This window comes from Bos indicus x Bos taurus, chromosome X (assembly GCF_003369695.1).
Source record: "Bos indicus x Bos taurus breed Angus x Brahman F1 hybrid chromosome X, Bos_hybrid_MaternalHap_v2.0, whole genome shotgun sequence".
In the NCBI taxonomy this organism is placed as follows: Eukaryota; Metazoa; Chordata; class Mammalia; order Artiodactyla; family Bovidae; genus Bos; species Bos indicus x Bos taurus.
Window position 1 is genome coordinate 94,450,967 of NC_040105.1, and position 72,089 is coordinate 94,523,055.

General features: G+C 41.4%; 1 protein-coding gene and 2 pseudogenes across 23 annotated transcripts; 2 read left to right on the forward strand and 1 right to left on the reverse strand.

The window, feature by feature from the left end:
* Positions 1 to 6,179: 6,179 nt before the first annotated feature.
* LOC113886925 lies at positions 6,180 to 11,076 on the reverse strand (annotated as a pseudogene).
* A 15,719-nt stretch (positions 11,077 to 26,795) lies between these two features.
* ARMCX1 (armadillo repeat containing X-linked 1) lies at positions 26,796 to 31,179 on the forward strand. Of its 23 annotated transcripts, none has more exons than XM_027534164.1 (5): positions 26,796 to 27,145; positions 27,438 to 27,559; positions 27,986 to 28,149; positions 28,938 to 29,045; positions 29,216 to 29,422. In XM_027534164.1, exons 1-5 carry the CDS (start codon positions 26,811 to 26,813, stop codon positions 29,264 to 29,266), a joined length of 780 nt encoding a protein of 259 aa, XP_027389965.1. In that variant the 5' UTR covers positions 26,796 to 26,810; the 3' UTR covers positions 29,267 to 29,422. The 23 variants fall into 23 exon arrangements, with proteins under 23 accessions (XP_027389965.1, XP_027389967.1, XP_027389966.1 ...); XM_027534166.1 differs by having other exon boundaries at positions 29,299 to 29,422; XM_027534165.1 differs by having other exon boundaries at positions 27,438 to 27,547.
* Positions 31,180 to 51,668: 20,489 nt separating this feature from the next.
* LOC113888113 lies at positions 51,669 to 52,752 on the forward strand (annotated as a pseudogene).
* The last annotated feature ends 19,337 nt before the right edge of the window (positions 52,753 to 72,089 follow it).

Here is a 72,089-nt window from a genome sequence, read left to right on the forward strand (position 1 = left end):
TAAGGGATCCATTCTTATGGACTCATCTGTTGTTCAGTCACCAGGTTGTGTCCAACTCTTCAAGACCCCATGGATTGTAGCATGCCAGGCTTCTCTGTCCCTCACCATCTCCCAGAGTTTACCCAAATTCATGTCCAGTGAATTGATGATCCCATCCAATCATCTCATCTTCTGTCACCCTCTTCTCCTTCTGACTTCAATCTTTACCAGCATCAGGGTCTTTTCCAATGAGTCGACTGTTCGCATCAGGTGGCTAAAGTATTGGAGCTTCAATTTAGAGGACCTATTTTCAAATACAGCCATACTGGGGGTAAGGCTTTCAAAGTATAAATTTTGGGAAGACACACATTCAGCCCATAAAAGTCCTTGAGTTTTTTTGGTACAGAATTGGAGTCTTATTCTATGTTCAGTTTCAGAACCTGGTTTTATTAAATGTAATTTTTCTGGTTGTATTGTACCATAAGCAACAATGTTTCAGCGAGTTTATATATTTTGCCTATAGCTAATTCAGCCAAGGACTACTAGCTCAGATGTTCTCTGATTACTCCTGAAAGTGTATGCCTTGGGCATTCACACATCCTTCCATATTGCCATGAATGACTGTGATTGTTTTTATTTTTTATAATAATTTTATTTATTTATTTTTGGCTGTGCTGAGTCTTCGTTGCTGTGTGGGTTTTCTCTAGTTGCAGGGAGCAGGGGCTACTCTCTAGTTGCAGTGCATGGGCTTCTCATTGTGGTAGCTTCTCTTGTTGCTGAGCATGGGCTCTAGGGTACAGGCTTCCTATAGTTGTGGTACCTGGGCTCAATGGGTGCAGTTCCCAGGGTCTAGAGCACAAGCTCAATAGTTGTGGCTTATGGGGTTTGTTGCTCCACAGCATGTGGGATCTTCCTGAATCAGAGATCAAACCCATGTCTCCTGCATTGGCAGGCGGATGCTTTACCACTGAGCTGCCAGGGAAGCTCTGTGATTTTATTTTTAACCTTGGCTCTTTCGGATTTGTCCCTGGGTCACAGTAACTTGGGGTTGCAGAGTCAGACACGACTTGGCAACTGAACAACAACAGAGTAAACTATCGTTCAGTCAGTGCTTGGTCAGAGGTTGTGTTTAAGCTCCTTGTGTCAGTAAGACTTTTGCCAGGTGTTTAGGGGTCTGTGTATAGCTAAGTGAATCCTTTTTCAGTGGAAAGGAAAAAAGGCACAATGTAAAAGCTGTGAGTTAACTTTTATTCAGTGTTTTACTGAGGACTGTATCCCAGGAAACAGCCTCTCTGTAGCTCTGAGAGGTCAGCTCTGAAGAGGTAGGCACAGAAGCCAGGATATATATGATTTTGACTAAGGAAAGTTATGACCAACCTAGACAGAATATTAAAAAGCAGAGACATTACTTTTCCAACAAAGGTCTGTCTAGTCAGGGCTATAGTTTTTCCAGTAATCATAGATGGATGTGAGAGTTGGACTATAAAGAAAGCTGAGCACCTAAGAATTGATGCTTTTGAACTGTGGTGTTGGAGAAGACTTTTGAGAGTCCCCTGGACTGCAAGGAGATCCAACCAGTCCATCCTAAAGGAGATCAGTCCTGGGTGTTCATTGGAAGGACTGATGTTGAAGCTCCAATACTTTGGCCACCTGATGCAAAGAGCTGACTTATTTGAAAAGACCCTGATGCTGGGAAAGATTGAGGGCAGGAGGAGAAGGGGACAACACAGGATGAGATGGTTGGATGGCATCACCGACTCAATGGACATGAGTTTGGGTAGGCTCTGGGAGTTGCTGACAGACAGGGAGGCCTGGCATGCTGCAGTTCATAGGGTCGCAAAGAGTCGGACACAACTGAGTCACTGAACTGAATTGAACTGAGGGAATATGTACAGTCAAGCATACATTTCAGTAAAAGCTTACTGCTAATCATGAGGGCTTCCCTAGTGGCTCACATGGTAAAGCATCTGTCTGCAATGCGGGAGACCTGGGTTCGATCCTTGGGTCGGGAAGATCCCCCGGAGATGGCAACCCAATCCAGTACTCTTGCCTGGAAGATTCCATGAATGGAGGAGCCTGGTAGGCTACAGTCCATGGGATCACAAAGAGTCAGACACGACTGAGCAACTTCACTGGAGAGTCATGAGGAACAGGTATCTCAGTTAATGATTTTAATTTATTTAATGTATGAGAAGATATAAGAATCTGGGTTGATTCAACATCTTCCATGATATCTAGCTATCTCGGGGGCCTGTTTTTCTAAAGCACAGAGTGCTTCATCCTGTTTTTCATCCTGAATTCTTTCCAGGGTGTACTGTTGGTCAGCAATGGCAGTGACTTATGACTTAAACCTTGTAGAAACAAATAATGGACAACATATTCTTTGCTTTTCTTTGTTTTATACCCTTCAAGCCTGTTCCATGCCTTTCTCTGATTCTAAGTGGATGCAGCCTAGCATATGCACAGTCTTCCTGACCTTCACAATTGTGGGTAATTCCAGGAGGGCTCTGATTGGTTGTCTTTCCCTGATTTCTCTTCAGTAAACTTGTGACTGTTCTGACATTTTCCTTGTGTTAGTGCTACCAGCCTCTTCTTAATTATCCTCCACTACAATCTCCATTGTTTTTGACAATGTTTATAAGCATGGAATTTTCTACTACCTTTTCCACCCCTTCCCAGCACCATTTCACAGAGCAGGAGTGTCACTCAAGTAAAAGCAGGTCCCTGCCTTCAGCTCTCCTGCAGTGTTTCAGGCTCTTCCCAAGAGAAAAGGCAGGCTCTGCCTGAGGGCACTGACTTCCCTTTGTCTCAGGGACAGCCCTGAGTGCTTGACACTGACCAGGTATTGCTGGTCCACAGTGCTTTCAATTCTGTGGTAAAGGGAACAAGGCTCTGGTTTTAGTTTCTTTCTGGTAATACCCACTCTTGATCTTTTTCTGCTAATCAACCAGCATTTAGGAGTTGATGGACTCAAAATAGGATGAATCTTATTGTTGTGTCCAACTGAAAACTCCCTTCCTCTCCAGAATAAGAGCATTCATTTTGTATTTATGGGGGTTTACCCTGTTGGAATGGGGAATAGTTGTCGAACTTCTACCTGATTTGTGAACTGGTTCATTGTTTCTTCAGATGCTAAGGTTTGCTTTTAGAGGTGCCATTTGTATTTTATCTTTCTGTTTTTAAAGGATGGTAAAAGTTTCATCTGTTCCTAAGGAAAAGTCTTCTGGAGCACATTCTGGAAAAATGGTCTGATTACAGCTATGAACCTATGACTAAGGAAAAAAATAAGATGAAATGAAACTCTTTTGAAATTCCAAAACTAGTTCTTTTTGCATACGCAGTTAAGAGAAACCTTGCTTGATAAAACACCTTTTTATAGAATTCTGACCCTAAGAGAACAAAAATATTTTGCCCCACCTCATGATCCATTCCTGCCCTCCTCAGTTCTGTTCTATGCCCTAGGAGGCCAATCCTTTTGGATTATATCCTCAGGCTTCGTTTCTGGTTGGGGTCTCTTTGGGTTTGACCAATGAAGTACACTGACAGAACTTTGGAGGGCAGAGAGAGAAGACAACATATTTCTTTCTTGCTCCCTCCCCGATTTGGGCTGTGTTTTATTAGCAGTGATTACCAATAACTTTATTGTTAGATCTAGGCCCTACATCAGCACATCTTTATCAGCATAGTCGCTTCAGTCGTGTCCGACTGTGTGTCACCCCATAGATGGCAGCCCACCAGGCTGCCCCGTCCCTGGGATTCTCCAGGCAAGAACACTGGAGTGGGTTGCCATTTCCTTCTCCATTGCATGAAAGTGAAAAGTGAAAGTGAAGTCGCTCAGTGTGTCTGACTCTTCGTGACCCCATGGACTGCAGCCTACCAGGCTCCTCTGTCCATGGGATTTGCCAGGCATGAGTACTGGAGTGGGGTGCCATTGCCTTCTCTGCCTGCTATTGCTAGTCTCTGGGTATCTCAAAATCCCTAATTTGGTCTCTTAATCTTGCACATATCTCTTTGAATAGTCCCTACATTCAAGTTTCTTGAGCCAGCCGAGTTGGATTCTTTTTCCTGCTGGAAATCTATGCTGATAAAGATGTGCTGATGTAGGGCCTAGATCTATTGCCACTATTTTGGTTCCATTAGAGTGGTCAGCTCAAGGGTGAAGCTTATATGTAAGTAAGAGCATGACAGAGAATATTAATCAAATTGTACTTGAAGCCATGTATCTTCTGAATACAGCTTATTGAAGTAAGAACAGGTAGATACTTCTTTAATATGATAAAAATATATATGAACTTCTAACAAGAAGTTCTTCATGCTTGAGGAATAAATACTAGAAGCATTCCCATAAAAATCAGGAAGACAAGGCTGTTAGTTTTCACACAATTATTTATTTATCTATTTTAATTGGAGAATAACTACACTATTGCGATGGTTTTTGCCATACATCAACATAAATTGGCCTCAGGTATACACGTTCACAGAATTAAACATAGTATTTATATTGGAAAGGAGGCAAGATTATCATTACTGCAAATGAAACAAACCTGAGAGAACCAATTAAAAAAAAAAAAAAAAAACTATTTGAAACTTTAGGAACTCCATAAAGAGGCTGGTTATAAAATCAATATGCAAAAGCAACCACTTTCATATATAAAAATAATAAACAGTACATGTAAGATAAATATTCAATTTCTAATAATCAGGAAAGGTAAGCTACTTGAGAATAAACTTTTAAAATATGCAAAATATATTCATTCACACAACCATTTACTGATAAACTACAGTGTGTGCCAAGCAATGTTCTAAGAGTCATGTTTTTATTTATTTTATATTTATATTGAAAAGGAGGTAAGATTATCATTACTGCAAATGAAACAAAGCTGAATCAATTAAAAACTATTTAAAACTTTAGAAACTTCATAAAGAGGTTGCTTATAAAATCCCTATGCAAAAAACAACCACTTTCATATATAAAAATAAACAGCATGTAAGATATTCAATTTCTAATAATCATGAGGAAAGATAAGCTATTTAAGAATAAACTTTAAAAATATGCAAAATATATTCATTCACACAAGTATTTACTGATAAACTACAGTGTGCCTAGCAATGTTTTAAGAGTTATGTTTTTTATGATATTTATATTGAAAAGCAGGCAAGATTATCATTAATACAAATGCAACAAAGCTGAGAGAATCAATTAAAAACTATCTGAAACTTTAAAAACTTCATAAAGAGGTTGCTTATAAAATCACTATGCAAAAAACAATCAGTTTCATATATAAAAATAAACAGAACATGTAAGATATTCAATTTCTAATAATCATGAGGAAAGATAAGCTACTTAAGAATAAACTTTAAAAATATGCAAAATATATTCATTCACACAAGTATTTACTGATAAACTACAGTGTGCCTAGCAATGTTTTAAGAGTTATGTTTTTTATGATATTTATATTGAAAAGCAGGCAAGATTATCATTAATGCAAATGCAACAAAGCTGAATCAATTAAAAACTATTTGAAACTTTGAAAACTTCATAAATAGGTTGCTTATAAAATCACTATGCAAAAACAATCAGTTTCATATATAAAAATAAACAGAGCATGTAAGATATTCAATTTCTAATAATCATGAGGAAAGATAAGCTACTTAAGAATAACAAAAAACAATCAGTTTCATATATAAAAATAAACAGAGCATGTAAGATATTCAATTTCTAATAATCATGAGGAAAGATAAGCTACTTAAGAATAAAGTTTAAAAATATGCAAAATATATTCATTCACACAAGTATTTAGTGATAGCCTACAGTGTGCCAAGCAATGTTCTACATTTGTTTATAATTTGTAAAAAACACATTTCAAAATAAAAAAATCCCACATCATACAAATGTTTATAATGATTAATTAATCTAAGCAACACACATACATGTTCAGTTGTAAAATGTTAAATTTCTGTGACAAATATGCTTTTTTAAATACCAAGAACATTACAGAGTTAACAAGAGTCCTACAGATAATCTAGTAGTCAATGTGTTTTTCTTAAGTCTTCACTTTAACGGTGTTATTTCAGCACAGGTAAGCAAGCAGAGTCTTTCATATGCAGGAACACCGGAATCTTTGGTTGCTACCGTATCAGCTGCCTTGCAAACAAGAAACCAACCATTTAAAAAATGTTTTAAGTGAACAACTTGCGGAACCCAGGGGTGAATAGACCTTAAGAATGCACAATTGTGAGCATTTACAACCGTCTCATGGCAACCCACTCCAGTGTTCTTGCCCGGAGAATCCCAGGGACGGGGGAGTCTGGTGGGCTGCCCTCTATGGAGTCACGCAGATTCGGACACGACTGATGCGACTTTGCAGCAGCAGCAGTAGCACAACCATCTCAACTGTGGCAGAAGACTGTTCATGCCCTGTTTCTGAAACGAGATCTCAAAGCAACATAGTTGAAAATAAACGATGTTAACAAAAAACTGGCATATGCACAATTTCTCCACCAATGTGTGTGTGAACCAGTTAACTTTTCCACCTGAAAGAATGCAACAAAAAACTGGACAACACGTTTCACAATCTCATTAATATTCACAATTACAGCGGCTACAACTCAGCACACTGCATCACCAATGCTGCCCAGAGCCAGTTTATACTTAAATTACGTTCTTTACCCCAAGTGAACGTTTGTCCACAGTCACTGGCCAGTGTACATATGAACGAAAATTTCTAGATTTGGGGAGAAACATGCTGCTGCAATCATCTTACTCTGCTGCTTCTGCTCCTTGACTCGGGCTTACAAACCTTTTCATGTTACTCTTTTTTTTGGTCAGTTTTCTTGCCTGTGGTGGTGGCGGTTTGGGCCTGCTGACCCTGCCCACTTGAAGAGGCTGCCTGCTGTGCTGCTCTCTGCTTTAATATCCAATCAAATGCGTAGTCATATTGGTAATTCAGGGCCCTGAAAAGACTGCGGAAAAGCTGCCTGAGGTAGGTGTAATCCGGGGCTTCCTCAAAGCGCAGTCCACGACAATAGTTTAAGTACGTAGCGAATTCTGAGGGAAATCCATTACATAAAGCTTCAATAGGTGTGGCCATCTTACTTTCGCAAATCTTTTCGTATTTTTGCTTCATTGTTGCAGTCTTTATTCCTTGCCACGGCAGGCTGCTTCTATTAAAATACATCAAAACATATCCTAATGATTCCATGTCATCTCGTCGACTCTGTTCAATACCAAGATGTGAATTGAGGCTAGCATACCGAGCAGTACCAGTGAGACTTTTCTTTTCTTTGTATGGAATGTGTTGCTTTGTCTTGCTGTCTCTGTACCTTTTGGCCAAACCAAAATCAACAAGGAATAACTGGTTTGAGTTTGAGGAAGCTGGGTCCTGAGAAGTACTACCAGACATGCCCCTTTTCCTCTTCCTTGCTTGACATTCTAAACACATATTACAGTGAGACCCAGCACCCATTAGAAAGTTATCTGGTTTAATATCTCTGTGTATAAAATCCTTTGTATGCAAATATTCGATTCTACTGATCATCTGGTCAGCTAACATAAGTACAGTTTTCATTGTGAACCGTCTTGAACAGTAATTGAAGAGCTCTTCGAGGCTGGGGCCAAGAAGATCCATGACTAGCACATTATAGTCCTTTTCCTGACCATACCACCATATGCGGGGAATGCCAACCCCGCCCTGAAGAAGCTTATAGAGTCTGCTCTCATACAGCAACTGGGGTTGTCTCGCTTTCTGAGGTTCTAGCTTCACTGCCACTTCCTCACCGTTGGTGATATTGATCGCCAAATAGACTTTCCCGAAGGAGCCAGACCCAATCTTTCTTACCAGCTTGTATTTCCCTCCAGCAATGAATTCGGACCTGGAGCCACTGCTGCTCGCCATTCTTCGAGACAAAGATGGAGGCTGGGGCTAAACCCGGACACCTCTGAGGAGAAGATAGAGGCCTCGAGAGCTCGTCCACCGAGCAAAGCAGCGGAAGCCGGCAGGAAACCGAAACCGCTGGCTCTTTCTTGGGATTACAGACCCCAAAATAGGCCAAGCAGAACCGGATCACTGCTGCCGTCAGTTTCTTTTGGCCAAGCCGCTGATGGTTGAGGGGGTTCTCGAGGTTACTAGGTTTCTGGTGGTTGCCACCTCTGCCTCACTTTCTCAGTGAAAAAGGCGAGCACTGAGTTAGGCCGCGAAACCGCTGCCACGGGCTCGAGGGACTTCCGTTACACCACAAACGCCACCATCTCGGGAGTCCGGCACCAGCCAACCCAATATGTCTCCAGCTCCCAGAAGCCTCTTCTGCAGCGCGGGGCATTCTGGGAAAGGAATCTGGGAGTCTTATATTTTTAACGTACAAATTCTGCTGGGAAAATAAATGAAGGCAAATAACTAGAAAAACTGGGTTCCCAAGGGGAAAAAATATTCGTTTCCCCAGAAACTTATTTATCTTGTAACTTCATTTAGATTCCTCAGAACTTATTCATCTTATAACTGGAAGTTGGTACCCTTTGACTAACAGTCCCCCATTTCCCCTTTCCCGCAGTCCCTAGCACCCACCATTCTACCCTGTTTTTATGAATTTGGCTTTTAGGTTCCACATATAGTACCATCCATCTTGTCAAAAATAGAATTTCCTTCTTTTCTATGGCTGAATAATATTCCGTTATACACATATAAAAATAAGCTACTTAAAAATTAACAGGTTTTTCTCCACATCCTCACCAACACTTGTTATCTCTCTTTTTTTTTTTTTTTTTTAATAGCCATTCTAACTGAGGTGAAGTGGTAATATTGTTTTTAATGCAAGGCTTTATTGGAGCCTCTGCAGCAGCAGCAGGGAGCAAGAACAAACAATAGATTCCCTTGCTTGCTCGCTCCCTGAGGGGAGGTGAACTTGTTCCTTATATGGGGTGAGGGTAGGGGTGTGTTCAGGGGCTGGGCCAGAGGGGTGGCTTAGGTGGTTTGCAGGGGGCATGCTCAGTACCCTGCTTTTACACCCTGTTTTTGCTCCACTCTCTTCAAAAGTGGCAGTTGAGTTTTTTTTTGTCTGTATCTTGTGTCCACAGTTTGCCCCAACCGTGTATTCTTGCAGTTACTTTTAGTCCCATAGTGTCTTTGTATTGAGTTGCTCTAAGAGAGGTATGTCTAAGTACAAGCATTGCAGCACTGCAGCAAAAGGTCTCAGGTCCCTGCCTGTCCCTTTCCCCTCTGAGAGACTCCACATCCTTATTCTTAATCTGTAAGGACTTGACTGTCTCTTCTTCTGACACTTCTTCCAACTGGATGGGGGCCACAGACACTAGCCTATCCTAGAGATGTAGAAGTCCCTCAATGACTGTTTCAAGGATCTGTTTTGACCTGGGCCAACTGCTGGAATAGGTTGAACTAGAAGCATCAGGAGCCTTACTTCAAGCTTTGTATCCTAGAAGACACAAACTTACAAACTTAACCAAAATGTTAAACAAACAAGTGCTAAAAAAGGAGAACTATAATAGCCATTAAAGGGCCTAGAAAGGGAAGGAACCAGGTTAACTTTGGGAGGGTTCCCTTAACTGTTGACCAGACAGAGGAAGTGATGTTGCCCCTGCCAGGACCATTCTGCTTAGGTATATATTTTTGTTAATCTCAGGGTTAAAGCTTAACATATTTATCTATTTTAGAATGGAAGATCTGGACTTGTTGGTCCTAGGAGTCCTCCCTTGGACTGAAAAGTCTTAGTCACAGGTTTACAACAGTAGGGAAGACAACAGAGCACTAGAGAAGATACAGTATAAATCAGTATGACTGATCTACTGAAAAGAAAAGCGTTATAAAAAAAATGAAACTCTCCTGCCAGAAATCTTTTTATACCTTGTGAGATCCAAGAGAACAAACTAGAGAACCATTTTTCAGTTTTCCCACCCATATTGAATAGTGAGGATTGGTGGTTAATTGCCTGCTGAAATCCAAGTGGCTTGTCGAATTTTCTCAGTGTTGGTTTCTACCTGTTATGGGCATCAGGGTTGCTTTTTCTGGGAAACCCTGGTGCCCCAGGTTCCAAGGAAATTAAGGACTTCAATAGTATTCTGATCTGAGGCCTCCATGGTGGGGATGCATATTAATATGTCCTCTACATACTACAGAATGGCCCCTTCTTTTAGGTGTATTTCCCTCACCCAGGGCCTAGGTGAACAAGTGTGGCCTGTCCTGAAAACTCTGAGGCAATACTGTCCAATTATATTGGCCAGAGTGGGGGTTAGTCCACCTGGAGGCAAATAGATACTGAAGTGAGAGATGAACTGGGATGCAAAAGACTGCATCCTTGAGGTCAAGCACAGTAAAATATTTGGCACCTCCAGAAATCTGGACTAATATATTATAAGGATTGGCCACAGGTGATGGATAGGGATCACTGCATTGTTTACTACTCTAAGGTCTTGTACCACTCTATATTCCCAATTTGGTTTAGCTGGCAGAATAGGGGTATTGCATGGAGACTGACAAGGTACTAAGAGGTGATGTCTTAAGTATTTATCTATGAGGGATTGCAAACCTTTTTTTCTTCCAACTTTATGGGATCCTGTCTCGTTAGGATAAGCGACTTATGGCTTAAGGTTAATTTTTACAGATTGGACATTTATAGCCTTCCCAGGGATTCCTTTGTCCCAGACATAGGAATGGGTTTCTGCATGTAGAATATGGCTGTGAATAGCACCTTGCTACATGCAGGGTTTACTGCATGTAGAATATGGCTGTGAATAGCACCTTGCTCTTCCAGCTGGTCTGTCTTAGAGTCAAGAAAAGGGACTGCTCAGGGCCTCCTTATCATAATATGGCTCCTAATAATAACATGGATCCCAGAGGTCTTCCCTAGTAGTGGAGTAGAGCACTCAGGCACAACCAAAAAGGCATGTGAGATCAAAAACTGTTCAAACTGGCAAGTGAGAGGCCCAGTGAAGTAACAGGCATGAGTCTTTCCATCAACACCAGTCACAGTACAGCTTTTGGAGGAAAGATGCTCAGTGCAAGAGATCAGAGCAGAGTAAATGGCTCCTGCATCCATTTAAAAATTGAATTTCTTACCTTCTATGTTAGGCTTCCCTGGTGGTTCAGTGGTAAAGGATCTGCCTGCAACGCAGGAGACTCAGAAGACTTGAGTTCAATCCCTGGGTTGGGAATGATCCCCTGGAGAAGGAAATGGCTATCCACTCCAGTAGTTTTGCCTGGGAAACCCCATGGACAGAGGAGCCTGGAAAGCTACAGCTCATGGGGTCGCAGAGAGCTGGACACAAAAACTGAAGTTACTGAGCACACACCTGCCATGTCAAGAACCATCCAAGGCTCCTCAGTGGAGGTACACATTTAGTTGGGGGTTGCCACCAGAATCCCTGGGCCACCTCAGTCATCCAGCATGGCCATATCGGGAGCAGGAGCCCCCTTTCACCCTCAGAACTGGGGACAGTTCTACTTCTAATGACCTATTTGTTTGTAGACTGGGCATGGGCCAGGGGGTTCTTTTGGTACTTTGGAGCTCAATGGCCAGTTGACTTACATCTGAAGCATTCTTCCTTGCTGGTTTACCTCTAAGGTGGATGGTTAAACTTCCTCAGCCCCCTTGGGCTGTCCTGAGTTTGCAATGCATGGCTAACAGCTATAGCCATCAGTTTAGCTTGATCCATGGCCTGCCTGTTTTCACACTGGGTTCTCTCTTCCTCCTCAGCTTGATCTCTATTATTAAATACTCCAAAAGACAACTGTAGGAGTTGTGTAATTGGGGTTTGTGGGCCTAATTGTTAACTTTTGGAGTTTCTACCTAATATCAGGGGCAGACTGATAGGGTGTTGTCCCAGCAGGGACTGATCTTTGGGAGTGGATGAATCAGTGTTAGTAAATTTTCTAAAAGCTTCCACAAGCCAACCTTGAAAGAGAGTTAGATTTTCTTTCTTTTCTTGGGTTACTCCTTTAACCTTTTTCATAGTTAAATGGCTTTTTGATATATTTTCTCATCCTTTCTAATACACATTGGATTGTGTGCTTCCTGGCTTCTCTTCCATCCTGGGGCTTATAATTCCAATGGGGCTCCTGATTTGGGACTCCATCTCCACCCATAATGAAATGTTTGAATTAGTCCTTGCCAAGTTGGTCACCATGCACCTGGGCTGCTGCCCAAATTCTTTGTTTTTCCTCAGGGATATAGCAAGTAGACAAGACTATTTGAACATCCTTCTGAGTTAAATCAAAGGCCATAGTTAGGGCCTGAGGCCCTTCAACAAACTTACTAGGGTCTTCCAGTCTCTGTTTGGGTTGGTCTAAATTGGTTACAAGGAGGGGGGGCATATATTCTGATTGTCCCTTCACCATTTGCCACTTCCCTAAGAAGGCACATTTTTCCTGATCCTGGGTGACAGGAAGTTTCACTATGAGTTGCTCCAGAAGGACTAGTATCTCCCTTCTGAAGTAAAGGAGGCTATAAAAGGACATAGGGAGGTGAAGTGTGGAATTGGTCAGAGGAATCTGAAGAAATAGATGCTTCTAGGGAAGTAGGTAGCCCTGGAAAAGCAGGGGAGACTTGGTTTCCTCCCTGAAAATTGGGGTAATTAAAGGAGGATCATCTAAAATGTCAAAAGTGTTTTCTGATTCCCCATGCTTTCAATTACAGGAGCCACATAGAGTAGGGTTTTGGTAACGGACCATGAAGGCTTGAACATAGGGAACCCCAGTCCATTTTCCTATCTTGGGACAGTAAAGATTCAATTTCACAGTTGTATTGTAATTTAGAGACTCATTTTTCTCCACCCCTCCAACTTATATAAAGGCCAGACAGTGTTAAGAGTTTAATTTTTTCCATTTTATGCAATTTCCAGTTTTTGAGGATATATTCCAGAGGTGTTTCTTCTGGCTTAGAAGAGGATCCTCCCATGTTGAGTAACTTGCAACTAAGACTGCTCCTAGAAATGATGTCCAGCATCTCAGAGACATTTACTAGGAAGCTTTTGTCAGAAGAGAGTCAGAGAGTTCTCTGAATTCCCTTCTTACCTAATGGGATTTTGAGCCTCCACTACTCTCCCATCACATAACCAGATATCTCTGGTTGACCCAGCCCCTCATGCCATAGTTCTGTGATAAGGGATGTTTGAACCAGTGCCAGTGCATTGCCAGGGCTCTCTTTGAGGGGGATCTGTTGTCTATAAGGCTTATGGACTAGCAACAATTTCCCCTAGGTTGGGGTGTATTCCTTGAGACTGAACATTTATGAAGTCTAAAGGATGTGGCCTGCTTGGAAGTGCCCAGCAATACAATAGGTAGTCTGTAACAGTGTATGGGCTGCCAAGGCCTGGAGTAAAGGGGGTCCCTGGGGTACAAAAAGGAACTCCTGGAGGAAATAGAGTTGGGTGCAATAGACAATGCCACAGGATCAGGCCTAGAGGTGGGAGTATTCCCACAGGGGATTTTTTTGAACATAGAGTAAGGTGAAAGACTAAACAGCAGAAGAACCCCAAAGCCTTTCCCCTATCTGTTTGGTGGCTGTGATAAAACTGGGGAGAGCCTGATGATCCCATCTGATACATGCAGCAGCAAGTGTGGACCATGTTTCTCATGTAATTTAACATAATAAATGAACCAGTTTAGGATCTCTCTTTGGGATGCTCCAGAGATCCTTTGAAGCATCCAAAGTTAGTTGGAGGTCAAAAGTACTGTAATTAGAATTTAATATTTGGGAAATTTGTAAAAAAAGATAGCAAAAATTTTACCTGGTGAGATAGGATCATAGGTCACTGTGAAACAATTATTCCCTGAGCCAAGGTGAAAAAAAAATTCTCAAAAGTTAATACAGATCACTTAAAGGCACAGAAACTCACATAATCTGTTATCAAGAGCAGCATTCCAAGAAAACTGTTCTTTTATGACAGAAACCAAAACCAGACTTTCATCAACCTACTCCTAATAAAATTCACTTACTTAATTAAATTTAATCCAACTTTAGAAAATCCTAGCCACATACAAAATTCTTTTCTCAACTTCCTCTTCTGCAAACTTTCTGTAGTCATACTTTGTGCCTTATTCTTTCCACTTAGAATTAACAAGCTTTAGGACAAAATCACCCCTTTTTCCTTTAAAAAAATATATATTTCCATTCCTCATACCTTCTTTTCTGAAAACACACATCCTACTTTCCTTAGGCAACCATGAACTGTCTTTTACATTAACATTCTACAGATTGGTAAAGAAAATCTCAAGATGACACAAAATAGCTTTAGTTTCTCTCTCAGAAGAAGGTAAATTTACCTTCTCAAAAGTAGGCAAATTTAGACCTGTTTTGCAATTAATGTTCCAATTGCTTGCTTGCTTCCTTTGCTTTAGTTGTATCTGACTTCGCAACCCTATGGATTGTAGCCCACCAGGCTCCTCTGTCCATGGGATTCTCCAGGCAAGAATACTGGAGTGGGTTGCCATTTCCTTCTTCAGGGGATCTTTCCAGGCCAGGGACTGAACCCATGACTCCTGTGTCTCCTGCATTGGCAGGCCAATTCTTTACCACTAGTAGCACCTGGGAAGCCCAATAGTTTATTTAAAATGGCCTGAATATTCAATGAATTCCTATTATTTAACTTGATTTAGGTTACCAAAATTTGAAGAGACTATTTTTAGATGGACATTTCCAAAGCATAATTATTCTTGTAGAGTTAACCAAAAAGCTCTTATCCTAGTTACATTTACTTAAAAATGTAATCATATCAGGTTGTTTTCCCTGTTGACAAATCTCATAACAGAAAGAATGTGCACTTATTGACTTTCAGTAACCCTAGCTGCAATAAGAATATAATACTTGACATTGATGATTCTAAAAACAAGACTATATTAATTAAACCCACAAGCTTAAGCTAGCTCTAATAACAGATATTAATTAAATACTGACTATCTCCCAGACCACATGAATGCAAAATGCATTCTGGTGAGTTTTCTTTTATATTTCTAAGAATGTGTATAAACACTTAATTTCCTTTAAGCTAATTAAATACAGCTCATTTACAAGTTAATTTTTATATAAAAACAAACAGAACCAGAGACCTCATAGTTTTTCTGCTTGAATTTAGAATGGCCCTTTCCCCACCTCCGTCTGGAGGACTGCAGGTGGATCAGGTAGTTCCTGAGAGCCCAGGGAGAATAGTTACATTGCAAAGGCAGAGAAGAGAGATGCAAGCTCCTGGAGCCAAGTTTAAAAGCTTAGTTTGCGAAGGCAGAGGAGGGGAAAATGCAAGCTCCTTTCTTTTCGTTTTGTTCTTTTACATCCCACCAAGGGGACTTCCCTGGTGGTCCAGTGGTTAAGAACCTGCCTGCCAATGCAGGGGACAAGGGTTTAATGTCTGGTCTTGGAAGATTTCACATGCTGCGGAGCAACTAAGCCGGGGTGCACCACAACTATTGAGCCCACATGCTGCAACTGCTGAAGGTCTTGTGCCCTAGAGCCAGTGCTCCACAACAAGAAAAGCCAGAGCAATGAGAATCCAGTGCACCACAACTAGAGGAGCCCCTCACTAGCTGCAACTAGAGAAAGCCCGTCTGTAGCCACGAAGACCCAGCACAGCCAAAAATAATTTTTTTTTTAATCCCACTAAGTAATGCAAGGCTGGAGTCTCAGGCAAGGTGGGCTGTGTTTGTATGTCAAGGTTTAAATGTTCCACTGTGCCCAAAATTTTGGCAGAGACTTGCGGAAGCAGTTGGACAAACAAAACTACATAGAACAAAGATACCAATTACAAAAACTTACAGACACAAACAAGTAGTGTTCAGGATAAAGGGGATGGGAGTGTAGGTATAAGGATCAAGGGAGAAGTAAAGGGAGGAGGTACAGAAAAGACTTAAAAAGAGAAAGAGATGATAGAGAAATAAAGGTGAGAATACTGGGATGACAGGACTTCCAGCCACTACATGATATGAGGTTTAAACCTCTATCACTTTCTTAAATGTCCCGTCAAGCAGAGCATGCTGGACTGCTCTCCTTGAGCAGTCTGGTCTGCAGGGTGTGAGGTGAGCCTTTCCCATCTTTGCTTGTCACCTGTCAATTGCTGGCCAGAGGAAGCATGGTCTCACAAGCTTAGAGGAATGATACTGTAGCTGCCCAATGTCCACTCTCTTGTAAGGAGAGGACAGAGAGAAGTAGAGAGATTTCAAGAGAGGGAAAAGGACAAATGGGAGGGGAAAGCATTGCCTGAATGAGGGTATTGAGGCCCCCAGGGCCCAGGAAGGCAGACTTATTAACCTCCATGACACTGAAACAATATGGTCAGGTGGCTACTTGTCACCCATGGGGAAGCTGTATTCAGTGGTCCTGGAGGTGCCCAGATCCTCTTCCCAGAAAGTACAACTGCCCCATGTTGGGTGCCATAAATCTGATACCAACCAGGTTTCTTGGCCTTCCTCAAGCAATAGAAATTGACTAGAGGTCAGACAGGAAATCCAGGCAAGAGTTTATTGGCGCCTGTGCTGTCTTGGGAGGTGGAGGAGGGGTCAGGATGGGGCAATCAAGAGCAAACAAGTTCCCTTGTGTGTTCTGTAACATAGTCTTATAAAAATGCCAATTAACCCTCAGTTAACTTTCGAATTAACTATAATCCAAGTGGAAATAAAAGCAAGATTTTTAAGGGAATTTAACAAAATAATTAATTTTATCTGTAAATAAACACATATGACTCAGAAGGTAAATCATGAAAAAGGATAATTAGAGAGGCCTTACTCTTCCAGATATTAAAACATAAAGACACTATAATTAAAACAGTTTTGTACATAAAAAGAAAAAATAAGAGATTAAAGGAACACAGAGAATCAAAAAATAGATCCAAATATATGTGGATATTTAGGTCATGATAAAGGTGGCATTTAAAATCAGGAACTAGAGAGGTATTATTTGATAATTGATATTAGGAATATTTGCTAACTATTTGGAAAGAAATAATTCATATGTTAATAAAGCTGTAAAAATATATTCATAATAGCATTGAGATGTCATTTGCTTTTTTCACTGTGTTGACATTTATACAAATGGTGCAAAAGGAATGTTGGGTAAAATTTCTAGCTTACTGATAACAGAGACAATACAACCAAAAAAAATTGTATATGGACCAAAATTTAAACATTAAAAAACACATCTACAAATTAGAAGAACACACAGGTCTTCCTAAGCAGGACACAAAACTCAAAAAATGTAAAGAAAGAGTTGATAAATTTTGTATCATAAAGATTTTAAAAACACAAAAAATCTATAAAGCATAAGTCCAAAGAAAATTATAAACTGGGAAAATGATTATAATGCTTATGACAATCTAAGAGCTCATTTTCTTAATATACAGGAAGTTCTTGTGTATTAATAAGAAAAAGATGAAAAACCTAGTGGAAAAATGGGGAAAAGTAGTTCACAGAAAGAGAAATACAAATAGTTAAAGTTATGGGAAGATGTTTGATCCCACTTATAATTTAAGAAATCAAAAAATTTTGAATCTCAACATGGAATATAAAACCAAAATTTAAGAGGTGAGAGTTGGGAGCATGGATAAAATTTAAAATGAACTTCTGCATAGAAGGAACATAACTCAACATAATAAAAGCCATATATGATAAACCCACAGCAAACATTATCCTCAATGGTGAAAAATTGAAAGCATTTCCCATAAAGTCAGGAACAATACAAGGATGCCCACTCTCACCACTACTATTCAACATAGCTTTGGAAGTTTTAGCCACAGCAATCAGAGAAGAAAAAGAAATAAAAGGAATCCAGATTGGAAAAGAAGAAGTAAAACTCTCACTGTTTGCAGATGACATGATCCTCTACATAGAAAACCCTAAAGACGCCACCAGAAAATTACTAGAGCTAATCAATGAATATAGTAAAGTTGCAGGATATAAATTAACACACAGAAATCCCTTGCATTCCTATGCACTAACAATGAGAAAACAAAAAGAGAAAATAGGGAAACAATTCCATTCACCATTGCAATGAGAATGTACCTAAAGAAACAAAACACTTGTATATAGAAAACTATAAAACACTCATGAAAGAAATCAAAGATGACACAGATAGATGGAGAAATATACCATATTCGTGGATCGGAACAATCAATATAGCAAAAATTAATATACTACCCAAAGAAATCTATAGATTCAATGCAATCCCTATCAAGCTACCAACAGTATTTTTCACAGAACCAGAACAAATAATTTCACAATTTGTATGGAAATACAAAAAAAACCTTGACTAGCCAAAGCAATCTTGAGAAAGAAGAATGGAACTGGAGGACTCAACCTGCCTGACTTCAGACTATACTACAAAGATATAGTCAAGACAGTATGGTACTGGAACAAAGACAGAAATATAGATCAATGGAACAAAATAGAAAGCCCAGAGATAAATCCACCCACCTATGGACACCTTGTCTTTGACAAAGGAGGCAAGAATATACAATGGAGAAAAGACAATCTCTTTAACAAGTGGTGCTGGGAAAACTGCTCAACCACTTGTAAAAGAATGAAACTAGAACACATACTAACACCACATTCAAAAATAAACTCAAAATGGATTAAAGATCTAAATGTAAGACCAGAAACCATAAAACTCCTAGAGGAGAACAGGCAAAACATTCTCTGACGTAAATCACAGCAGGATCCTCTATGACCCACCTCCCAGAGTAATGGAAATAAAAGCAAAAATAAACAAATGGGACCTCATTAAACTTAAAAGCTTTTGCACAACGAAGGAAACTATAGGCAAGGTGAAAAGACAGCCTTCAGAATGGGAGAAAATAATAGCAAATGAAACAACTGACAAAGAACTAATCTCAAAAATATACAAGCAACTCCTGCAGCTCAATTCTAGGAAAATAAACGACCCAATCAAAAAGTGGGCCAAAGAACTAAACAGACATTTCTCCAAAGAAGACATACAGATGGCTAACAAACACATGAAAAGATGCTCAGCATCATTCATTATCAGAGAAATGCAAATCAAAACCACAGTGAGGTACCATCTCACGCTGGTCAGAATGGCTGCTATCAAAAAGTCTACGAAGAATAAATGCTGGAGAGGGTGTGGAGAAAAAGGAACCCTCTTACACTGTTGGTGGGAATGCAAACTAGTACAGCCACTATGGAGAACAGTGTGGAGATTCCTTAAAAAACTGGAAATAGAACTGCCATATGACCCAGCAATCCCACTGCTGGGCATACACACCAAGGAAACCAGAATTGAAAGAGACACATGTACCCCAATGTTCATCACAGCACTGTTTATAATAGCCAGGACATGAAGGTAACCTAGATGTCCTTTGGCAGACAAATGGATAGGAAAGCTGTGGTACATATACACAATGGAGTATTACTCAGCTATTAAAAAAGAATGCACTTGAATCAGTTCTCCATGTGAAATAGATGGGGAAACTGTGGAAACAGTATCAGACTATTTTGGGGGGCTCCAAAATCACTGCAGATGGTGACTGCAGCCATGAAATTAAAAGATGCTTACTCCTTGGAAAGAAAGTTATGACCAACCTAGATAGCATATTCAAAAGCAGAGACATTGCTTTGCCAACAAAGGTCCATCTAGTCAAGGCTATGATTTTCCACTGGTCATGTATGGATGTGAGAGTTGGACTGTGAAGAAGGCTGAGCACCGAAGAATTGATGCTTTTGAACTCTGGTGTTGGAGAAGACTCTTGAAAGTCCCCTGGACTGCAAGGAGATCCAACCAGTCCATTCTAAAGGAGATCAACCCTGGGTGTTCTTAGAAAGGAATGATGCTAAAGCTGAAACTCCAGTACTTTGGCCACCTCATGTGAAGAGTTGACTCACTGGAAAAGACTCTGATGCTGGCAGGGATTGGGGGCAGGAGGACAAGGGGACGACAGAGGATGAGATGGCTGGATGGCATCACCGACTCGATGGACGTGAGTTTGAGTAAACTCCTGGAGTTGGTGATGGACAGGGAGGCCTGGCATGCTGCGATTCATGGAGTCGCAAAGAGTCGGACACGACTGAGCGACTGAACTGAACTGAATGAAGTGGATGAAACTGGAGCCTATTATACAGAGCGAAATAAGTTAGAAAGAAAAACACCAATACAGTATATTAATGCATATATATGGAATTTAGAAAGATGGTACGATGACCCTATATGCGAGACCACAAAAGAGACACAGATGTAAAGAACAGACTTCTGGACTCTGTGGGAGAAGGCAAGGGTAGGATGATTTGAGAGAATAGCATTGAAACATGTATATTATCATAGGTGAAATAGATCACCAGTCCAGATTTGATGCATGAGACAGGGTGCTCAGGGCTGGTGCACTGAGATGACCCTGAGGGATGGGATGGGGAGGGAGGTGGGAGGGAGAGTCAGGATGGGGAACACATGTATACCCATGGCTGATTCATGTGAATGTATGGCAAAAACCACCACAATATTGTAAAGTAATTAGCCTCCAATTAAAATAAATTTTAAAAAAAGAAAAAATAAATAAAATGACTTTGACCCAGTGATTTCACTTCTACGAATTTCTACTGAGGAAATAGTGCTACAATTGTAAAATATATATGTAAACAAAGGTTCCCAGGTGGTGCAGCAGTAAAGAATCTGCCTGCCCATGCAGGAGACACAGGGTTCAATCCCTGGGTCTGGAAGATCCCCTGGAGGAGGAAATGACAACCCACTCCAGTATTCTTGCATGGAATATCCATGGAAAGAGGAGCCTAGCAGACTACAGCCCATAGGGTCATAAAGAGTGGGTCACAACTGAGCACACATGCATATGTAAACAAAGGTCCCCACCGTTGCAGTTTTGTAATAGACAAAGATGGGGACACGACTGAGTGACTGAACTGAACTGAACTGACTGAAGATGGGGAAGAGGCTAAATATCAACCAGTAATAGATCAGTTGAATTTTAGTAAATTCACACTACAGAATACTATTGCAGCTGATAAAATGTTGTATATGGTATATAAGGTGAAAAATAGTGTGCAGAATAATTTGCATAGTATGATCTCAAATTATTTTTAAAAGGCACATGTGTACACACACTCACATATAACGTATCTACATTATTTTCTTTTTGGTGGTGTATGTGAAACAAACAAACAAAAAAACCTGAGTCAATTGAAAAGTTAGCAGCAGTTTTCACAGGATTTATCCTAGGATTGAGGTAGATGGGTTATCATGGTGGTTATAAGAAGAGTGGAAAATTTGAGACATTTTTATTTTCTGCTTCTCTCTTTTCCTAGTTAACACTTTCTTTCCTTAATGTCAATTCAAAATTTCTCTCCTTTCACTCAGCAAGGAAACCTTACCCAATCCCCAGACACTGCCTCTTCTTTCAGCATATTAACAGTGTTCCTTTCCTTCAAAGTATTTTGTTCAGTTTGTATGTATATGTGATTATTTCATTATTTTGTTCACTATGAGAGCAGAGTTAGTGTCTGCTTTTGCTCATCAACTTATTCACAATAAGCACAGTATTTGTGACAACTCTCTCTCTTCATCTCCCACTCCCAATATTTTGATGTAGACAATTACATTTTCTCAGTCTTACATAAAGAGTTATGAGGGTGCAGTTGTTAAACATCTCCTCCATCACACAAACAAAGATGAAGGAAAACACAGCAGAAACAAATAGCAAACATCACACTAAATGGTGAAATTTTAGGGGCATTCTCAAAGACAAGGTCAGGAGGCTCTCAGTCACCATTATTATTCAACATAGTTCTGGAGGTTCTGGCTGATGTAGTACACCCAGAAATTTAAAGAATAAGAGATATAATGATTGGAAAAGGCAAAATTTAAAAAAATCATCATTTTCAGATTATCATGTATGCATACTTAGAAAAACCAAAGTTATCAACTGAAAAACTACCAGCATACCTCTGAGTATTGTGGGTTCATTTCCAGACTACCATAATAAAGCTGGTATTTCAATAAAGTGAGTCATGTATTTCTTTGGCTTCTCAGTGCACAAAGAAGTTTTGTTTATACTATTGTTAGGTAGGAAGTTAGGCATGAGTAAGGAGGGGTGGCCTAGCCAAAAAGGATGCAAGCTGATCTCTAAACCCCATCCCAGACATCCCCAGGAGAGCTCACAAATCCCTACAAAAATAACCGCAGAGACTTTTCCAACTCCTGCACATGTTCCCTAAGCACACAGTGGATACAAACTAACCACAGGGGCTTCTCCAAGTAACCTTAGGCAGCTAGGAGCCCATTGTGCTGTGCTGAGTCGCTTCAGTCCAGTCTGACTCTTTGCCGTCCTATGGACTATAGCCTGCCAGGCTCCTCTGTCCATGGGATTCTCCAGGCAAGAATACTAGAGTGGGTTGCCATTCTCTTCTCCAGGGGATCTTCCCAATCCAGGGATCGAACCCACATCTCCTTCAGCTCCTGCATTGCAAGCAGATTCTTTACCCACTGACCCACCTGGGAAGCAGGAGCCCATTGCTGCTGCTGCTAAGTCGCTTCAGTCGTGTCCAACTCTGTGCGACCCCATAGATGGCAGCCCACCAGGCTCCCCTGTCCCTGGGATTCTCCAGGCAAGAACACTGGAGTGGGTTGCCATTTCCTTCTCCAATGCATGAAAGGGAAAAGTGAAAGTGAATTCGCTCAGTTGTGTCCGACTCTTCACGACCCCATGGTCTGCAGCCTACCAGGCTCCTCCGTCCATGGGATTTTCCAGGCAAGAGTACTGGAGTGGGGTGCCATTGCCTTCTCCAGGAGCTCATTAAAGGCTCATAAATATTCTACACATATATACTTCATGGCAAATAGATGGGGAAACAGTGGAAACAGTGGCTGACTTTATTTTTCTGGGCTCCAAAATCACTGCAGATGGTGATTGCAGCCATGAAATTAAAAGACCCTTGCTCCTTGGAAAGAAAGTTATGACCAACCTAGATAGCATATTCAAAAGCAGAGACATTACTTTGCCAACAAAGGTCCATCTAGTCAAGGGTGTGGTTTTTCCAGTAGTCATGTATGGATGTGAGAGTTGGACTATAAAGAAAGCTGAGTGCCGAAGAATTGATGCTTTTGAACTGTGGTGTTGGAGAAGACTCTTGAGAGTCCCTTGGACTGCAAGGAAGTCCAACCAGTCCATTCTAAAGGAGATCAGTCGTGGGTGTTCATTGGAGGGGCTGATGTTGAAGCTGAAACTTCAGTACTTTGGCCACCTGATGCAGAGAGCTGACTCATTTGAAAAGACCCTGATGCTGGGAAAGATTGAGGGCAGGATGAGAAAGGGACGACAGGGGATGAAGTGGTTGGATGGAATCACTGACACAACGGACATGGGTTTGGGTGGACTCTGGGAGTTGGTGATGGACAGGGAAGCCTGGCGTGCTGCAGTTCATGGGGTCGCAAAGAGTCCAACACAACTGAGTGACTGAACTGAACTGAAACTGATAACACATTGAATTAATGGAAGACATACATAGGCTGTTATGTAACTTGCAGTTGTCAACTGGCCTTGAGTGTATGCCCATTTGCATTCCCTTTCCTTGATTGGTGGTGGGTACAAGCCGTATTTTGTACAGGGCATAACCAAAAGGAGGAGACAGGAAGTATAAAAAGGTGGAGAGCCAAGGAAGTATAAAAAAGGGGAAGCCAAGAAAGTATATAAAGGGGGAAGCCAAGAGAGATTATGAGGACAGCTCCTTTGGGATTGGCCTGTTCCCATGTCTTGGGAGAGTCTGTCTAATAAAAGATCTGTCTGCTTGAGCTAAACTGAGCTGTAACTTGCCTGGTGTTTTAAATCCTTTAGTCCACCATTCCAAATATTTGTTACAATGAGATAAGAACAGAAGAAGAAAAATAAACTGATCTGACACTATAGTGTAGCTTATTAAGTGTACAAAAGTATTATGTCTTTAAAAATGTACTTAGGATGCAGGATACAGGAAGCTTGGGGCTGGTGCCCTGGGATGACCCAGAGGGATGGGCTGGGGAGGGAGGTGGGAGGGGGTTTCAGGATGGGGAACACATGTACACCCGTGGTGGATGCATGTTGATGTATGGCAAAACCAAGACAATATTGTAAAGCAAAAAAGAAAAAAAAGAAAAAACAAAACAAAAACAACAAAAAAAAGTTTGTGAATAAAACAAAGTTTTAGCAGTAAAAAAAAAGAAAATGTACTTAGGGACTTCCCTGCTGGTCCAGTGGCTAAGACTGGGCTCCCAATAAAGGGGGCCTAGGTTTGATCTCTGGTCATGGAACTGATCCCACATGCCCCAACTAAAAGTTTGCATGCTGCAACTAAAGATCCTGTGTGCCTCAACTAAGACTTGGCACAACCAAATATTTTTTTTTAAATGTGTATGCTTTAATTTAAAAATGTTATTAGTAAAAAATACTAATCATCATTTGAGCTTTCAATGGGTTGTAATGTTTTTGCAATAGTAACATCAAAGATCACAGATCACCATAACGAGTATAATAATAATGAAAAAGTTTGAAATATTGCGAGAATTACCAAGCTGTAATACAGAGACATGAAGTGAGCACATGCTGTTGGAAACGTGGCACCAATAGACTTGCTTGACACAGTTGCCACGAACCTTCATTTTGTGAAAAACTCAATATCTGTGAATCACAATAAAACAAAGCACAATAAAATGAGTTATGCCCGTATTAGAAATATTAAGAAAGGTCACTAAAAGTAAACATGTCAGAATTATTTCCTTTGACAATAACCTGGTAGAAAATATAATCATAAAAGGAATATCATCCCTCCAAAGCAACAAAACCATAAAACACCTAAGAATAAACTTAACAAGTAATGAATATGAACTACCTGAAGAAACATAAAATTTATTGACGATCATAAAGCCTGGCATGCTGCAGTCCATTGGGGTTGCAAAGAGTTGGACACGGCTGTGCAACTAAACAACAACAAGCAAAGGTTGACATGGATAGAAAGACCCAATTTTTAAAGATAGCAGTTCTAAAATTAAAGTGCAGATTCACTGCACTTTAATGAGATTGTTAAAAGTGATTGCTTTCGGAACAATTACTGGTGGAACAGGCATTACAAGGAACTTTCACATTCCACTTTATACATTTCTGCATTGTTTGCACATTAAAAAATATAAAGAATGTGTATAATGTGGGAGAGAGAAAAACAGAGGTTGATTACCACTAAAGGGATATATATTTTTTTTCCTAAGAGAGTACCTCTTAGATTTTTTAAGTCATAAATGATGCCTATCTGATGAGAGTTATGACCCTTCTTTGAACTAAAATGAACACATGCATCCACTTGACTTTGATACAATTGTAGGTAGAGCACAGAGGCGGCCAGTTGAGAACGCCTACTCTACATTTATCAGGACAGTCAGTGGGGAGAGGTGTACATATGGCTGAGGGGGCACCAAGGTGAGTGTGGGCTGTGGGCAGTGACCCAGCAACAAGGCTGGGTTCCCCCTGGATGCCCTGAGGTAAGAAGGCCAGAGGTGAGAGGCCAGCAGGCTGCATCTCTCAGGTCAGGTGGATTCAGCAGACAGAATAAGGAACAAGGACAACTGGGCCACCGTGAATCAGGGCAGGGCAGGGCTGGCAGGCCTGGATGTTTCCCACCCCCCGCAATTGCTTCTTTAGGCTTCATGGAAATCTGCAGGAGTCGGTGGGAACAGCAGTCCCTTCTCTGCATCCCTGAGTTATCTCTGTGGGAATGTGAAGTATGGAGGGAGGAAAGAAGTCTAAGGTGTTTACTCAGGTTGGTCACCTGAGTAAAGTGGCATTTACCACCTTGGTCACCTGTCCATGTATATTTTAAGAGTGAGCAAAGAGAGTCAGGTGCCAGAATGCAGGGGACAAGAAACTCTGGAATATAGGGGAGGTGGGAAGGCATCACCTTCCTCCCTCCCCTCTTGACAAGGCAGGGACAACTTCTCCATCCCTCACACCCTCAACTTTTTCAGCCATAGTAGGTGGTAGTTTAGTTGCTAAGTTGAATCCAACTCTTTGCAACCCCATGGACTATAGCCTGCCAGGCTCCTCTGTCCATGGGATTTCCCAGGCAAGAATACTGGAGTGGGTTGCCATTTCCTCCAGGGGATCTTCCCAACCCAGGGATCAAACCTGTGTCTCCTGCATTGGCAGGTGGATTCTCTGCCACTGAGCCACCAGGGAAGCCCTAGTAGATAAAAAGTTAATCTGGGACAGGTATTTAGAAAAGCCATAAAATCACAAGAGGTTCACACAGCAGTCAGTCAAAACTTTGAGGTTATTGAATGTCTTTCTTTCTTTAATCAAACTAGATATGATTGTATTGCTTTTATCAAATTGTAAGTTGACCCAAAATTTGAAAAAGTAAAATAGATCATTTGTTTAAAATGACCAAGATTAGACAACAAGTCATCTTTGTGGACTAATACATAGACCATGTGAAAAATAACAGTTTTCAATTTTAAAACTGTATTATATTTAGAAACTTTCTATATTTAGAAAGCTTCTTTTTGACTGTAACCAGTGGAAACATTTTCCTTGTGTTAGAAATAAATATAATAAAATTAATGAGGCCTTTGGGGTTATTCCCTCACACTTAAATTCTTCTCCACTCAAACAAAAATAGCATAATTTTCTCTATATAGGAATAATGCATTACTGATTTTTTTAAAATGAACAGAAAAGTTTAAGAAAGTAAGCTATTCCCACCGCCCATCTCCTTTTCTGAGATCTTAAATCTAATTTCATAGAGGAGTGTAGGAGAGAAGCTGTTCATTTGAGGCTGGGAAGGGGTGGAGGTGAAGGGAGAGGTGGGTGGACAGGGAGTAGAGGAGAGAAAAATTACTCCTCAAAGAGTAAGAAAAGACCGATGGACATGGGAACAGATGTTGTCTCTGTTAACCAAAGAAAGGCAAATGCCAACTACAAGAGAAGCTACTTCTGGTTTCTGGGATCAGCAGAGGAACATGAGTGGCAGGACCTGCTGTGGAGGGGAAAGAAGGGGGGTGGGCCAGCTCCTGCCGCACTGCTGGTGGGAGTGGTAATTGGGGTCCTGAGCTCACGAGTGACGTGGCTCTCACGTGAGCAGGAGCTAGACATTTGCAGACGTCCTTCTAATCCTGGTCTTCGTTTGGTCCGGTTGCCATCTCCCTTTTACCTCGAAGGCGGGCGGGCTTGTGGCCAGGAGAAGAGGAGGAGGAGGAGGTAACTCTGCCCTGCTGCCAGCAGGTCTATGTGTGGATGGGCTCTTGCCTGGGGGATTCCTGCGGTGCTAGTAGCGGAGGGTGGAGGCTACAGAGGGACACGGCTCGCTTTCTCCACACCCTTGCACTGTTTCCTCGGCATTTCCAAGAACAAAAATGGTGGACACTTGGGAGCCAGATTCCAGGGGACATCCCAGACCAGGAAAGGGGAAACCTGAAACCTTTGACATCCAGGGCCTTGTATCGGGAAGGACCCGTGTTAAGATTCTTGTCCGGTGTGCTGCTCCATCTAGCAACCAGAATCTTGGAGCTGTGCGTCTGTCTTGTCATTCCCCGTGTCTTTCAGTAGGGCGCTGTACCACTCCGAGCAAAGGAATAAAGAATCTGCCCCGAAGCCCAGCAGGTCCGTGTAAAGGTGGGATTGCCCCGCGACTCCTAGAAGGTTGAGGATGGCTGGGCTTCTCGTTCTAACCCGGGCGCATTATTGACTCCCAGTTAGCTCCTTGCTGTTTGATACAGGAAATAGGATATGACAACGCGTACAGGAAAAAGAGTTGTCTTTGGGGCCGCGAATGCATTGGGGAGGGGGAATCAGATCTTGGGGTTTTCTTTGGCTCCTCTGGTTATCCGCACTCCTTCGCCCCGCCTCCCCTCTTTCCAGTTGTTCCAAAGGGGTGTGGTTTTTCCTGGGAAAATGGCTGACCGCTGGAGTTGAGACTGAGACTCTGGGCTGGGGGATGGGGTGGATGGACGCCCTTGCTGGAGAAGGCTGCTGTTATCAGAGTCCTGAGAAGTGGGGGTAGGGTGAAAGACCAAAAAGTGAAATCCGTTTGACAACCAGGACCTTGGATTCGGAAAAGCTGGTATTGGGACTGTCTGAAGTCCTATTCTGTCTGCCTAGCCATCCCATCTCTGCCGTGTCGCCTGTCTGTGTCTGTGGATCTTGCGCCTGAAGGCCAGTTCAACCCTAGGAGCAGGAAGAAGAGGAAAATTGCCCTGAAACAGGTAGGTTAGAGTGAAGGTGGTGGCACTATTTAGGGATCCCTGAGGTGGAGAAAGGTGAAGACTGCAAACTCCAGTGGGCCTATGGACGTCCCCCTCATACCCCTCCTTCTCTCTGGACCATTGCAGAGCTTGCAAAAGAAAGCGCTCTGCAGGGAAAGAAGTGGCTGGGAGGATGTAGGTGTCTGCGAGAGTTCTGGGGTGAGAGTGGGGGTAGGGAGGACCTTACTCCAAATTACTCTTCGGTCCCAGAGTTGTCAGTCCTTAGGTTACATGGGGGCGGAAACCTAGACGAGGAAGGAAGGAAATTGCTCCGGAGCAGTGAATGTAATGGGTGGGGGTAGGAGTATCCTGGTACCTCTGAGATGGTGGGGGTGGCGGAGGCCAGGGCGGAGTTCGAGAGTTTTGTGCATTTTACGCCTGTCTGGCTTCTAGATACTCACTGTGGCTCCACCACCATCCATTTTGTTACAGGGAAGGAGTTGTGGCAGTCACCTTCGAAGGCGGTGACTTTTTTCGGGGGAGGGGGTAGGGTGGAGGTTTGGAGGAGGTCGTAGGAGCGGAGTGGGGGGAGGGGTGACGGGTCAAAACAAACTTTCAAATCAAAGCCGCAGCTCAGTGAGGAGGGGAGGGTAACCGAAGATGGGAAACACTGGGCTCCGCAGGACTAGGGCCAGTGATGCCAGTGATGCCAGAGAGGAACGTGTGTCCCGTCTCGGGTGAGGTTCATCTGTCTGTCCCCTGAGCGCTCAGCTCCACCTTCCCCACCCGCTTTGTACGCATTTTTGCAGGAAATCGGTGTTACTCCAGGCCAGAAATCGAAGGAAGAAACTGCCTGGACCTGTGCGGGTGTATGTGGGGGTGCCTCTGCCCCCGGGACATCTGCAGGGGCAGGGGAGGTAGGGAACTGATTAGTTGTCGTAAATTTAACGTACTGGAGTGGGGTAGTTGAAGAGGACGTTGGAGAATCTGGAGGTGGGGAAACTTCCAAAATTCCTGATTGAAGAAAGGAATCAGTGATCTCACTTTGAGTCCCTGCCATGTCTCTATTTCTTTGGTCTGTTTGTAGGTCTGTAGGTCAGTCTGGCTGCATGCAAAGGCGCAAAAAGGAGGAGACTGAAGCCTTAAATCTTTTATCCTTATGTCCCCAAGTACATGTAGCTGCAGCAGAGCCTGCTGGCTGTAGCTGAAGACTCCGCAGCCCCATCTCCCCCGCATCTCGACTTGGGAGCACTCCTCCAGCCAGAGCAAGTCCTCCAGACACTCCCTGTATCATGGGCCGAACTCGGGAAGCTGGCTGCGTGGCTGCTGGTGTGGTGATCGGGGCTGGAGCCTGCTACTGTGTATACAGGCTGACCTGGGGAAGAGATGAGAACGAGATAATCTGGAACGAGGACGACGATGAGGAGGGGGAATCTCACGATATTTCAGAGACTGGGAAAGGAGCTAAGGCTAATGCTGGGGCGGGGGCTGGAGCCAGACTTCAGGGTGACTCAAAGGCCAAGGCTGAGGTAGCTGTGGAACTCAAGAGTGGACCTGATGTAAAGGCAGAGGCCCACTCAAAGGCCGAGCGTGGAGGTGGCCTAGAGGCCAAGGCCAAGGCCCTTTTCAGCACCCTGAAGGAACAGGCAAGTGCAAAGGCAGTTAAAGCTGCCAAGTTGGGTACCATCTTTGGGACCAGGGCCCTCGCACCTGGTTTACCCTGCCCAGGAGTCAGGGGTGGAGGCTGCCACCCTGTGAGGAACGGAGCTAGGGCTGGGAGCAAGGCTAGTGGCAAGTCCAAGGGAAGGGCCAGAAATAAGAGCACCAGGACCCCAGCTATGTTATGGCCTGTTCGAAAGGGCAAGTTCAACTTTCCCTATAAAATTGATGATATTCTGGGTGCTACTGACCTTCAAAAGGTCCTTAACATCTTAGAAAGATCTAACGATCCTTTTATTCAAGAAGTAGCCTTGGTCACTCTGGGTAACAATGCAGCATATTCATTTAACCAAAATGCCATTCGTGAATTGGGTGGTCTCCCAATTATTGCAAAACTGATAAAAACGAAAGATCCCATTATTAGGGAAAAGGCATACAATGCCCTTAATAACCTGAGTGTGAATTCGGAAAATCAGGGCAAGATTAAGACATACATCAGTCAAGTGTGTGATGACACCATGATCTGTCGTTTGGACTCAGCTGTGCAGATGGCTGGTCTAAGACTGTTAACCAACATGACTGTGACTAATCATTACCAGCATTTGCTTTCCTATTCTTTTCCAGACTTTTTTGCTTTGTTATTCCTGGGAAATTACTTCACCAAGATTCAGATTATGAAACTAATCATAAACTTTACTGAAAATCCAGCCATGACAAGAGAACTGGTGAGTTGTAAAGTGCCGTCAGAATTGATTTCCCTCTTTAATAAAGAATGGGACAGAGAGATTCTTCTTAATATTCTTACCCTATTTGAGAATATAAATGACAACATAAAAAATGAAGGGCTTGCCTCATCCAGGAAAGAATTCAGCAGAAGTTCACTTTTTTTCTTATTCAAAGAATCTGGAGTGTGTGTCAAGAAAATCAAAGCATTAGCAAATCACAGTGATCTGGTCGTGAAAGTAAAAGTCCTAAAGGTATTGACCAAACTCTAATTGGGAGACTGTCCCAAAAAATATCGAGGAAACTTTTTTAGTTTGCAGTTGGGAACAATGCATTTTGTAAATTCTTTATTTTTCACTGTGCTTATAAGGCAAAGAGATCCTCTCAGCTGCTATTTTGGAATAATGACTATTACATGTCATCAACAGTGATGCCGACTGTGATGGTTTGTTTTAGGCTAGATCATTTTAAGGATGTCAGATGAATAATAGAGCTTGTACAAAGAAAGCATTTATTGATTTTATCTTGCTAACTAGATTGAGATATTTTTACTCTTTACTTAAACTGACAGCAAACTAACCACAAATAAACTATACTTTTGTATTGGTTTACATCTGTTAATCTTGTGTTTCATCAATAAAGTTGTATGTTTTAACCAGCAAAAAATTATCATGTTCTTGAGTTGATGATATATATGGAGAGGCAAGATGTATGGAAACAATATGGTGGTAACAAACCTGGGAGCCTCTAATCATGGCCAGCTCTTTCCTATGGCAGAAACTTATGCAGGCAACAATGCTCTCCTCTGAAGAGGGGATGCTTAAGTAGTGGGCATGAAAGATGGGATAAGAACAGGGCAGAAGAGCATTGGAGGAGGGAGGAATTGTGGGAAGAAAGGCATGGAGGTTGTAACTTTCCAGAGGAGGCTGGCCTGCATGGAATACAAAGTGTGGGGAGGGGAGTGATGGGAAATACAGTCCAGCAGTTGGGGTGAGTCCCATGCATTGAGGACCCCCAATTTCTAAACTGAGATGTCTATGTATTATTCTACACACCCCTGGGAGACACCAAAGCCTTTTGTGACCAGAGGAATGAATGACAGGATGAAAGGGAAATTATGTGACTGACTTGTGTGCAGAATGAGTCAGTTGGCTTAGGGATAGGTGTAGCCACTGGAAATTGCAACATCATATAAGGAATTTATCACCATATTTCAGTCATAGATGCTAAAGGTGTGAAATTTCACTGATGACCATGGGAGTGGTAAGGGGAGGAAGGATGTGAGAGATGCTTTGAGTGAAGAAGTGCTGCAACCTATCCTGGGAACATACAGAAAGGGACAATTTCATTGTAGGGTCCTGAGGGCATTTGACAGAAAAATATCCTCTTTTTTGTCCAACTCTGGTGTCTATGGGAGTGAATACATTAGTTATTACTCTGAAGTTATGAGAAAATAGAATAAATAATTTTTAGTGTTTCTATTAGCTTTTCTTTACAAGGTTAGTTGGGGCAGGGCCTATATGGAACCATCGAGGTGGCTGATGACATCCATACTGGAGATCTACCTCCCTTCCATCCCAGAGTGTGGTGAAGTGTAGGAGGGGCACCTTCAAACTGTACTAGTGGGACCATACTTGATACAAGATCCATCTGGATACATGTTTCAGAAGCTTTCAAGATGTGCATGCTCTTTGACCCAGAGATTGTACCTGTAGAAATTTGTCTTGAAAGAGGCACTTGGCTAAGAAATTAAGGTATGTATATGCATTAAACATTATTTAACTCTTGAAAATGTTGATGGTCAACCACGCTTTTTCACATGGAAAAAATTCAGCATATAATCTTAAGTGGAATAGCCAATTACATTACTATATACTATATTCAATTTTTGATAAACATAAAATATTTATATATATTATAATTTCTGAAAGGTTATATACCAAAATTTGAAAAATGGCTATGAGTAACAGGATAATGAATGAGTTTAATATTAAATCTTTTCCTTCATCTATATCAAAATGATTAGCTATATCTCCATCCTGTCACATAATTGCCATTTCTTTTTCTTGGTAAAAACAGTTAAAATGTACTCCATTAGCAATATTAAAGTATATAATACAGTATTACTAGCTATAATCACCATGTTATACATTAGATCCCAGAACTTGTTAATCTTATAACTGGAAATTTGCACCCTTTGACCAATATCTCCCCGTTTTCTCCACCCCCCCCAGGTCCCAGTAAATACCACTCTACTCTCTGAGTTTGTCTTTTTTAGATTCCACATGCAAGTGATATCATACAGCATTTTATTTTACACAGTCTGACATTTCACCTAGCATAAATGCCCTCAAGTTTTACTGAAGTTGTTGAAGACAGTAAGTTTTCCTTCTTTCTCATAGCTGTGGTATATATACTGCATCTTCTTTATCTGTTCATTTGTTGTTGGAAACGTAGATTGTTTTCATATCTTGGCTATTTTGAATAATGCTGCAATGCTCATGGGTGTGCAGATATCTTTTTTAGATCTTGTTTTTATTTTCTTTGGAAATATATCCATAAGTGGATTGCTGGATCACATGACAGTTCTGTTTATCAAATTTAATTTTATCAAATTTAATTTCATACTGTTTCCATAGTGACTGTACCAACTGGCATTTCCACCAGCAGTACACAAGGGTTCCCTTTCTCCATGTCCTCATCAACACTTGTTATCTCTTGTCTTTTTGATGATACCCATTATAACAGGTGTGAGGTGATACTTCATTGTGGTTTTGATTTCTCTTTCCCTGATGATTAGTAGGTGTTGAGTACCTTTTTGTGTATCTGTTGGCCTAGGAGATTTTAAATAAACTGATACATTCCTCAGAGAAATAGGATCTTTGTTCCCTTCTGAGAGCTGAAAATGTTTCCTCAATTCCATCTCATCAATTTTTACAGCATTGTATGGGTTTAGACATGAAGACATGAAGCATAAGTGTTTCTAAGAGTAGGAGTGGTGGAATTTTGGAAATATACATACATGTTTCTGGATTTAACACATTCCTTATAAATGTTTTTTAAGTGTTCTGTTTTCATTAAAGAAATTCATTGTAAGTATACTCTGTATTTTCAAGTGTCAGTTGGTGACTTGAGAGTCAAATTTTGTGTTTATGTTAAAATATTGTCATGGCACTAAGTAGCGCCACTGTATTCAGTGATCATAAGATGGACATTTCCTTACCCCACCCCCAGTTTTAGTATTTCTGAAGTTATGATAGGTCTTACAGTCTTGTCATAGTTTAAATAAAAGTATTTTTTTCATTCTCAGTAGTATATAAAATAATGATGTATCTAATAATCAAAGGCATCTTAGATCAATGAAATTGTTTCTTGTCAATGAGACTATGCAAAGACATTTAATACACAGAAGATGCATTTGTTTCATGTTAAGTATCACTTTCTACTGATAAGAAATTTTGCAGTAGTTTGAGTTAGGAAACTGGCAGAGGGTTGAGGGGTAGTTAGGAAACTGGCAGAGGGTTGAGGAGTAGTCCTCAGACTCCCCCTACTGAAGGAATGTCTAAATCAAGAGAATCTGATTTAGGTGGAGGCTGCCACCCTGTGAGGAACGGAGCTAGGGCTGAGAGCAAGGCTAGTGGCAAGTCCAAGGGAAGGACCAGAATTAAGAGCACCAGGACTCCAGCTTTGTTATGGCCTGCTCAAAAGGGCAAGTTCAACTTTCCCTATAAAATTGATGATATTCTGGGTGCTACTGACCTTCGAAAGGTCCTTAACACCTTAGAAAGATCTAAAGATCCTTTTATTCAAGAAGTAGCCTTGGTCACTCAGGGTAACAATGCAGCATATTCATTTAACCAAAATGCCATCTGTGAATTGGGTGGTCTCCCAATTATTGCAAAACTGATAAAAATGAAAGATTCCTATTAGGGAAAAGGGAATTAGAATAATATTACTCAAATTTTGTAAGCAGGGTATTTATGTCCAAGACATGTATGTTATAGAAGAAAAGAGGTGGGTAGTACCTAGCATTTGTCAGACACTAGCATTTTATATAATTCCCTCCCACCTCCACCTTAATCTCAATAATCCTGTCAAGTAAATATTATATCTTTGCTAAGGAAGAAATGAGATGTAGATAAGTTGGGTAAGATTCCCAAGATGACTCAGCAAGAGGTAGAGGCTGTGGCCTTCCAAACATGAGCAACTGTTTGCTTTAAAATCCTCATTATAGAGCCAAACATCAGTGTAATGCCTCCATAGATACCCAGCACAAAACTCCTCTTGATGAAGACAGAGATGGAGATGAGGTTCTGTATATTGATTATATAACTTTGTAGATATCCACACAGCAAAATGTAGAAGAAAGAATAAAGTCTTAGAAGTTGCCTATAGGTGAGGCTTGGGTGGGTAAGAAACAAAGATACTGATATGTATATTACTGCTCCTATGTGTCAGGTATGGTGAATAGTTGGAGATTGGAGTAAATAATAAAAAACTTCTATATTGATAACTTGAACTTGTAGTGCTGAGTGACTTTTCGACCTGGGGTGGCAATGAGGTGCACTTGGGTAATAAAAAGCCACCCTGCAGCAGGGGCACAGGCCTGACTAGTGTCCTTCTGCTCCACAGGTCTCTTTTCTCATCCTCTCCTCCCTTCCCATTCTCCTTCCCTTTCCCTCCTTCACACTTTTCTCTTATTTCCTCCTCCGAGAGACCATTGACAGTAGTCTCTTTGTGCTTCTGTGTCTTTTGGGGGTGATCGTTTCATCTCCATGACACCAGGTCATGCACCAGTGGGCATTTGATACAGAATGATAATTGTCGTTGCTGTGGTGACAAGATGACCCTGGGTATGTATGGCTGGATGCCAAGACTTTTCAGACCATTGAACAGAAACTGAGAAAGCACCGGTCTTAGTGTGGAACAGCCCTGTGTGCATTGCATGAATTTTGATGTCCCATACCTGGTGTTATTTGAAACTGAGTCACCCGGACTTTGGGAAGTGCTGTGTGAGACAGATGTGTGACTGCCTGGTCCAGGGAAGACACAGGGCCAGCCCAGCCACACTCTGATGTCCTGATGCTTTCACATCAGAGGTTGCCACTCAAACATTTTGGGAAGGGCACCCTTCTAGTATAGTAGCCGTGATTGTGGCAGCTCATGGGGGCAGGGAGGAGCCAGTGTCCTTTCTTTAGAAAGGATGGCAGTTTCTTGGAAACTGAGGAAGTTAGAAACTCAAGGATATTCTGCTATTTTGGTTTTTATCTCATCCAATGATTTTAGTGGAAACAGTGGCAGATTTTATTTTCTTGTGCTCCAAAATCACTACGGATGGTGACTGCAGCCACAAAATTAAAAGGCACCTGCTCCTTGGAAGAAAAGCTATGACCAACCTAGTCAGCACATTTAAAAGCTTTGCTGACATCACTTTGCTGACAAATGTCCATATAGTCAAAGCTATGGTTTTTCCAGTAGTCATGTATGGATGTGAGAGTTGGACCATAAAGAAGGCTGAGTGCCAAAGAATTGATACTTTTGAAGTGTGGTCCTGGAGAAGATTCATGAAAGTCCCATGGACAGCAAGAAGATCAAACCAGTCACTACTAAAGGAAATCAACCCCGAATATTCACTGGAAGGACTGATGCTGACACTGAAGTTCCAATACTTTGGCCACCTGATACGAAGAGCTGACTCATTGAAAAAGACCCTGATGCTGGGAAAGACCAAGGGCAGGAGGAGATGTGGAAGAAGAGAGGATGAGATGGTTAGATAGCATCACCAACTCTATGAACATGCATTTGAGCAAACTCCAGAAGATAGTGAAGGACAGGGAAGTCTGGCATGCTGCAGCCCATGGGGTTGCAAACAGTTGGACATGACTTAGTGACAGAACAACATCAATGATTTTAGGAATTTGAGTGTATCTATTCCAGTCAAGTGTGTTCAAAGGCAATTTTACAAAGATGGAGTATAGTTCTCTTATAAATTGTCACCCAAAGCATAATATTTCAAGGCTCAGGAAACTGGTTTTCTATTTTTAAATTCATATTTTACTTGCTTTGTTTCAAAAGAGATTCTAAGTGTAGATTTAGCAAATTGATGTGGTTCAGGGAAATTTTGTGTTTATGCCTGTGGTTAATTTCTCTGCTGTATTCTCTTGAGACTGGTTTTGTGAAGAATGATTATGACAATTTTCTATGCTAACATTTTACATTCATTCTTCATCATAGCGCAGACCGAAGTTTTTTTTCCTGATTTCTCTGTTCAAACTGTGGCTCTTCTTGCTTTTAAACCAGAACTATCATGCTGCCATCTCCGGGTGCAGAAGACTAGGATATTGACCCCTGAGGAGCGGTATCAAGCAGGATAACACATATTTACTTTCAGAGATATGTATCTCCATGTGTCCCTCCTTTTCCCTGTCCACTGTGTCCTTCTCAGGCCTTGTGTTAAGGGCTTGGGCATTGTTGGGTTTGGGGATAAACCTGAGGGGAGGGAGGGAGTGGGAAAGAAGCCTTACTGGGGGTAGCTTCATTCTAACAGGTTCATGTCAAAGGAATTTGATCCAGCACTGACAGTGGGCTAAGTGTAACTCTTTGACCCTTGTTGACCATTTACATTTTAAAAAGTGAGAGAGTAAGTGTAGTACAAATATCTTTGGGCATTAGAACCTTCTGTTATAGAGTATTTCTAAGTTTGCACATGGACATAACGTTATTAAATTGGGTGGATTTTCATTTTGAAAAAAAAAAAAAAAGAGAGTGAGAGTCTATGTTACTCTAAGAAATGTAATTACCAAGTAGAACAGATTCTTAGTGTTGGTTGCTCAGAATATTCTGTCCCTAAGATTGATGTACATCAGGAACCACATTATCATCAGAAGGTTGTTTATTTAGTGCTCAGGGAATTGGGGCGAGCTGACTTACCTAGATGTTAGTGCTGTCAAAATAGATTGATATCTAATTCATTTGGTGTTATTCTTTTTTTCCCTTTATAGGTGAAAACCTATCGGTGATCTAATTTTTCATGTTTTCCCTTTCTGGCTTCTGGGTTTTTTTTCATTCTGAGGAAAGTCTTTCCTACCTCTAAGTTATAAAAATAAACTATAATACATCTTGATATTTAGTAGTATAAATCTTTTTTTTTTTTTTTCAGGATTCTCTTATTCTTGGCTCTTTGTGTTTCCATATAGATTTTAAAAATTAACTTGCCAATTTATGCACACACAGACACGGACACAGGCACACACTGCAGCTGTTTGGATTTTAACTGGGATTGCAATTAATCTAGAAATCAATTTAGAAAGAATTAACATATTTACAGGGGCTTCCCAGATGGCACTATTAGTAAAGAACCAGCCTGCCGATTCAGGAGATGTTAGAGACACGGGTTCGGTCCCTGGGTCTGGAAGATCCCCTGGAAGAGGCCATGGCAACCCACTCCTATATTCTTGCCTGGAGAATCCCATGGACAGAGGAGCCTGTGGGGCTACAGCTCATAGGGTGGCAAAGAGTTGGATACTACTGAAGTGACTTAGCACGAACCAGAACATATTTACAATATTGAGTTCTCCAATCCATTAACATGATATATTCCTTCCTTTAATTATGTCTTCTTTAACATCTTTCAATAATGTCTGAACTTCCATCTTCAGTCTTCCAGGTATTTTGTTTGAATTATTAATATTTCTAAGACTTGGTAGTTTTTCAATGCTATTTCTAAGTGACTTAGTTTTTAGAATTTCATTTTCTGATTTCTTGCTGCTGATATAGGAATAGAGCTGATTGTAAAAACCATACTGACATTGTGTTGCGTGATCTTGTTGAAATAATTTAATTTTAATAGTTCATGGATTCTTTTTTGTTTTCTACATATGTAATACTTTTGTATGCAAATAGTCTTCCTTCTTCAGTTTTCTTGAACTTTCATTTCTTTTTCTTCCCTTGTTGCACTGCATAGAATCCTCAGGACGGTAATGAATAAAAGTGGTGATAGTGGCCATCCTTTTCTTGTTATGCATCGCAGGTGGAAGCTCCTGAGACTTTAACATTAACTATGATATTTGTTCCTTTGTTTTTGTAGGTAGTTTTTAATCAAATTATGGAAGCTTCTTTTTTATTTCCTGATGGCTAAAAGTTTAAAAACTGTTTTTAATGGAAGTACAGTTAATTTACAATATTGTGTTAGTTTCAGGTGCATAGCAAAGTGATTTGGGTATTTTATATATATATGCATATATATATGCAATTCTTTTCGTCAGCTATTTGGTTCTTCTTTATTTTTCTACCTCTTTGTTGAAATTCTCACTGTGCTCATCCTTCTCCAGAGTTCAGTGAGTATCTTTATAAGCATTACCTTGAATGCTTTATCAGATAGATTGCTTATCTTTACTTCTTCTGGGGCTTTGTCTTATTCCTTCATTTGGATCATATTCCTCTGCCTCTTCATTTTGTCTAACTGTTCTGTTTATTTCTATATATTCAGTAGGTCAGTTATGTTTCCCAATCTTGGAGAAGTGGCCATATGTAGGAGATGTCCTATAGATCACAGCAGTGCATTCTTCTCTGGTCACCAGAATTATATGCTCTAGGGTTACCCCATATAAGGGGCTTCCCTGGTAGCTCAGCTGGTAAGGAATCTGCCTGCAATGCAGGAGACCATGGTTTGATTCCTGGGTCGGGAAGATCCCCTGGAGAAGGAATAGGCTTTCCATTCCAGTATTCTTGGGTTTCCCTGGTAGCTCAAACAGTAAAGAATCTGCTTGCAATGTGGGAGACCTGGGTTTGATCCCTGTGTTGGGAATGAACTACTTGGACCCTTCTGTTGTGATAGGGTTGCCTATTGTGGGCATGCTGATAGGTAGGGCTGGCTCCTGGTCTGGTTGACTACCACTCTCTGCCTCTTATGGTGGCTGTCAACCCACTGGAAGGTGGGGCTGGGTCTTGGTGCAGCTGAGCGCATGCCTGAGGGTTTCCAGGGCTGGTGCCAACCAATTAGTAGCTGAGGCCAGGTTCGCAAATAGATGGCTGCTCAGCTTGTGGTGTCCCAGGACTTGGGCTTGTCTGCTGGTGGTGAGTAAGCCCCTGGTACTAATAGGCTAGAGAGTGAAAGTGAAGTTGCTCAGTCGTGTCCGACTCTTTGCGACCCCATGGACTGTAGCCTACCAGGTTCCACCATCCATGGGATTTTCCAGGCAAGAATACTGGAGTGGGTTGCCATTGTCTGGAGGACTCCAAAATGGTCCTCATTAGCATCAGTGCTCTCACAGGAGAAAGAACTCCCCAAACAGCTGCACAAGTTTTAAGAGCAGAATCTTTGTTCCTATAGCTCTCAGGCTCTTCTGTTTGCAAGCCTCATTGGCCTTAAAAGTCAGACATTCTGGAGGCTCCTCTTCCTGACACATGACCCCCAGGCTGGGGAGCCCAATATGGGGCTCAGATCCTCTGCTCCTTGCAGGGAACATCTGTGATTGTGTATATCCTTCCATTTGTGGGTCACCTACCCAGGGACGTGAGTTTTGGCTGTATTGTGTGTCTTCCCCTCCTACCCATCTCATTGTGGTTCCTTCTTTGTATCTTCAATTGTGGAAACTATTTTATGTTAGTCTTCAGGTCATTCTCATTGATATTTGCGCTCTAAAGGCTGTAATTTTGATGCTCCCTTGGGAGGAGGTGAGTTCACAGGTGAGTGCCACAATCCTACTATCTTGGCCATAGCTGTCCTCTTTCTTATTTTCTAATACAGGTTTCCCCTGCTGTCCAAAAGTAGAGTGTTCATGTGAAACCTTTCACAAGCCAAAATGGCTTAAAGTGAAGACCAATTATCTTAGGATAAATATTATTATGATTAATGGACACACAAAATAGATTGAGATAAAGCCTCTGTACTATGGCACAGTGCAAAGCTATGGCAGCTCGATGCTGAGATGATGAGTGTAGTTCACAGGGAAGGAGCTTGGCAGTGAATGCTGCTCTCACTGCTTGGGGTAAATGCTGCTTCCATAATAGCTCAGCTTGCTGCAAAACAAATGCTGAATGCTATTTCCTCTTTTCACCTTTTCCATAAAAGCAAAAATTGCCTTTGGATTTCTTTCAGTTAGCAAAAACAAGTATTAATGTAGGTCTTTTGTAAAACAAAAACAAAAACCACAAGTACTTTATAAAGCAAACCTTAAAAAGCAGGGGAAATTTGTATATGCATTAAATTCCATAAATTTCCGCTAAGCACCGTTTTCATTGGATACCATACATTTTGATAAGTTGTATTTTCATTTTCAGTTATTTCAAAATGTTTAAAATATTCTTTTCAGACTTCTTCTTTGACCCATGTTTTAGGAGTGTATTTGTTTAATCTTCAAATATTTTGAGATTTTGCATGTTTCTGTTATTGATTTCTAGTTTAATTCCATGTGGTCTGAGAGAATACTTTGTATGCTTTCTACTCTTTTGAACTTGTTAAGGTGTGTTTTATGGCCTAAAATGTGGTCCTTCTTGGTTAATATTTTATGTGAGCCTGAGAAGTATGTGTATTTTTTGCTGTTGTTGGATTAAATATTCTACAAATGTTAATTATATCCAGTTGATTAATGGTGCTTTTTTTTCTCCCTTTACATGAGACAGGAAGTCTAGATGGAGCTGGAGCCAGCAAGTTGCCCTTCCCCTAGGTCAGATAAAGCCCTGGTAAAATAGTTTCCCTTTCAGGATAGCCTTTGTTATGGAGAACATTTTGGATGTATTTCAAAATGGTTATTTTTCCCCTGGGTATAATTCAAAATGGTTATTTTCCCCTCCCCCTGACAGAAACAAGAGGGAAATTTTCTCTGATCTTTGTTGTGATAACCTGTTGGGTTCCTTCAGATAAAAAAATAATGGAAATGTGATGACCCTCCCAAAAGTATCCCCACCCCTAGATTTTTAACTCTTAAGCTAGTCCAAATCCATTCTCTAGCAATTCAAAACGACCGTTTAAGATGTTCTGACCAGTTACTGGCTCCTGAGCTTTCTGCTTCAAGTAATCTCTTTGTAACTGTGATTCTTCCTGTATCTCCAGACTTTGGGGGTGTTGTTTTGCCCTGTGAGCTCAATTATCTGATGTATCTTAGAAAAGTTGTTGATTTCCTGTTTATTCAACATTTTTCTTATTATAAGAAGAGTAACGAGGACTTTCAAACATTTTATATGTTGGAGTTGAAACTGAAGGTCACTGTTACATTTTTTACTTTGAGAATTTCCGTTTGATTCTTTTCCCACCACATTTCAATTCTTGGGTGAAATTCTCTTTCTTGTTCTTGGTTTTCTTAAACATATTTATTACAATTCCTTTAAAGTCTATGCCTGATACCTCTAATAGCTTAATCTTCTATAGGTCCATTTCTATTGTTTATTTCCTTTTCTCCTTTAAAAATTTGTCTGTAGTATCTCTTGGTATGCTTTTATTTGAGTGCTAAACATTATGAATGAAAAATTCTAGAAAAAATAGGTGAGTTTTTCATGATTTGAAAAAGATTTGCTTTGACTTTGGGAACGCAGTATAAGAGTAAATTATCAATACTGTAAGCATCAAGAGTTGAACTAATTTGAGGTTGGACTTTATTTATCTTTCTTTATATTATATATACATTTAACTGACATATAATTAACTTGCAATGTTTCAGGTGCACAGCAAGGTGACTCAGTTATACATATACACATATATTATTTTTCAGATTATTTTCCATTATCAGTTAGTTCAGTTCAGTCACTCAGTCGTGTCTGACTCTTTGCGACCCCATGAACTGCAGCACGCCAGGCCTCCCTGTCCGTCACCAACTCCCGGAGTTCACTCAAACTCACGTCCATCGAGTCGGTGATGCCATCCAGCCATCTCATCCTCTGTCCCCTTCTCTTCCTGCCCCCAATCCCTCCCATCATCAGGGTCTTTTCCAATGAGTCAACTCTTCGCATGAGGTGGCCAAAGTACTGGAGTTTCAGCTTCAGCATCATTCCTTCCAAAGAAATCCTAGGACTGATCTCCTTTAGAATGGACTGGTTAGATCTCCTTGCAGTCCAAGGGACTCTCAAGAGTCTTCTCCAACACCACAGTTCAAAAGCATCAATTCTTCGGTGCTCAGCTTTCTTCACAGTCCAACTCTCACATCCATACATGACTACTGGAAAAACCATAGCCTTGACTAGGTGGACCTTGGTTGGCAAAGTAACGTCTCTGCTTTTGAATATGCTATCTAGGTTGGTCATAACTTTCCTTCCAAGGAGTAAGCGTCTTTTAATTTCATGGCTGCAATCACCATCTGCAGTGATTTTGGACCCCCCAAAATAAAGTTTCTCACTGTTTCCACTGTTTCCCATTCTATTTGCCATGAAGTGATGGGACCAGATGCCATGATCTTCGTTTTCTGAATGTTGAGCTTTTAGCCAACTTTTTCACTCTCCTCTTTCACTTTCATCAAGAGGCTCATTAGTTCTTCTTCGCTTTCTGCCATAAGGGTGGTGTCATCTGCATATCTGAGGTTATTGATATTTCTCCCTGAAATCTTGATTTCAGCTTGTGCTTCATCCAGCCCAGGGTTTCTCATGATGTACTCTGAATATAAGTTAAATAAGCAGGGTGACAATATACAGCCGTGACGTACTCCTTTCCTGATTTGGAACCAGTCTGTTGTTCCATGTCCAGTTCTAACTGTTGCTTCCTGACCTGCATATAGGTTTCTCAAGAGGCAGGTCAGATGGTCTGGTATTCCCATCTCTTTCAGAATTTTCCTCAGTTTATTGTGATCCACACAGTCAAAGGCTTTGCATAGTCAATAAAGCAGAAGTAGATGTTTTTCTGGAACTCTCTTGCTTTTTTGATGACCCAGTGGATGTTGGCAATTTGATCTCTGGTTCCTCGGCCTTTTCTAAAACCAGCTTGAACATCTGGAAGTTTATGGTTCACATATTGCTAAAGCCTGGCTTGGAGAATTTTGAGCATTACTTTACTAGCGTGTGAGATGAGTGCAATTGTGTGGCAGTTTGAGCATTCTTTGGCATTGCCTTTCTTTGGGATTGGAATGAAAACTGACCTTTTCCAGTCCTGTGGCCACTGCTGAGTTTTCCAAATTTGCTGGTATATTGAGTGCAGCACTTTCACAGCATCATCTTCTAGGATTTGAAATAGCTCAACTGGACTTCCATCACCTCCATTAGCTTTGTTCATAGTGATGCTTTCTAAGGCCCATTTGACTTCACATTCCAGGATGTCTGGCTCTAGGTCAGTGATCACACCATCATGATCATCTGGGTCATGAAGATCTTTTTTGTATAGTTCTTCTGTGTATTCTTGCCACCTCTTAATATCTTCTGCTTCTGTTAGATCCATTCCATTTCTGTCCTTTATTGTGCCCATCTTTGCATGAAATGTTCCCTTGGTATCTCTAATTTTCTTGAAGAGATCTCTAGTCTTTCCCATTCTGTTATTTTCCTCTATTTCTTTGCATTGATCACTGAGGAAGGCTTTCTTATCTCTTCTTGCTATTCTTTGGAACTCTGCATTCAGATGCTTATATCTTTACTGTTCTCCTTTGCTTTTCGCTTCTCTTCTTTTCACAGCTATTTGTAAGGCCTCCCCAGACAGCCATTTTGCTTTTTTGCCTTTCTTTTCCGTGGGGATGGTCTTGATCCCTGTCTCCTGTACAATGTCATGAACGTCAGTCCATAGTTCATCAGGCACTCTATCAGATCTAGTCCTTTAAATCTATTTTTCACTTCCACTGTATAATCATAAGGGATTTGATTTAGGTTATACCTGAATGGTCTAGTGGTTTTCCCTACTTTCTTCAATTTAAGTCTGAATTTGGCAATAAGGAGTTCATGATCTGAGCCGCAGACAGCTCCCAGTCTTGTTTTTGCTGACTGTATAGAGCTTCTCCATCTTTGGCTACAAAGAATATAATCCATCTGATTTCGGTTTTGATCATCTGGTGATGTCCATGTGTAGAGTCTTCTCTTGTGTTGTTGGAAGAGGGTGTTTGCTATGACCAGTGCGTTCTCTTGGCAGAACTCTATTAGCCTTTGCCCTGCTTTATTCCATATTCCAAGGCCAAATTTGCCTGTTACCCCAGGTGTTTCTTGACTTCCTACTTTTGAATTCCAGACCCCTATAATGAACAGGACATCTTTTTTGGGGGGTTAGTTCTAAAAGGTCTTGTAGGTCTTCATAGAACTTTTCAACTTCAGCTTCTTCAGTGTTACTGGTCGGGGCATAGACTTGGATTACTGTGATATTGAATGCTTTGCCTTGGAAACAAACAGAGATCATTCTGTCATTTTTGAGATTGCATCCAAGTACTGCATTTCAGACTCTTTTGTTGACCATGATGGCTACTCCATTTATAATGGTCATCTGAGTTAAATTCACCCATTCCTGTCCATTTTAGTTCGCTGATTCCTAGAATGTCAATGTTCACTCTTGCCATCTCCTGTTTGACTACTTTCAATTTGCCTTGATTCATGGACCTAACATTCCAGGTTCCTATGCAGTATTGCTCTTTACAGCATCAGACCTTGCTTCTATCATCAGTCACATCCACAACTGGGTATTGTTTTTGCTTTGGCTCCATCCCTTCATTCTTTCTGGAGTTATTTCTCCACTGATCTTCAGTAGCATATTGGGCATCTACCGACCTGGGGAGTTCCTCTTTCAGTATCCTATCATTTTGCTTTTTCATACTGTTCATGGGGTTCTCAAGGCAAGAATACTGAAGTGGTTTGCCATTCCCTTCTCCAGTGGACCACATTCTGTCAGACCTCTCCACCATGATTGACTATAGTTCCCTGTGCTATACGGTATGAGGTTGGATTTTGATCTTTGTCTGATCTATTCTGTTTCCAGTTCATTCATTTCTAGGGTGTAATTCTTCAGGGGTTCTTACTGACAGCCTAGGGAATTTATCAGGTCTCCCACCTTTCGAAATCTACAAGCTCCAATTTTTATCTTCCCTACACTGTGAAGTTGCCAAATAGCTCAGTTTATCTTACTAGACTCTTAATTGCCTTTTTCTACTTGGTTTCTTTGCTTCTAACTCTACACCTATTAAGAATTGATGAATGCCTCCAGGAGAAAATCAGCTCATACTGCTTGTTTCCTTTCTTTGTAATTTCCTTTCTCCAGGATCATAGTCCATCAAATTCTGGATGTGTAGGTAGCCCTAAGTTTTAGATTTTGAATCCTTAACTCTGTATAACTGCTGAAAGTTCTACTCAGGTTTTTTGACTCTCAGTAGCTTATTTTTCAGCCTTTCCACCCATGTTGATTACTAATTGACAAATGCTTTAAGAGGAAAATTGCGGTCAAATATGTTTCACTTCAAGTTTCCCTTCTCGCAGTGATTTGATACTTCAAATTCTGGCTGCTTTCCTAGCTCTCCAGTGTCTTTAAACAATTTAATTTGTTTAAATATAATATACAATTTATTTTTCAGCTTTTCTTGTCCTTCAAAAGGACAGGATTTGTCTTCTATTAGTAGGCTGTCATAGCCAGAAACAAACTATCCTTTATAACTTTGAATATAATATTTTCATTACCATCCCATGCAAAATATTTTCAAATTTTAATTGTGATTTTTTTCTTTGACCCATGGGTTATTTATAAATGTATTTCCTAATTCTAAAAATATACAGATTATTAGCCATATTTTTATTATTGATTTCTAGTTTATTGCATCATGGGTAGGGAACACACACCGTATAATTTTAATCTTTTGAAATTTGTTAACACTTGCTTTATGTCCCAGTGTAAGATCAATTTTGACATAGACGTACCTCAGGGATATTGAAGGTTCAGTTCCAGATCACCACAACAAAACGAATAGCACAATAAAGCAAGGTACACGAATATTTCAGTTTCCCAGTGCAAATAAAGGTTAGACTTACACTATACTATAGTCTATTAAGTGTGCAATAGAGTTATGTCTAAAACTCTAGACAACTGTTTCAGGGAGTTGTAATTATTTATTTTTTTTGCAATAGTAACATCAAAGATCACTGATCACAGATCACCATAACAAATATGATGATAATGACAAAGTTTAAACTAGTGTGAAAATTACTAAAATGTGACACAGAGACATGAAGTAAGCAAATGCTGTTGGAAAAATGGTACCAATAAGCTTGACACAGGGTTGCCACAAACCTTCAATTTGTAAAAAATGCAGCATCTGTGAAGTGAAAGAAAGGGGAGTACAATAAAATGAGGTAAGCCTTGTACATGTTCTATATGTTTTTTTGACTGAATCTTTTGTGATTGTTGAATGTGGTATTATACCAATTAGGGACTGAACTAAATGAGTCATGTTTTCTAATCATGTTCAAATCTTCAATATTTCTGCTATTTTTATCTACTTATTCTTTCAGTTACCAAAAAAAGGACATTTTATAATCTCCCACTATGATTGGGCACCTCTATTATTTCTTACAGTTCTGTCCATTTTTGTTTTATATACCACATCCTCTTTTTTTCAGCGATAAAAGACCATTTATTACTCACATCAACAGCAGTAACTGGAGTATCAGCATTTTAAAAAAAGTTAGTTAATCAACTAATTTTAATTGACGGATATTTACTTTACAATATTATGATGGTTTTTTGCCATACATTGACATGAATCAGCCACAGGTGCACATGTGTCCCCCTATCCTGAACCCCATTTTTACATCAATTGCTGCATCCCAATTCCCAGCAGGTGATATGAAGAGAATCAAATGACACCGGCACATGCAGAAATGTGTTACAAAAGAACTCAGGGCTTGAAGAATCTGAGTCTTTTATCCTTACTATCAAATCTTCCCTTTGCTCATATTCAGTTATTGAGGGAGAGGCTATGTAGAGTTTTGGATAGTCTTGGGGGACTAGACAGACAGATATTAGAATCAAAATCTTACCAAGAGGTGAGTTTATCTTTGTGTATGGTGTTAAGAAGTGTTCTAATTTCATTCTTTTACCTGGAGCTGTCCAATTTTCCCAGCACCATTTATTGAAGAGGCTGTCTTTACCCCATTGTATATTCTTGCTTCCTTTGTCAAAAATAAGGTACCCATAGGTGCATGCATTTATTTCTGGGCTTTCTATCTTGTTCCATTGGTCTATATTTCTGTTTTTGTGCCAGTACCATACTGTCTTGATGACTGTAGCTTTGTAGTATAACCTGAAGTCAGGAAGGTTGATTCCTCCAGCTCCATTCTTCTTTCTCAAGACTGCTTTGGCTATTCAGGGTCTTTTGTGTTTCCATGTGAATCGTGAAATTTTTTGTTCTAGTTCTGTGAAAAATGCCATTGGTAATTTGATAGGATTCACATTGAATCTGTATATTGCATTTGGTAGTATAGTCATTTTCACAATATCGATTCTCTAGTAATTTTCTGATACTATCTTTAGGGTTTTCTACATACAGTAGCATGTCATCTGCAAACAATGAGAGCTTTACTTCTTCTTTTCTTTTTTTTCTTATTTATTTATTTATTTATTTTTACTTCTTTTCTGATTTGTATACCTTTTATTTCTTTTTCTTCTCTGATTGCTGTAGCTAGGACTTCCAGAACTATGTTGAATAATAGTGGCCAAAGTGGACACCCTTGTCTTGTTCCTGATCTTAGGGGGAATGCTTTCAGTTTTTCACTATTGAGAATAATGTTTGCTGTGGGTTTATCATATATGGCCTTTACTATGTTGTGGTAGGTTCTTTCTATGCCCATTTTTTGAAGAGTTTTAATCATAAATAGGTGCTGAATTTTTTCAAAGGCTTTTTCTGCATCTATTGAGATGATCATATGGATTTTATCTTTCAATTTGTTAATATGGTGTACCACATTGATTGATTTCCATATATTGAAGAATCCTTGCATCCCTGGAATAAACCCAACTTGATCATGGTGTATGAGCTTTTTGATGTGTTGCTGAATTCATGTGTGTGTGTGTTTTAAACCTTCTGTAAACAAAGTCACACAGTATGTATTCTTTTGTATCTCTTTTTAATTTTTGCTAATATTGTAAGATTAATCCATACTGTTGCATATATAATACTCATTGCCATTTATGACTATAAACACCACTTACAGGTGGTGCTAGTGGTAAAGAATCCTCCTAATAATGCAGGAGCCACAGGAAATGGGGGTTCAATCCCTGGGTCAGGAAGATATCCTGGAGGAAGAAATGGCAATCCATTCCAGTATTCTTGCCTGCAGAATCCCACGGACAGAGGGGCATCTCAGGTTATAGTCCGTGGGGTTGCAAAGAGTTGAACACGACTGAAGAGACTTACCATGTAGCACACATGTATTTACTGTATTTCATTTATCTTTCTTACTGTTAATGGATATTTGGGGTGTTTCCAGTTTGGGGCTAATATGAACAGTGCTACTATGAACATTCTTATCCTTGTCTTTTGGTGAACATATGTATGCATTTGTATTGTGCATAAGGTCATCAGTTGTGCATAATTTTAGTCTGAAGACAAAATTAAGATCTAGATCCTGGAGTGTGTGAACTCAGCAAAGTAAATGCTGCCTTGTAGGGACCTGTCTGAGAAACTGGGTGATCATTACCAAGAGACAAATCTGTTCATCTAGATGTCCCATTGACCTTAGCAGTTGGCTCAATACCTAGAATGTATTATGCCTTAAATATATATCAGAAATAACCAGTGGTGACATTTTGGCAAAAATCACTTTAGAAAACTCCTTATGCATATAAAAACATGTATATTTTTTTAAAAGACAGTATTTCCAAGAAAATAAGCAGAGGCTATAAAAAGTATCTAAATTATCTCACTCTCTATGCCTTATTTCAAGAAATTTACATTTTTATGGGTCCAAGAAAGATGGCAGATATCAATGACTGAGTGGAGGGGAAGTGAAGTGATGGGCTGTTGCCTTATATTCTGAGAGAAGATAAAGAAGTATGAACTGAAATAGTTGCTCCAGGAGAAGACAGATTCCTTTCTTGGAAATTATCAATTCAGTTCAGTCACTCAGTCGTGTCTGACTCTTTGCAACCCCATGGAATGAAGCACGCCAGGCCTCCCTGTCCATTACCAGCTCCTGGAGTTTACTCAAACTCATGTTCATTGAGTTGCTGATGACATCCAACCATTTCACCCTCTGTCATCCCCTTCTCCTCCCGCCTTCAATCTTTCCCAGCATCAAGGTCTTTTGCAATGAGTCCGTTCTTCACATCAGGTGGCCAAAGTATTGGAGTTTCAATATCAGTCCTTCAGTGAATATTCAGGACTGGACTAGTTGGATCTCCTTGCAGTCCAAGGAACTCTCAGAAGTCTTCTCCAAAACCACAGTTCAAAAACATCAATTCTTCGGTGCTCAGCTTTCTTTATATTCCAGCTCTCACATCCATACATGACCACTGGAAAAACCATAGCCTTGACTAGATGGACCTTTGTTGACAAAGTAATGCCTCTACTTTTGAATATGCTGTCTAGGTTGGTCATAACTTTTCTTCCAAGGAGTAAGCGTCTTTTAATTTCATGGCTGCAGTCACCATCTGCAGTGATTTTGGAGCCCCCTAAAATATAGTCTGTCACTGTTTCCACTGTTTCCCCATCTATTTCCCATGAAGTGATGGGACCAGATGCCATGATCTTCATTTTCTGAATGTTGAGCTTTTAGCCAACTTTTTCACTCTCCTCTTTCACTTTCATCAAGAGGCTCATTATTTCTTCTTCGCTTTCTGCCATAAGGGTGGTGTCATCTGCAACCAGTCCATCCTAAAGTCCGTCCTAAAGGAAATCAGTCCTGAATATTCACTGAAGGACTAATATTGAAACTCCAATACTTTGGCCACCTGATGTGAAGAACAGACTCATTGCAAAAGACCCTGATGCTGGGAAAGATAGAAGGCGGGAGGAGAAGGGGACGACAGAAGATGAGATGGTTGGTTGGCATCACCGACTCAATGGACATGAGTTTGAGTAAACTCCAGGAGCTGGTGATGCAGGGAGGCCTGGCGTGCTTCAGTCCATGGGGTCGCAAAGAGTTGGACACGACTGAGCGACTGAACTGAAGTGAACTGATCTGTTTCTTCAAGGAAATGTGAGGCCTGAACCAGTCAGAAGATGGCGGTAGAGGCAAGCCTGAAATCAGAAACTTCTCTTTCACTACCTCCTTTCAGAAAAGCATTACTTAACCCCAATCCTTTTTGGCTCTGGGGAAGCAGAGTCTATGGAGCAGAAACGATGGGTAGAACAGAAAAGTGGCTATTTGAAAGAAGAAAACAATGTCAAGAGAGTGACTGGGGCAGCAGGGAGTTGAAAATGCGGGCCTTTGTGGGGAAGCCATGGGGGGATGAAAGGGTCTGGAGGATAGAGGCTGTGCATAAGAATGTCAAATGGAAGAAATTTGAAAGCCAGATTTCTCACTCTGGAGAGAGGGCAGTCATATGTCTGTATATCTACCGATCTCCATTCTCTCTGTGTGTTTACATGAAGACATAAATCTAGGCAAAGGAAGAAGGAAATAGCTCCAGACATTGTGATCTCTTCGAGATAAGGAAAGGGAGGAGGAGGGAGGTTGGAGTCAGAATGCACGGTCAAGAGGCAACTCAGCGACCTCTCCCAGTCTTTGTTTTCTTCTCCTCTTACTTGGGTGCTAGAAAAGTTAAATGCTGTACCTCTGAGGAAACAGTGGGAACCAGCTTAAGGGAGATAAATACTGGAAGAGAAACATTTGAAAAGTAACAGGAATTTGATGCCAGAAAATCAACTGAGCTGAGTGTTGACATTTATATCTACAGAGACTCAAGAAAGCTCTATATATTTGCATTTTCCCTATTAACCTGTCGAATGACAGATAGTGCAGTTTGTGTCCAGGGAAAGAACATCCAACAGTCTCCTACCTAGAACACTACAGTAAGATGGCTTTTTAAAAGAGTGAGACCCTCCTGTGACTTGTCATAGATACAAACTGTGATCCAGTTCGTGATTTAGCAAAAGCAGTTCTAGAGGACAGTTCTAGAAGTTGCTACAGTTCACCCACTAATCAGAAAAGGATTTAAGCACAATGAGAAACAAGCAGAATTGTAGGGAACTGCGTATGGATAAGGGTGGATAAGGGGTCTAGTCTTCATTCAAAGATCCAGGAAATGCCAGATCCTGGGGATGAGGCTGACATGTGACATGGACAGTAAGAACCTAGGGCCTGTCAAAGAGGAAAGGGCCTGAATTAAAAAAAAATCACATTTTCCCTAATGAAAAGTACAAGTTTTTTATTAAAAAGTGATGCTTAAGATATTAAAAATTTCAGTTGTGCTCTTGGCCTCTCCAAGGGCCCTTTCACTTAGGGAAAAGTGTTAGCTGAGCCCAAGGATGCGAGTTTTTCATTTAGCCATGATATCAACAGTCATTTGGCCAGCCTCTCCATTGATGGAAACACAATCCCGACTCCCGACCCTGCTGTTGAGGAGGGAAAGGCTTTGTATGTCCCAGATAACTTGAATGCCAGTGTTGAAAATCAGGGCCAGATGAAGACGTGCATCAGCCAAGTGTGTCGGGAGACTGTGTCACTTTGCTGCAACTCATTTCTGCAGCAGGCTGGATTAAATTTGTTAATAAGCATGACAGTTATTAAGAACATGCTTGCCAAGTCCGTTCCAGGCTTGATGCTTCCTTTGATACCAGAGGGAAGTGAATGTGCTGAGGGGCAGGTTGTGAAACCCCTGACGGGTTTGTCTGAAAAGCCAGCCTTGTCGGGGGAGTTGCTGAGAGCCCAAGTGCTATGGCCCTTTCTGCCCCTCTTTATCAGGAACACAAACAGACAGCTTCTCTCAGAAACCCTGGCCTCTTAAGTGGCCCCTCCAGCAGGGTGGGACTGATCCACTCCAAAACAAAGCCCAGTCAGTGGGTGAACACACACTTGTGTTCTCAAAGACTCTGCAGTGGGTGCTATTGAAGACCCAGCCTTAGCTGGCTCAGCACATCTCTGGGTGAAAGTTGCATTTGCTAAATCCAGGACCACACTCTTCCTGGTCAGGCAGGGGTTCCCACAGAGCTTTGAGTAACCTCTTGGTTTTTCAGTCTGCAGGCAATGTGCATTGTAAATTGCTCCCTTGCAGCCTTCTTCCTGTGGTAAAGGGGTCCTTTCAGCTGCCAGCTGTGGTTAAAGAACATGTTCTAGCCTCAGTGGGGATGCCTGGCCTGTGGTGGTCGCTGTGTCTAAGCTGGACCATGTTGGGGAGACCAGACCCATGTGGGGGCTTGTGCCAAAAACGTATCAGTTGCTGCTTAGATGGGATTCTTTCCATTTACACTCTTTTCTTTGCAAGCCTATGAACGATACCTATTGAGCAAAAAAGTACACCCCTCTTCTATGTGCTGTACTGACTTAACCTTGTCTACCAAGTCTGCATTTTTACGTATCATCAATAAAGCTGTGTGCTTTAACTGGCAAAAATGAGACACGGTACTTGGTTCTGAATCTCTAGTCTGCGTGAGGGGACAGAGCAAAATACAAGATCCATGCTAACTGACTGGGGGCATTTGCTCCTGGCAGATGCCCACTTAGCAGTGCCCACAGGAGGCTGGGGAAGAGATGAGCTGCAGGGTTCAGGAGGAGCCTCCAGAAGGGGCTGGGGGAGGGGCTGGGGCAGGGAAGGGGGTGGGGGGTGGGATTAAGAAGGACTCTTGGGTGGACTAGAAGAGGCAACACCTTGAAGCAGGCAGCACAGTGCCTGATGCAGAGAAATCCTTCCCTCGATGAAGGTGTCTTTCCTCGCCTGCTGGCCTAGAGAAGAAGGTCAGTACCGTTGGGTTGGTCTGTGTGTCCCTGTCGTCCCACTGGGCAACCCATCCCTGACACTTAATGCACAATTATAGCAGTAACAGTTGCTACTCGCTGAGGGCCTGCTTGGTGTTGTTCCCTCTCCTGAGAAGCAGCTGTGCAACCTACTTGCAGGCCTCCTCCCTTCCTTGGGAGGCCAAGCCCAAATTCCCAGCCAAGCAAGAAGGCTTGGCCCTTGCTTCCTCTGGGAAACCTCTTTTCTGCCCTCTCCCGGGTACTTCTGTGGGATCCAGGAAGGAGACAATGGAGACGTCCACGGATCCCCGAGGGGGTGGGAGGGCAGATGCTGAGGGGCGTGGCATGGCCATGGCTGGTCCACCCAGAAGGACACATCTTCATGCCGTCCATGCAAGCTCCCGGCACCCCTGGAAGGAAAGGAAGAATGTGGCTCTGCACACTGAAAGCTCCATGAATCTGTGTAACCCATTGCACCGCCCCTGCTCACATTTCCAGACCCCTCCCAGCAAGCCTCAGCCCCGGGTCAGCAAAGCCAGGTTCCCTGGGTGTTTTGATGTGTCATGAAGCAGTCCTCCTCCTCAAAGGGCAGGCTCACGTAGGGGACAAGAAGCTTCCTTTGAGCGGTGCTGCCTGTGAGCCCAGTGCCCTCTCCCGGTCCCCCTGGGGTGTGGCTCTGGGACACTGCTCCCTGGTCATCAGTGATGTCCCAGTGTACTGCTTCTGACTGCCCTCCTCCGTGCAGAGCACAGTTTTATTTTATTTTATTTTTTTCAGAGCACAGTTTTATTTCAATGTTTTCCTCCCTTCTCCTGGAGACTGGGGCAGGGGGGTGCAGATGGGGTGCCACTCTCCTGCTTGTACTCATTCCCCCCCCCACAGTTTGGGTTGCCTAGTGATCATGGGGGCCTGCCAGAACGCTGCCCCTTCCCGGGCCCTGGCGCCTTGCTGGATAGCATGTGACTGTGGTTGCTGTGACACCACACCCCCAGCAAGGTTCACCAGGCTGGGGCTTCGTTTGCTGGCTCTGGGCCCCTGTTTTCTAAGAGCTACTTACCTGATCCTCCCTTTGTGCCTAGCCAGCCTCAGGTGGGCGGGGCAGTCTGTGTCCCAGGCAGGACTGCCCTCAGGCAGCCCCTCATCCACTTGTCCAGTGGAGCCTGCTGGCCAGGGACATCTTCAGCAACACTTTATTGCTCAGCCTCAGCGATCTCTGCCCTAACCACAGCATTTCTGCTTGCTCCTGGCTTGGGGTCCCAAATGGCCATGTGCTTCCTTCCTCCTCTGCACTCTGCCGAGTCCCCGCTTGAGTCCCGCCACAGGCAGCGCTCCACCATCTCCGAGGCAGGCACTAGGCTCTCTCAGGCCACAGCTGACCCCGATCTCAGGCAGGGCCTGGGAGCCCTGTGCCCACCTCCTGAGCACCTCTGTCACAGGACAGCCTGCCAGCCCTGAAGTGTGTCCACAGTGGGGTCTTGGCCCAAGACACGACCCCTCTCCACGAGCTGGCACTGCCCTCCCTGAAACACTCCCTGTGTGGGGAAGCTCCGGGCCCTGGCCAGCCTCAGTTGCCCTTGGCCGGCTGTTGTGCCAGGGCAGGAGCCCAGTTCCCCGTGGGTTCTGCCTTCAGATGTGGAGGGACCTGGAGCGAGAGGCATGCCTGTAGTCAGGGCCTGAGGAACACAGTCAGAGGCTTTCAGCACTGGAACGACTAAGGTGCCTGCCACCCCTGCCATGCTTAATTCAAAAATGAGACAGTAGGGGACCACCCAGCACAAACTTAGACCCACCCGTCTGCTACAATCCACCGAGTTTCCTGCCGGGTTTCCCTGTGGCAAACATTAGCCAGGGTTCTCAAAGCTTGAGCTTGTTGCACTCTGTGGGGGGTGCCTGCCTTGATGGGACTGCCCCAGCCAAAGCTGTGCCTTGGGTAAGTCTGGAAGTGCCTCCATACACTGTCTTCCGGCCGGCTCCAGAGAGAGCCCTGCTTTCCCTTCTTCATCATTATCTTGTCTACATTTGTGCCTGTAGGTATGAACTTTTACACCAACTTCCAGTACCCTCCCAGCCTGCTTCCTGTCCTGGGAACTTTGTTATATGACCCCCCCCACCCCGCCCCTCCCTGACATAAGCCCAGGTGGGGTGGCTGGCAGGCATGCAGCTTCCTGCCTGGTACACCCGCCTGCATCTCCCAGACTGCATCCCCACGGGGCCCTTCGTGCCGTGCTTGGGGCAGTTCCAACCACAGTACCCTCACTTTGAAATGTCACCGGGAACAGGCACAGCCCTCATCAAGTCAATCCCTCTGCTGGGCCACCACAGCACTTTTGGTTAAGTCTGACAGCGGTGCGGAGCACTGGCCCCCACCTCTCTCCTGGGGCAGTAGTTGGTCTAAGATGGCATGGGCACTGCAGCACCGCCCTGCTGGGCATCAGCCAGTCCCTTGTCTGATGCTCATGCCACATGCATCACCTCACTCTGTCTCTCACACACACACTCCCTTCACTTTGCTCAGGACCTCCTCTTCCCCAGAAGGCTCATTCTCCCTTATTGCTTCTTGCTTTTGTGTGTGGCTTAGGATGGCCTTCCCCATTTCCCCTTGACAAAAGGAGCCTCCTCTGTGGGTTCCTAATTCTTTCTTACCTTTCCACTTCAAGGCTTGTCTCAAGGATATACCTGGAATTTCCTTTTGTGCAAGGTGGGAGCTATCATCCAAACTGACTCCTTTTCCAAACAGATAACCTGTCAACACAGCACCACTTATCACTCCAATCTCATGATATATAGTTGGTGCCTCTGGGACCTCATGCCCCCAGCTGAGCAGCCCCTCTGTGGCTTCCTGCTGTGGAATTCCTCTTGGGGCACACCCGTTTCTCCCAGGAACCCCTCACTGACTCAGGGACCCTCTGGGTTACTGGGTCGTCCGTGGCAAGTGAGGTGTGTGCGTTGTCAGGGAGGGTGTGCTGGGGCTTGTGAGCAGGTATCAGGTATCCTCTGATACCATCTCAGGATGCATTCTGGCCCACAGGAAACTTAGGAACCCCCTGCCCTGCCTGCTTTAGCGCCAAGCAAAATGGGACTGGTTTATTCCCTCACCAAAACTGCCTTATTTTGCAAGAGAAAACATGTTGGAGCACACTGTGTTTTTTGTACTGTAATAAATCTATTATATATTCTATCATTTATGACTTTGTTTTCTTTTATAGTAAAAATTATCTTTCAGAATGTGTAGTCATTCACAATTGAAGGCAAAACACTCTTTTGCCTCTTTGTGTGTATGTTGGGTTTGCATGGGAAAAATTCAATAAGAGACTTGTTTTTATGTATTTTGTAGCTTTTGAATTTTGTACATATATACATATATATTTCCATCAAAGGTAATCAAAATAGGAAATAATTTTTCCTGATTTGTATAAAAACTCTTGATGTATTATGTTTCTACAGTCAGGTTCCTTTGGTGAACTCTCGTATTATATTTATTATTTTGCCTCTTTTTTATTTCTGACTTTTCAACTAGACAAACATAGTTTACAAATTATGATATTTTTATCTCTTCTTATTCAATATTTTACAGCTCATTTCTTTTTCTTATCTCATTGCACTGTCAAGGACCTCCAGAGCAACAGCACTGATGACCAACTGCATACTTGTCATGTTTCTGATTTTAATGATTGATGTTTCAGCCTTAAGGTTGATGTTTGTTGTAGGTTTTTGAATAATATAATAAGTCATCTATCTATATAATTGAATTCATAAAGCAGTAAAAATTGGTGAACTAAATCTCTACTGTTCAGTCTAGATATCTCAGACACCTAAAGTTGAGTGAAATAAGAAATTTGTAGAAAGATACAATATAATGCCATTTATATAATTTTAATATTATTTTAGATACATATATTTATAGCAAAATTAAAAATGGGTACTGAAAGATGCACATCAATTTTACAATACCACTTGCCTTTGGTAGGGGACTGAGGAAAATGTAACCCTAACAATTTTGTAGTTTAATTTTATCTATTAACAAAGAACTTATAAACAAATACAACAGAGCCTTAATGTTTGTTGTTAATTATGGATGACATATATAGATCCTCATTATTTTTTCTCCATATTTTTTTTAATTAAAAAGAAAACTGCATTTTGTGGTCAATACAATTAATTTGCAATTAATTTTAATTGAAAAGAAAGCTGCATTTTGTGCTCAATACAATTAAAAACCTCACCTAGACATATCCCCAAGAAATTTTATAATAATAAAAATTAAAAGGAAACCCCAAACTTTCCCAAGGGTGGGGATAAAGTCATCTGCAAAGCAGGCTGGCATCAGACATGTTATTCGTAACACTGGATGTGATATATCAATATGTAAAGGCCTTCGGATTCTTAGAAAATGAGATTTTCTCTAGTATTCTATTTCTAAACAGACATACCTACAATATCATGTAGGTATGTGATGACCATAAAGATGTTTTCAGGACTGAAAATACTCAAAGTTTGCCTCTTGTGGACCTTCTCTTAGGAAGTTACTTGAACTTGCACTCCAAGCAAAAAGGTAGTAATCAAGTCCAAGGTAAATATGGAATCAAGGAAATCATGATCACAACTTGGGAATGCAATAAAGGTGAGTTTTAAGATGACAGCTAAACAGCAGGCCCTGGTTGACCAGACCAAAGTGGAATAAACAGACAGAGGATTTGGGGTAGTGGGTGAACAAACAGGAACTTGTTAAAATCAATTGAGGGTGTTATATAGGCAAATAAGGGGAAAAAGTAACAATTAGAATGACCTCTGAGAAAATATTACAGTAATAGCTACAATGAACCATGCCTCCTTGTTACCATAGAAGAAAAGAAAGTGAAGTCTCTCAGTTGTGTCCAACTCTTTGTGACCCCATGGACTGTAGCATGCCAGGCTCCTCCATCCATAGGATTTTTCAGGCAAGAATACTGGAGTGGGTTACCATTTCCTTCTCCAGGGTATCTTCCCAACCTAGGGATCAAACCTAGGGTCTCCCTCACTGAAGCCAGGCTCTTTACTGTCTGAGCCACCAGGGAAGTCATATCATTGTGTAATCCCCTCCTGCATTGAATCTGGGCCTGAACATGTGATTTGCTTTGGCCAGTTTGAACATTAGAAAACATGACCCACAAAGAGGCTTGAACAGTGCATTTTCAGTGGGCATGACACTCTTCCTGCTCTGAAACCACCATGTGCTAAGTAGATTGGTCTGCTAGAGGATGAGTCCATGCAGAACAGACATGAACTGCTCTAACTGAGGACCCCTAGGAAGAGCTGCCAGATAAAATACAGGACTCCCAGTTAAATCTGAATTCCACATGAACACAAAGCATTTTTTCAATATAAGTATGTCCCAAATATTGCACTGGGCATACTTAAAACAATTATTATTTATCTAGAGTTCAGATTTAACTGGCATCCTGTATTTTTATTTGCTATATCTGCCAACCTTAGTTATTATACAGGAAAATCAGCCCCCAACTGATCTGCCAGCTGATCTGACTCCAGTTACATTAATGACCTCAGGCAGGACTAGCAGAAGAACCAACCAGTGCAAATTCCTGATACGCAAAACAATGAGCAAGTAAGATGGTTGTTCTAAGCTACTGAGTTTTGGAGTACTTTGTTAGGTACACCTAGTTCTACCACACCAGAAGACTGTACATGAGTGAACCATGGCTACATGGCTCCCAGAACAGTCTGAAGTGATCAAGTAGATATAAAGGCAACCCTTCTATATCCCAAGAAAGACCTTTGAACAGGTGAAGGCACCTGAGGGAGTCAGGTGGTATCATCATTGAAAGCGTGTCTTCATGGGGTCTTGAAAGCAAGAGAAACTTACCCTTCTAATGGAGAGAATGTTCCTAGGTTTTCTGCTTTACATAGCCATATCTCTATTTCTCTATCTCTGTCATAAGTTCCCATTTACTTTTACATTATGTTTTATAACAACCAAGTCTCCCATTAAGGCTTTCTATACATTGAAAATCATAAACAGTATATACTTTTTTATTGAAGTGTAGTTGATTAACAATATGATGTTAGTTTCAGGTACACAGCATACTGACTCAGTATTTTACAGGTTAAAAGTTATTGTAAGATAATGGCTATAATTCCTTATATAATACTGCTATACAATATATCCTTGTTGCTTATCTATTTTATACACAGTCGTTTGTATCTCTTAATCCCACACCCCTAACTTTCCCCTCCCCTCTTCCCTCCCCCCTCTGGTAACCACTAGTTCGTTATCTAATATATCTGTGAGTCTGTTACTGTTCTGCTATATTGGATTTTTTTAGATTCTACATACAAGTGATGTCATACAGTATTCATCTTTCTTTGACATTTCACTAAGCATAATATTCTCTATCTGCATTGCTGCAAATGGAAGAATTTCATTCTTTTTTAGTGGGTGAGTAATCTCACATCTTCTTTATCCATTTGTCTGTTGATGAATACTTGGGTTGCTTTTTTGTGTTGGCTATTGTAAGTTGTGGTGCTCTGAACATTGGGGTACCTGTATCTTTTCAAATTAGTGTTTTCATTTTTTCCAGATGTATACCCAAGAGAGGAACTGCTGGATCATATGATAGTTCTACTTTTAATTTTTTAGGAACCTCCATACTATTTGCCATAGTGACTGTACCAATTTATATTCCCACCAACAGTGTACAAGGGTTTCCTTTCTACACATCCTCTGCAACATCTGTTATTTGTAGCCTTTCTGATGGTAGCCATTCTGACAGATGTGAGGTGGTACCTCATTTTGACTTGCATTCCTGCAATAACTAGCCATGTCAAGCCTCTTTTCATGTGCTTGTTAGCGATATGTATAGCTTCTTTGGAAAAATGTCTTTTCAGGTCTTTTGCTCATTTTTTTATTGAGTTGTTTGGTTTTTAATATTGAGTTGATTCATTTTGATATTTGGCAAAACTAATACAATTATGTAAAGTTTAAAAATAAAATAAAATTAAAAAATATTGAGTTGAATAAGCTGTTTTTATACTTTGGATATTAATACCTTGTTGGTCATATCATTTGTAAATATTTTCTTTCATTCTGGAGGTTGTCTTTTCATTTTGTCAATGGTTTTCTTTGCTGTGCAAAAACTTTTAAGTTTAATGAGGTCCCATTTGTTTATTTTTGTTTCATATCTTTTACCTTAGAAAACAGATCCAAAGATATATTGCTATGATTTATGTCAAAGAAGGTTCTGGCTATGTTTTCTTCTAAAATTTTATGGTTTCAGGTCTTATATTTAGGTATTTAATCCATTTTGAGTTTGTTTTTGTATGTGGTATGAGGGGATGTTCTAATCTCATTGTTTTTTTATGTAGCTACCCCATTTTCTCAGCACCACTGATTGAAGAGCCTGTCTTTTCTCCATTGTATATTCTTGCCCCTTTTGTTATAGATTAATTGACCATAGGTGTGTGGGTTTTCTTCTGGGCTCTTTATTCTGTTTCATTAATTTATGTATCTGTTTTGTGCCAGTATCATGCTGTTTTGATCCTGTAGCTTTGTAGAATTGCCTTAAGTCTGGAAGAGTGATACCTCCAATTTTGTTCTCCCCTCCCCCAAGATTCCTTTGGCAATTCAGAGTCTTTTGTGGTTCCATATGAATTTTAGGGTTATTTGTTCTAGTTCTAGTTCTGAGGAAAATGCCCTGGGTATTTTGATAGGGATTGCATTAAATATATAGATTGCTTTGGGTAGTCTGGCCATTTCAACAGTATTCTTACAATCTGAGAACACAGAATATCTTTCTGTTTCTTCGTATCATCTTCAACTTCTTTCATTAATGTTTTGTGAACAGTATATCCCAGGTGGTGCTAGTGGTAAAGAACTCACTTGCAATGCAGGAGATGTGAGAGACACAGGTTTGATCCTGGTCAGGAAGATCCCCTGGAGGAGGGCATAGGGTTGCAAAGAGTTGGACACGAATGAAGAGACTTAGCATACATGCATGAACAGTATTTAGATGATTATGACTTTATAAATGCTATTCATTGCTGAGCTGAAGTAGAGTCCTAACATGTGAAACTATTTTATATAGTTTTGGAAAATGATTCAGATATCATCTGTGGGAATGAAATTTTAAGTAGGCATGAGACAATAGAATATAGCTGACAGAATGTGGGATGTAGAAGAAGATGATAAAAGACAGAAGAAAAGGCAGCAGAGCTAAGAGCCTCATTTTATAAAGTGAGAAGTGAACAAGTCCTGGTGGAAGTTTATGAAGCAAAATAAAGGTTTATATATATAATTTAAAGTTTAAATTTAGCTACTTTATTTAGTTAAATTGATTTTATGGCCTATTTCCTCCATAAGAAAGCAGACTTAATAAAGCCTATCTCTGTCTTACTTGTAACTGAATTCAAAATGCTTTGAATAGTACCTGACACACAATGGTGTTCAATAACTAATTGACTGTATGATTAAACTAAAATTATAATAACACTACAAGCATCAGGAATAAGAGAAAGGAAGGAAGGGCTGTAAGACTAATGAGCTAAGACTAAGCTCATTAAGATTAATGAGCTATTTTCATATCAGAAGGTTATTAGGGTACAAGTATATTTTTGGAGTTTGTGAAGATAACCACAAGAACAATTCTCAGTCTTGGCACTATCAGCACTTTGGACTGGGGAGTGCCTTCTACACTGGAGGATCCCTGGCCTCCACCCACAAGTAGTACCCCTGTCCTCAGCTTTGACAACCAAAAACGTCTCCAGACACTGACAAGTGTACCCTGGAAGCACAATCACCTCTGGTTGAGAAACACTGCATCAGAAGAAGCTAACATCAGATAAGGGAAGAAAAGTTGCTTCTGTAGTCTAGACAGTGGTCCTGAGCCTAGAGAAGAGCAGAAGGGGAAATGACTTGTGTTCATCATAAACTCTGTACTAATTGCTTTCCTATCATGTATGTATTGTTCTGATAAATATTAACATTTGTAAAAAAAATAATAAAGAAGTATAATCAATGGGATTTTGAGATAAGCTAGCAATATGGGATGAGGGAGAAGGAAGGAGTCTGTAATGACTAGGTTGCTGGGTGCAACTGCGTAGATTGTGGTTGTATTCACCATGCCAGGGAAGACAGGAAGGAAAACAGTTTGAGTGTGGGACTAGGGTGACAACTCCAATTTCAATTGCTTAACTTGAAATATCTCTGAGATATGAAATTTGTAGGTATCAGATAAATTAATTTTGAACTCTGAATATATAGACTTGTGAGTCAGAAATGGTATGGACCTAACAGAAGCAGAAGATATTAAGAAGAGGTGGCAAGAATACACAGAAGAACTATACAAAAAAGATCTTCACGACCCAGATAATCACGATGGTGTGATCACTCACTTAGAGCCAGACAGCCTGGAATGTGAAGTCAAGTGGGCCAAAGCATCACTACAAACAAAGCTAGTGGAGGTGATGGAATTCCAGTTGAGCTATTTCAAATCCTGAAAGATGATGCTGTGAAAGTGCTGCACTCAATATACCAGCAAATTTGGAAAACTCAGCAGTGGCCACAGGATTGGAAAAGGTCAGTTTGCATTCCAATCTCAAAGAAGGGCAATGCCAAAGAATGCTCAAACTACCACACAATTGCACTCATCTCACACGCTAGTAAAGTAATGCTCAAAATTCTCCAAGCCAGGCTTCAACAGTACGTGAACCGTGAACTTCCAGATGTTCAAGCTGGTTTTAGAAAAGGCAAAGGAACCAGAGATCAAATTGCCAACATCTGCTGGATCATCAGAAAAGCAAGAGAGTTCCAGAAAAAAATCTATTTCTGCTTTATTGACTATGCCAAAGCCTTTGACTGTGTGGATCAGCACAAACTGTGGAAAATTCTGAAAGAGATAGGAATAACAGACCATCTGACCTGCCTCTTGAGAAACCTGTATGCAGGTCAGGAAGCAACAGTTAGAAATGGACATGGAACAACAGACTGGTTCCATATCAGTAAAGGAGTACATCAAGGTTGTATATTGTCACCCTGCTTATTTAACTTATATTCAGAGTACATCATGAGAAATGCTGGTCTGGATAAAGCACAAACTGGAATCAAGATTGCCGGGAGAAATATCAATAACCTCAGATATGCAGATGACACCATCCTTAAGGTAGAAAGTGAAGAAGAATTAAAAAGCCTCTTGATGAAAGTGAAAGCGGAGTGTGAAAAAGTTGGCTTGAAGCTCAACATTCAGAAAACTAAGATCATGGCATCTGGTCCCATCATTTCATGGCAAATAGATGGGGAAACAGAGACTTTATTTTTCGGGGGCTCCAAAATCACTGCAGATGGTGATTGCAGCCATGAAATTAAAAGACACTCCTTGGAAGAAAAGTTATGACCAACCTAGACAGCATATTAAAAAGTAGAGACATTACTTTGCCAACAAAGGTCCATCTAGTCAAAGCTATGGTTTTTCCAGTGGTCATGTATGGATGTGAGTGTTGGACTTTAAAGAAAGCTCAGCACCGAAGAATTGATGCTTTTGAACTGTGGCATTGGAGAAGACTCTTGAGAGTCCCTTGGACTGCAAGGAGATCCAACCAGTCCATCCTAAAGGAAATCAGTCCTGAATATTCATTGGAAGGACTGATGCTGAAGTGGAAACTCCAATACTTTGGCCACCTGATGCAAAGAATGGACTCAATGGAAAAGACCCTGATGCTGGGAAAGATTGAAGGTGGGAGGAGAAAGGGACGACAGGGAATGAGATGGTTAAATGGCATCACCAAACCAATGGATACGAGTTTGAGTGAACTCCGGGAGTTGGTGATGGACAGGGAGGCATGGCGTGCTGCAGTCCATGGAGTCGCAAAGAGTTGGACACGACTGAGCAAATGAACTGAACTGAACTGAACTGAACATACAGGTGATAACTGAAGCCATGGCAATGGATGAGATTCCGGAAAGAGAAGAGACTTGAGAATAGGACCTCAAGATTCAGAGTGTGTAACATTCTTCTGTTTTTCATGCACTGCATTTTAAAATTAGTAAAGACCATATTATAAACATTGTTTAGCACACTTTCAAAACAATTTTCTCTTTGAAAATTGATAGTGCACATTTATTGAAGATATTTCTCACAGATAACTAGATAAGCACAAACTACTGTCCAGGGCCAATCTTACAGCTTGAAAGCTAGAAAATCAAATTGAGTAGACAATGAGCACTAATTATGTGCAAGGCAGATGGAGATTCAATAGCAAACAAAACAAGCACCATTCTTGTGTTCATAGAGCTTATCATCTTGTGGGGAATACCGGCAAAGAAAAAGGAAAATACAATGGAGTGTGATGAATGCTAAGAAAATTAATCGTGAAAAGCCACTTCAACTAAAGGTGCAATAGGATGTGATTTAAGCGTCCTTTGTGTCACTCAGTTCAATTTTCTCTCAATTGTCACAAGCTAAGTTGCCAGAACATGAAGAAACTGTGTTGTGTGTTACTTTGCCCTGTGTGTCATGTCGAAAGAAAGCTCAGGAAGGCTGGCATAGAACATGCAGTTATTTGTCTTTCTGGGCCTGACTAGAGGCTCTGTTAAACCAAGCCTTGCAGTATGCTGGGTTCTAACTCTTTCACAGAGAACATCTCCATGAATTGTAAATTAGTTTTATGCTTGACAGTCTGTTCAGTGAATTTTCCAGAAGCACTCACTGCTATTTAAGTAAGCACTCACTTACTTTAAGTCAGCCTCTGGACAACACCGAATTCCAGAAAAGGAGGAGACTCTATCTTTCTCTCTTTCTTTCTTATCATGGTAAGAACACTTAACATGTGATCTACCCTCTCAAAAGTTTGCATATTTCTTGAAGTTAAGAAGCCTGTACAAGTTGACAGCTAGAGCCACCATGAAGCAGAAGATCCATAATAAGAAGCATAGTGAGACTGGACCAAATAAGGAGTCACAGAGACAAGTTATATTTGTAGGAAATAATCTGTCCCCAGTGAGCATTAGAGATGAGTCCAGCCTCAAGCAGCAGGAGAGAGGAGAGACTATACTTTTAACACTGCCCCAGCTACCTCTTTTGAATGACTTGGGACTAAAAAAATTCTTGGTATCAGTGAAGACAATCCTGGCCTTTGTTCCAGATGTAGTGGTGGTGGTTTAGTTGCTAAGTCATGTCCAACTCTTGCAACCCCATGGACTATAGCCCACCAGGCTTCTCTGTCCATGAGATTCTCCAGGTAAGAATACTGGAGTGGGTTGTCACTTCCTTCTCCTGGGGATCTTCCTGATCTAGGAATCGAACCCAGGTCTCCTGCATTGCAGACCTATTCATTGTTCCAGATGATTCATTCATTATTACAGATCATTGTTTCAAACGATCAATCTGTAAATAACTGGTTCAATAAAACCCAATATCCCTCAAAGATGGGGATTCAAAATAGAACTGGCACAAAAGGTAAACATAAGTAATGCAGGGGGGAAAGGAGAAAAGGGACCTGAAAAATGCATGGTAGATAAAGAAAACTCATATGAAGAAAATAGGGAAAATTGTCAATAAATATTTCACCATGAATTAGAAAGTTTTAATGAAGCAATTAAGCAACAGTTCAAGAAAAGGATGGCAAGACAAGAATGAGCTGAAATGTGAGCTGTCAGGCCTCAGGGAAAATGTAGAAGAAATTTAACAATCACAGAGATGAAGGCAAAAGTGACAGGAAAGAAAGAAACCTTAGCAAAAGTCTAGCAATTAGTGTCAAATCTAGGCAAATTTAGGACGAAGACCAAAACAAATGTGGTGATTATAGTTACAGAACAATATAATGGTGATAAACCCAGATGAAGTAGAAATGATTTCATTTGCAACAATTGGGAGAGAAAGAAAGAAAAAGAAAGTGAGAGGTAATGTAAATATGTTGATTTTCTTATTCCTAGGGCCAGGGTGGGGGGTGGGGTGTCAACAAAAATAACATCTAAAGCAGACAAATCTGGCAATAGAGGTCTAAGTGTATTGAGTAGTCAAAAGACAAACACTAAGAAATATAAAGATCTTCATGACCAAGATAATCATGATGGTGTTATCACTCATCTAGAGCCAGACAGCCTGGAATGTGAAGTCAAATGGGCCTTAGAAAGCATCACTATGAACAAAGCTAATGGAGGTGATGGAATTCCAGTTGAGCTATTTCAAATCCTGAAAGATGATGCTGTGAAAGTGCTGTACTCAATATGCCAGCAAATTTGGAAAACAGCAGTGGCCACAGGACTGAAAAAGGTCAGTTGTCATTCCAATCCCAAAGAAAGGCAATGCCAAAGAAGGCCCAAACTACCGCACAATTGCACTTATCTCACATACTAGTAAAGTAATGTTCAAAATTCTCCAAGCCAGGCTTCAGCAATATGTGAACCGTGAACTTCTAGATGTTCAAGCTAGTTTTAGAAAAGGCAAAGGAACCAGAGATCAAATTGCCAACATCCGCTGGATCATCAAAAAAGCAAGAGAGTTCCAGAAAAACATCTATTTCTGCTTTACTGACTATGCCAAAGCCTTTGACTGTGTGGATCACAATAAACTGTGGAAAATCCTGAAAGAGATGGGAATACCAGACCACCTGACCTGCCTCTTGAGAAACCTGTATGCAGGTCAGGAAGCAACAGTTAGAACTGGACATGGAACAACAGACTGGTTCCAAATACGAAAAGGAGTACGTCAAGGCTGTATGTTGTCACCCTGCTTATTTAACTTATATGCAGAGTACATCATGAGAAACCCTGGGCTGGATGAAGCACAAGCTGGAATCAAGATTGCTGGGAGAAATATCAATAACCTCAGATATGCAGATGACACCACCCTTATGGCAGAAAGTGAAGAGGAACTAAAATGCCTCTTGATGAAAGTGAAAGAGGAGAGTGAAAAAGTTGGCTGAAAAGCTCAACATTCAGAAAACGAAGATCATGGCATCTGGTCCCATCACTTCATGGGAAATAGATGGGGAAACAGTGGAAACAGTGTCAGACTTTATTTTTGGGGGCTCCAAAATCACTGTAGATGGTGATTGCAGCCATGAAATTAAAAGACGCTTATTCCTTGGAAGGAAAGTTATGACCAACCTAGATAGCATATTCAAAAGCAGAGACATTACTTTGCCAACAAAGGTCCGTCTAGTCAAGGCTATGGTTTTTCCAGTAGTCATGTATGGATGTGAGAGTTGGACTGTGAAGAAAGCTGAGCGCCGAAGAATTGATGCTTTTGAACTGTGGTGTTGGAGAAGACTCTTGAGAGTCCCTTGGACTGCAAGGAGATCCAACCAGTCCATTCTGAAGGAGATCAGCCCTGGGATTTCTTTGGAAGGAATGATGCTGAAGCTGAAACTCCAGTACTTTGGCCACCTCATGCGAAGAGTTGACTCATTGGAAAAGACTCTGATGCTGGGAGGGATTAGGGGCAGGAGGAGAAGGGGACAACAGAGGATGAGATGGCTGGATGGCATCACTGACTCGATGGACGTGAGTCTGAGTGAACTCTGGGAGTTGGTGATGGACAGGGAGGCCTGGAGTGCTGCGATTCATGGGGTCACAAAGAGTTGGACATTACTGAGCGACTGAACTGAACTGAAGAAATACAATTTAATCAAGTAAAATTGGGTATATGAAAAGAGGAAAGAGAAGGGAAGAAAAAGAAATGTATAATATATAAATAAGTATAACCATTGAATCATTATTTCTACGTCCATGAAAAATGATGACAAAACCTAAATATCCATACATACTGCTGCTGCTGCTAAGTCGCTTCAGTCATGTCTGACTCTGTGTGACCCCATAGACGGCAGCCCATCAGGCTCCACTGTCCCTGGGATTCTCCAGGCAAGAACACTGGAGTGGGTTGCCATTTCCTTCTCCAATGCATGAAAGTGAAAAGTGAAAGGGAAGTCGCTCAGCCGTGTCTGACTCTTAGTGACTCCATGGACTGCAGCCTACCAGGCTCCTCCGTCCATGGGATTTTTACTGACTAAATAATTATGGCATATTTATACAATAAAATACTATTCAACTATAAACTAAAAAGTAATTTTTATGTAGTGATATCAAATGATTGACAAGATTATGTTTGTGAATATATATATATATATATACACAAATGTATATTACGTATTTTGCTACATATCCCCCTATATATAGATACACAATAAATTGATAATATTGATGGAGGAAAACTAGGTAGTGGGGACAGAGAGGTGAGAGAAAGATTTACAATGTATACTCTCTGTTATCTTTTGAACCACTAGGACAACAGAGGATGAACCACTAGAATTTTGAACCACTAGGATGACAGAGGATGAGATGGTTGGATGGCATCACCAACTCGATGGACATGTGTTTGAGCAAGCTCCAGGAGCTGGTGATGGATGGGGAAGCCTAGCACGCTGCAGTCCATGGGGTTGCAAAGAGTTGGACATGACTGAGCTATTGAACTGAATTGAGGCTCATACTTATGTTTTTAACAAATTAAATCTACATTTAAGTTGAAATATAAAGAATTAGTTGAGCTGTCTTTGTCCAGCCTTGTGGACATTATGTTATGGGAGATGACTGACAGATGCTTTGTGGAGTTTCCTGACTGCATATTCATCTCTCTCTGTACTGCCCCCTGAGGACTAAGGCAAACATACAGGGCAGTGTTTCCTATTTGCCTACCTGGCCCCCTGTGCCCCTGCCCGTTCTTGATCCTGCTCTGGTGCAGTCTCATTTGCATGTAACAAGAATGATATTGTAAAAAATATTTAACCAAACTATATCTAATTCCCCCTGTAATGTTCCCATATGGCCCATTCATCATTAAGATTAAATGATTAGGATTATAACCTCACACAAAGAGAAACGACCTACTGCTTGTACCTGAATCAAGAAACTTAGGATTCTCAAACTCATAATGATCAATTTAGAGTTTTCCTGAATCCCCAAAGCTCTAATTACATATCAAAAAGCAGGCTTGGAAGACTCTGACCATAGATTTCTGCCGCAAGCTATAGATAGTGAGAAGTTGGAACCTAAACGAAGTGTCCATCAGAGAGGAACTCTGTGGAGCAAGAGCAGGGAAAAGAAGGGAAAACAGCCAACCACATGTCTCCTGGCTCAAATCAATCCCTAGATTGAAACCCTATTGGGTGGGGGTGGGCATTAGCAGGACCAGAGGACTTATCAGAAAATATTGGAGCACTAGGATTAGTTTCTTATTTCCCCAGGCACAAGCTTTGAAAAGTGTGGGGTCTGACCAAGGGACAGAGTGACAGCAGAAAAGGCTGAGAGGAGGCTGGTGGGAACATTTCCCATCACTCTGCTTACCTCCATATGCCTTCCCTAGTTATGAAAGTCACGAAATCCATTTACTACTTAACAGCCTGGATAATGAAAAATACAGGATTCTGGATATATAGTTACACACTGACATTACTCTTTGTGAGTTGCAAAGAGGGGGAGTTTATTCAGAGGGGGATTGTGTGACATAGTTATTTGGAGTGCTTATTTGGGGTAATAACTTGAGCCATCAAACTACCCTTCCTTCCTTCAAAATCATCCTATTTCCAGATAGCAATTACAAAGAACAGTAGAATACTCATGGCGAGACTTAATGGAAACCTTGCCAGGGTTAAAGAAACGTGATTGAGTAAACCAGAAGAACCTGTTTGAACTACTCCACTGCCAGAGGACAGGGAGGAAGAAAATCTAAAAGTAAAATGAAAGAAAAGAAAGGTCTATACGGAGAGTTCTGAGCAAAGAGCATTGGTGGAATAACAGGGCTTAATGCCTTGTCTTTTCCCCCTTCCCTCCTCTTTAGGAGTAATGATGGTGAGACACTTGACTATCAACCCACTTCACTGCTGTTCCAAAGCAGCAGAAACTACAGATATGTCCAGTGTGCTGGCTCATGGGATAAGGAGAGCAGAGTCAAAATAGTATAGCATTGTAGGAGAGGTAAAGACCATGACACTTCACAAAGCAACAAAAATAGACCCCCACCCAAAAATGTGAAAGATCATTACAAAGAAAACATTCTTACAGAAAGGATCTAAATGAATGTGCCTAGATGGGAAAATTGTGAAGTTGCCAGTTAATCCATCAATTTAGCCCATTTCAATTAAAACATTAAAAACAGATTCTGCAATGATGACATTAGTGTAATTAATTACACCTTCAGAGAAAATTAGGGTACGAGGGCTAGCTCAAACCAAATGTACACACACATGCACACAAACACAAACCGCTAGTAGGTTAACAAAGCAGCTTACTTTGAAAGCAAACTATTTGTATTAGAAGGAAATACAGTCAATGTCTTCTAATAACCTTGGGCTGTCAAAGACTAAGTAAAAAAAAATTATAGAGTTCAACAGAAAAACACTGAAAGGCACAGAAATCATAAATTCCTGAATGACCAAATACATCACACAAAAGGAAAATCAAGGGAAGTGTTGAAAGAAACCATGGTGATTTCAACATGTAACAATAGCCTTATTTCAAATGTGGACAATGACTACAGTGTAAATTGTAGAGCAAGTCTATATATAGAAAATAAACTAGCTTTCTCTTGCAAAATAAGGCAGTTTTGGTGAGGGAATAAACCAGTCCCATTTTGCTTGGCGCTAAAGCAGGCAGGGCAGGGGGTTCCTAAGTTTCCTGTGGGCCAGAATGCATCCTGAGATGGTATCAGAGGATACCTGATACCTGCTCACAAGCCCCAGCACACCCTCCCTGACAACGCACACACCTCACTTGCCACGGACGACCCAGTAACCCAGAGGGTCCCTGAGTCAGTGAGGGGTTCCTGGGAGAAAGGGGTGTGCCCCAAGAGGAATTCCACAGCAGGAAGCCACAGAGGGGCTGCTCAGCTGGGGGCATGAGGTCCCAGAGGCACCAACTATATATCATGAGATTGGAGTGATAAGTGGTGCTGTGTTGACAGGTTATCTGTTTGGAAAAGGAGTCAGTTTGGATGATAGCTCCCACCTTGCACAAAAGGAAATTCCAGGTATATCCTTGAGACAAGCCTTGAAGTGGAAAGGTAAGAAAGAATTAGGAACCCACAGAGGAGGCTCCTTTTGTCAAGGGGAAATGGGGAAGGCCATCCTAAGCCACACACAAAAGCAAGAAGCAATAAGGGAGAATGAGCCTTCTGGGGAAGAGGAGGTCCTGAGCAAAGTGAAGGGAGTGTGTGTGTGAGAGACAGAGTGAGGTGATGCATGTGGCATGAGCATCAGACAAGGGACTGGCTGATGCCCAGCAGGGCGGTGCTGCAGTGCCCATCCCATCTTAGACCAACTACTGCCCCAGGAGAGAGGTGGGGGCCAGTGCTCCACACCACTGTCAGACTTAACCAAAAGTGCTGTGGTGGCCCAGCAGAGGGATTGACTTGATGAGGGCTGTGCCTGTCCCCGGTGACATTTCAAAGTGAGGGTACTGTGGTTGGAACTGCCCCAAGCATGGCACGAAGGGCCCCGTGGGGATGCAGTCTGGGAGATGCAGGCGGGTGTACCAGGCAGGAAGCTGCATGCCTGCCAGCCACCCCACCTGGGCTTATGTCAGGGAGGGGCGGGGTGGGGGGGGTCATATAACAAAGTTCCCAGGACAGGAAGCAGGCTGGGAGGGTACTGGAAGTTGGTGTAAAAGTTCATACTTACAGGCACAAATGTAGACAAGATAATGATGAAGAAGGGAAAGCAGGGCTCTCTCTGGAGCCGGCCGGAAGACAGTGTATGGAGGCACTTCCAGACTTACCCAAGGCACAGCTTTGGCTGGGGCAGTCCCATCAAGGCAGGCACCCCCCACA

What these genes read in the sequence shown, in the direction of transcription:
- ARMCX1 (XM_027534147.1), top strand. Translation starts at nt 29,421, where the DNA reads ATGGGCCGAACTCGGGAAGCTGGCTGCGTGGCTGCTGGTGTGGTGATC.